At 35.7% G+C, this 69165-nt stretch overlaps 10 protein-coding genes and 1 pseudogene across 13 annotated transcripts in view; 4 read left to right on the forward strand and 7 right to left on the reverse strand.

The window, feature by feature from the left end:
- The first annotated feature begins 3066 nt into the window (after window positions 1–3066).
- Window positions 3067–5181, forward strand: LOC109705979 (annotated as a pseudogene).
- A 317-nt stretch (window positions 5182–5498) lies between these two features.
- LOC109705972 (heavy metal-associated isoprenylated plant protein 7-like) lies at window positions 5499–7163 on the reverse strand. Its single transcript, XM_020226788.1, has 4 exons — window positions 7155–7163; window positions 6509–6806; window positions 6100–6408; window positions 5499–6010 (listed from the first exon to the last, which is right to left on the reverse strand). Exons 1-4 carry the CDS (start codon window positions 7161–7163, stop codon window positions 5499–5501), a joined length of 1128 nt encoding a protein of 375 aa, XP_020082377.1.
- Window positions 7164–9228: 2065 nt separating this feature from the next.
- Window positions 9229–12067, forward strand: LOC109705973 (peroxidase 16-like). Its single transcript, XM_020226789.1, has 3 exons — window positions 9229–9517; window positions 11183–11368; window positions 11711–12067. Exons 1-3 carry the CDS (start codon window positions 9305–9307, stop codon window positions 12065–12067), a joined length of 756 nt encoding a protein of 251 aa, XP_020082378.1. The 5' UTR covers window positions 9229–9304.
- An 808-nt stretch (window positions 12068–12875) lies between these two features.
- On the reverse strand, window positions 12876–18236 carry LOC109705982 (cysteine--tRNA ligase, chloroplastic/mitochondrial-like). Its single transcript, XM_020226797.1, has 9 exons — window positions 17939–18236; window positions 17244–17307; window positions 16863–17024; window positions 16465–16641; window positions 15717–15998; window positions 15493–15618; window positions 14931–15134; window positions 14712–14819; window positions 12876–13226 (listed from the first exon to the last, which is right to left on the reverse strand). Exons 1-9 carry the CDS (start codon window positions 18103–18105, stop codon window positions 13008–13010), a joined length of 1509 nt encoding a protein of 502 aa, XP_020082386.1. The 5' UTR covers window positions 18106–18236; the 3' UTR covers window positions 12876–13007.
- A 2699-nt stretch (window positions 18237–20935) lies between these two features.
- On the reverse strand, window positions 20936–24148 carry LOC109705969 (carbonyl reductase [NADPH] 2-like). Of its 2 annotated transcripts, none has more exons than XM_020226784.1 (4): window positions 23832–24147; window positions 22578–22777; window positions 21715–21944; window positions 20936–21393 (listed from the first exon to the last, which is right to left on the reverse strand). In XM_020226784.1, exons 1-4 carry the CDS (start codon window positions 23921–23923, stop codon window positions 21115–21117), a joined length of 801 nt encoding a protein of 266 aa, XP_020082373.1. In that variant the 5' UTR covers window positions 23924–24147; the 3' UTR covers window positions 20936–21114. The 2 variants fall into 2 exon arrangements, with proteins under 2 accessions (XP_020082373.1, XP_020082374.1); XM_020226785.1 differs by having other exon boundaries at window positions 21232–21409; window positions 23832–24148.
- Window positions 24149–25806: 1658 nt separating this feature from the next.
- LOC109705980 (CTD small phosphatase-like protein 2) lies at window positions 25807–30193 on the reverse strand. 3 transcript variants are annotated; one of them, XM_020226795.1, is made up of 7 exons: window positions 29961–30193; window positions 29614–29818; window positions 29037–29161; window positions 28386–28482; window positions 27498–28004; window positions 26555–26892; window positions 25807–26320 (listed from the first exon to the last, which is right to left on the reverse strand). In XM_020226795.1, the coding sequence occupies exons 2-7, from the start codon at window positions 29759–29761 to the stop codon at window positions 26120–26122; spliced, it is 1416 nt and encodes a 471-aa protein (XP_020082384.1). In that variant the 5' UTR covers window positions 29762–29818; window positions 29961–30193; the 3' UTR covers window positions 25807–26119. The 3 variants fall into 3 exon arrangements, with proteins under 3 accessions (XP_020082384.1, XP_020082385.1, XP_020082383.1); XM_020226796.1 differs by lacking the exon at window positions 29961–30193 and having other exon boundaries at window positions 28386–28475; window positions 29087–29161; window positions 29614–29954; XM_020226794.1 differs by lacking the exon at window positions 29961–30193 and having other exon boundaries at window positions 29614–29954.
- Window positions 30194–31110: 917 nt separating this feature from the next.
- On the forward strand, window positions 31111–32900 carry LOC109705975. Its single transcript, XM_020226790.1, has 3 exons — window positions 31111–31314; window positions 32458–32598; window positions 32673–32900. The coding sequence occupies exons 1-3, from the start codon at window positions 31111–31113 to the stop codon at window positions 32898–32900; spliced, it is 573 nt and encodes a 190-aa protein (XP_020082379.1).
- Window positions 32901–35189: 2289 nt separating this feature from the next.
- Window positions 35190–35998, reverse strand: LOC109705970. Its single transcript, XM_020226786.1, has 2 exons — window positions 35653–35998; window positions 35190–35538 (listed from the first exon to the last, which is right to left on the reverse strand). Exons 1-2 carry the CDS (start codon window positions 35941–35943, stop codon window positions 35248–35250), a joined length of 582 nt encoding a protein of 193 aa, XP_020082375.1. The 5' UTR covers window positions 35944–35998; the 3' UTR covers window positions 35190–35247.
- A 3927-nt stretch (window positions 35999–39925) lies between these two features.
- On the reverse strand, window positions 39926–49397 carry LOC109705971 (paired amphipathic helix protein Sin3-like 2). Its single transcript, XM_020226787.1, has 10 exons — window positions 49244–49397; window positions 46863–47011; window positions 45544–45637; window positions 45255–45335; window positions 43978–44073; window positions 43352–43599; window positions 42500–42590; window positions 42213–42293; window positions 40713–40808; window positions 39926–40324 (listed from the first exon to the last, which is right to left on the reverse strand). The coding sequence occupies exons 2-10, from the start codon at window positions 46979–46981 to the stop codon at window positions 40094–40096; spliced, it is 1137 nt and encodes a 378-aa protein (XP_020082376.1). The 5' UTR covers window positions 46982–47011; window positions 49244–49397; the 3' UTR covers window positions 39926–40093.
- Window positions 49398–60995: 11598 nt separating this feature from the next.
- Window positions 60996–66487, forward strand: LOC109705977. Its single transcript, XM_020226792.1, has 5 exons — window positions 60996–61078; window positions 61759–61850; window positions 62156–63807; window positions 64777–64960; window positions 65208–66487. The coding sequence occupies exons 3-5, from the start codon at window positions 62428–62430 to the stop codon at window positions 65840–65842; spliced, it is 2199 nt and encodes a 732-aa protein (XP_020082381.1). The 5' UTR covers window positions 60996–61078; window positions 61759–61850; window positions 62156–62427; the 3' UTR covers window positions 65843–66487.
- A 214-nt stretch (window positions 66488–66701) lies between these two features.
- The window catches only part of LOC109705976 (UDP-glucuronic acid decarboxylase 1-like), a gene marked incomplete at its 5' end in the record, with an annotated part of 3152 nt that continues 688 nt past the window's right edge, over window positions 66702–69165 (reverse strand). Inside the window, 6 exons of the mRNA XM_020226791.1 lie at window positions 66702–67169; window positions 67282–67374; window positions 67722–67796; window positions 67901–67984; window positions 68733–68812; window positions 68931–69078. Of these exons, the coding sequence (XP_020082380.1) occupies window positions 66975–67169; window positions 67282–67374; window positions 67722–67796; window positions 67901–67984; window positions 68733–68812; window positions 68931–69078 (675 nt within the window). The remainder of the gene's footprint in view (window positions 67170–67281; window positions 67375–67721; window positions 67797–67900; window positions 67985–68732; window positions 68813–68930; window positions 69079–69165) is intronic.

Genomic DNA, 69165 nt, shown 5'->3' on the forward strand with positions numbered 1-69165 from the left:
AAATATATTATTAATGAATCAATATTAAAACTTAGCCAATTTAGCTTATTAGAGTTGGAGTTTTGTGAAATTTAAAATATTAAAACAGTCATTAACTACTATTCAAACAATACCGATCGACTCGTCAATATTTTTGGGACTTCCTCTGATACATTAAGCTAGTATTAGTATAAATTTTCTCTTGGTGTTCTTATTTTAATTATTACTTTAACGCCAACAAATTCTGGTTTCATTGCTAGGGTAAATTGCGATTGTACTCCAAGTTTTAGCCGAGTTTCGTACATATTAGTTTTCAAGCATCATGAGTTGGATATTTGACACTTTCAAACTTTTAATATAATTTGTTCCACAAAGAATAAGAAAACAGAAAAGAAACTATAAGTTATTGCCTGCACATGATGCATCCGTACTATCATGCGTTGTCATCTCATCTTATAATTCAATTCATAAACTCTATAGAGGATAATTGCATTGCATGCGCTTAGAAAGTAAACGACTGAATTAAAAGTTTAAAACCAACGGTAGGCTAAAGAACTTATAGTGGATGAATGTACAAATGCGCTAACACAATCCACTTTCAAAAGTTACTCAAAATGTCGAATATTCAACTTTAAAAAGGTTGAGAACCAAAGTTTTTTTTTAAAAACTTAGATCTGATGGAAGAAAATGGAAAAGTAGCAGTTATAGCTGAATCTTTTGCCCACTCTCTCTCTCTCTCTCTCTCTCTCTCTCTCTCTATATATATATATATATAAAATATATGTTTCTTTCTCTCTCTTTGTATTTGCTTGGGCATGAAGAGAACTATTACTTGTTGGGTGCTCATCATAATGGGGGTTTATGTGTCTACAGTTGCTTGGATTGGTGATCACAATTGCATCCCACAGTGGAGACAAGAGAGGGGGGACCTCTTTGAGAGCCACTATATTTATATTTGTGGCTGTTCACAAAATGCATGTAACTTGAGTTCACATGAATCCAAACCATGAATTAAAAAGAGAGTGAAAAAAATAAATAAATAAATAAAAAGAATCTCTCACTTTAATGCTTTAGATGGCATCCTATGGTTGGGCATGCATGATCTATATGAATCATTCCATCCTCTTTATTACCCATCTTCTCCCATGCTCTTTGGAAATTAATTAATGGAGTACTAATTAAGGCAAATGAACCCTACTATATCTTATTCAATACCTAATTAAGATATAGTTTAATTAACTAGGAAAAGTTTAATTAATAATCTTGTGAGCTGTACAAGTTGATTGTTATAGGAAGACTTGGTTTGGCTCTTCTTCTTCTTCTTCTTATTTAAAAAAAGAAAAATGTATATTAATTAATATATATAAGAAGACCATGGAACTTAAATGGTGGGATACAACACACCCAATAATAATACTTATTTCCATGAATATAAAACATAAAGCTCAGGTTACAAGGTTGGTGTCATGGTGGCATAGTTCCAAAAAATTCTACAAAGATGAAATATATATCTTGTGTAAACAATTTTGGAACTTTTAGGGAGTGCTTGGATCTTGGAATAACATATTTTCTTCATAATAGTTTATTCGCTATGAAGATTTTCTTGTGCGATCAAAATTTAGGAGTCTGATCAGCTTTGTAATTCCTCGAAAATGGTTCCAAGACTAAATATGTTATTTCATTTTAGACATTTAATTGTTTTCTTATCTACTTAGTACTATTTACGTGTCTAATAAATCAAAAGGATATGTTAGATAAGATGTTCGTGCACCCAATCTGGGCCTTAGTCTTCTACAAAAATTTTAAGTTTCGATGCACGGAGCATGCGTCAAGCCCTAGTGAGCATCGTGCCGTGCTCTACTGACATTTGGTTACAAATGCGGTGTATGATGTATCGTCTTTTCGGTAGTCTTAATTTGGTGGTTTTGGTCTAAAAGCTTATTTGGTCTTACTGTAGAGTGCAGGGTCGGATCGGGCGACCCCAAATCCAAGCCCGGCTAGAAAATTTGATAGGCTTCGTCGCGCAAGATCGACTTCAGCCCAAAATGACCGAAGAATACAAAAGCCCGACCCGAACCCAAGGCCCGATACGCATCGGCCCTTGTTTAGGCCCACTGGCATAAAATAATAAAATAATCAAAATAAAATTTTTTTAAAAAAGAAGAAGAGAAGAAGAAAGGGAGTATATATAATATATATTATACAACTTCAGTAATAATAATTTAGACAAATAATGTATTGGTGTGGATCTAATTTTAGAAGCCTACTTTTTGTTTTCCTTCGTTACATTTGGTTGGAGGGCCAGCAGGTGAGTGCTGCAGTCCATCACATCATCATTCTTTTCCCACTCCCCTTCATTTGTTTATTTAATGGATTGGATCTTACTAATTAATCCCTTAATTCTCCCCAAAACAAACACTCCCCCTATTATTTTGGGCAACAATTTCTAGGCTAACACCACACTCAATCTCCTAACACTTGGCGTGTAATCAAATCAATTCATGTCACCCACGCCTCTTGATCATCTCTCTGCTTCTCTTCTCTCTCTCTCTCTCTCTCTCTCTCTCTCTTCTTTTCTACCTTTATATGGACTAAGCATTTGATTAGTTTATCTTCATAGCATGTTTCTTTTCTTGTGAAATAATATTAAGTTTTGTGCACAACAAAACCATATCGAAATTAAATCCATGCATGCACACATGACAGTACACACGCATCACATTATGAAATGGCCTCCTTCCATTTGGCTCTCCTTTAACCAAAGTTGAGTCTTCGAGCATGACGGCCGGCAGCGACGACCCGATGATATCGGCTGCCCGCGAGGGTATGGCTTCGGCTCCGAAAGGGGGTAGGAGGAGCTGCAGGCGGCGCGCTCGGGGGGCGGCGCGATAGCCGCAGTGAACTTGTTGTAGTAGTGGTGGTGGTGAGATGGTGATTATAGTTAAGGTCAGAGAGCAAATGGGGAGGGAGGAATGGGAGGAGGGGTGGTCAATGGGGTGGTGCATGGGAGCGTAGAGGCTCATTGTATGTGGGGAAGGGTGGTGGGGAGGTGGGAGAGGGAGAGGGGAGGGGGGGGTGTGGCAATGAATGAACGATTCAAGCTGTGGGAAGTTTGTGATGAGGAGAGAGTTTGTGTACAGGCAGACATTTGTGATCAGGTCTTATGAGATTGGGCCTGACAAGACTGCCACCATGGAGACCCTCATGAATCTCCTTCAGGTAAATTACATGTACTTTTCTCTTTTTTCTTTTTTTTAAAATAAAATTAATATAGAATTTATCTAACATTTTCAATTTGTTTGATTTGAGTCGGTCAATGAATTCGTCGGTCATCTTTACAGATTTGGCCAATATACTTCATGCAATTATGAATTCATTAAAGTATCATTGACCAATTCAAATAAAATAAATAGAAAGGTTGGATAGTCAATTCAAAATGATTTATAGTTTAGATAAGTTCTGTGCATTTTTATCTTTTTTTATGTTTTTAACAATCATTGTCCGGTGAAATTAGACTTTTCGAACGTTCAAAATTTTGAATTTCTGCTTGCACGTTGAACATGAAAAAAAAAAAGACGGTTTACACCTGGAGCTTCTGGATTTATTAGGGTCCGAAAAGATTTTTTTTTTTAATTTAGAAGATTCTTTAAATTCCTAAAGTATTGCTCGATCTCAAAGTTTGCTGATGTGTTGGCAAATGAGTATAACACTGTAAATTGTGATTGCAACCAATATGGTGAGGGGGGACATACATAGATAGTAGTTAGGCAAAATAGAAGTGATGCTGTAGTAGTTTTAAGGTGCAAACCATATTTGTAACTTGTGATTCAAATCTCAATAATAACTACAAAACTGAAGGATTCATGTATAATAATGGATCACTAAGAGCAGGAAACAGCCCTGAACCATGTGATGAGCTCCGGTCTGGCGAGCGACGGGTTCGGCGCGACGCATCAGATGAGCCTCAGGCAGCTCATCGTGGTCGTCACTCGGATCAAACATCCAGGTCGAAAAATACAGCCGCTGGTAAATCAGAAACTTGCTAAACTGATCAAGATGTTACATATGTAATAGATCTGCAGTATATATGTATGTCTCCACCCCTCGCGCAAATTCGCATTCTCAAAAATGTTCTGCTTCTGCAGGGGAGATGTGATTGAGATTGATACCTGGGTGGCGGCGTCCGGGAAGAACGGCATGCGCCGCGACTGGATCATAAGAGACTACAACACCAAGAGAATGATAGCAAGTGCTACAAGGTGATCTGCAACTAGTCTGAGCCAATTCTGAAACTCTATTTTTTTTTTTTTTTTTTCTCTGACATGCATATATGTATTTGTATTCTGCAGCAACTGGGTAATGATGAACAGAGAAACAAGAAGGTTGTCTAAGATACCTGAACAGGTGAGGGAAGAGGTGAGGCCATTTTACTTGGACAGGACTGTGATCTCCGACGTCGGCAGCGACCGATCCATCGACAAACTTACTGACGAAACCGCAGAAAATATCAGATCAGGATTAGCAGTAAGAAATCTCTCTAACTTTTTCGGCTCGCAATTGAAATCAAAATCAGATTTGGCATCGGAATCAAAATCGGAATAACAAACTTCTCTGCTTTTCTGTGATTTAGCCAAGATGGAGTGACATGGATGTCAATCAGCATGTGAACAATGTGAAGTACATTGGATGGATCTTGGAGGTAATTGTTACGATTTTTAAATTTTCGATAGTGCAATGTGTTCTCTTGCGTGAGCGAACTACTCGATCCGTCCTTCCGTAGAGCGTGCCGCTGAACGTGTTGGAGGAATACCACCTTACGAGCATTACACTCGAATACCGCCGCGAATGCCGACAGTCGCAGCTCCTGGAGTCCCTGACCAGCATGATGCCGCGAGACATAGAGCAGGACTACGCGAATTCGTGCGAGGCCGACCTCGGCAGCACGCACCTGATCCGGCTGCAGGAGGACAAGGCCGAGATCGTGCGCGCGCGGGCGGAGTGGCGGTGCAAGGAGAATAATGCTTGATGATTCCAAAGATTTGCTGCATGACAAATTCCTAAGTGCTTTTCTTTGAATGCCCCTTTGGTTACTGTTCTAGCAATTTAGCTTTTGTTATCTCTCCTCATGTTGATCTTGTTCATTTATTCTTTGCTCTTTGGAGCTTGAAATACTTGCACATTTTGGCAGTTTGTGTTTCATTATTTTGTATGAAAACATTTATACCTTGCAATTAAGAATCTTTGTGAAAATTTAAAGGAAAAAGGGTTTTATATCTGCTTACAAGCCTAAATTCTCTCCAAGTTTAAAAATATTATTTCAACTTTATAGCAACATACATGCAACATCCAAGTACTTCAAAGACCTCGTCAAAAACTTGTTTCACCTCTGCGATGACAATTCTCACCATCATTTTATAGTATTATACAACAGAGAGCTCAAAAGTGCTTTTAGAAAGTTTTTTAGCATTTCATAGTATAAAAGCGAGTGCAGATGACAACGCAGTTCTAAAGTAGTAGCATTACATAACAACACAAGCATTAGGATTCTCGTCGCTGAAGATCTGCGGGGGGTAAGCGTAATACTCCGCGGGGTAGCGCGGATGGTAGTAGTAGTAGTAGCTATTTGCGTCGTAGCGCTCGCTCGTCACCTTTCCTCCTCCTCCCCCTATGACGCCAGCCTCTGCGGCTGCCGTCGGCCCCACCGCAACCACCATAGACTCCACTGCCGCCGCCGCGTCTACACCCCCACTCTTCTTCGTTTTATTGTTCTCCTTGTCCTTCTGCTTCTTCCCCCCTTCTTTTTTGCCGCCTGCGCCGCCTTCTTCCGTTTCTTGATTTGGATTCTGACGGTTTTCCTCCGCCGACGGTGCATCAGCAAGCGGCGGCGGGGACGGTAGCGGCACGTGCACTGCTGCCACGGTCACGTGCTTCCTCGTGCGCTTATGAACGTACTCCGCCAATGTCGCCGGATTGAATACGCCCTTCACCGTCACCTGCGACGCCACCAGGTTCGGATCAGCTTCATGCACCCCTGCTCCAATTTTCACACACAAATATTAATGTCCAAATGTCTCGAATCCAAACGTGAGGTGAAGTGTTGAATATATGATACTAAAACACCTTTCACCCTTAGAATCTTGTTCTTGATCTCTTGCGCGCAAGCCTCGCAATGCATGCGGATGTTAAGCACAGCGACGACCACCTGAGGCTCCTCCTCGTCCTTATTCTTACTATTCTCTTTATTCTTTTCCGGTGGCGGCAGCACCACCAGCGGCGGCGGCGGCGAAGGTCGGGCGGTTATGATAAGCTCGGCTTTCTTTCCACACTTCCTGTAGATTCTCTCCACCACCTTCGTCGGCTCCGCCGCCGCCCCCCTCCCCTTCACCGCCACCATCTGCGTCTTGTAATCCGCCTTTACATCGTCCACCCCTGCATCATATGATCAACAAGTACCGTATTATCTCTTTAAAAATTTGAACGTTCAGAGAACAGTGTTTTAATATTTTATATTCAGCACACACGCAGATACCTTCAAAGCCTCTTAAGGCGCGGCGCACCTTCCTCGCGCACCCCTCGCAGTCCATGAAGACCCTCATCACCACCACCTCCTCCGCCGCTACCGCCTGCGGTGGCTGCAGCTGCGGCGGCGGCGGCGGCGGCGGCGGCGGCTTCTCGGCTTCTGTGTCCTCATCCTTCTCCTTCCCCTCAACTTTATTCTCCTCTACTTCCTCAAAAATCTCCTCTACTTCCTTCTTTGCTTCCTGCGCCGCCGCGACTGCCACCGCCGCCTTCTTCACTTTCTCCAGCTTCTTCTCCTCCTCCTTCCCCTACCATTATCATGATAATAATTAAGATCTAAAAATTGGTAAATTTCTTGTTTTTTTTTTTTTGTTATTACTAAAGTTATTGATACGGTAGAAAGCAGTACAGAAACAATCTTAACACAGAAAATGACGCTAAAATAGTCTCAAAACTTCTTCAGACATTTCAAATGAATCATATCATGTATACAGACGAACAAGTCAACAGAACAAATATTAAAATGGATAAAGTTCGAAACTAGCTAATATTATTCGAATCATCATACACAAGAAATGAATCTAACAACAATAAGAATATAAAAATTGAACTGATTTTATCAAATTAATCCCCCCCAAAAAAAAAAAAACACTTACCTTGCCCATCGTTATTTTCGCCACTACTACTACTACTACTACTATTCACCTCCTTAACTATTCATGCATTCACCCCACTCCATCCCTTCTTTTTCTCTCTCTCTCTCTCTCTCTCTCTCTCTCTCTTATTTTCTCTCTCTAGGATGCGCAGGATGACGTGGCGACTCGTCGCACGTGTAGAGCTCTTGGAGTGACACGTGGTGCGTAGCCGCAAAGGGAGAGCGCTTGTGTCGTACGTCATCTCGTCGCGTGGAGGCCGCCGCAATTGCGATCAATTAGCGACCAGGGGTGCATGTAATGCGGGTAGGGACCGGAACCGGCCGAACCCGACTCCGAACCCGAAATACGAATCCGATCCGACAGATTTCAAAAATTTCTATACAAATCCGAATCCGACCAAAAATTTAAAATCCAAGCCGAAATAATTATTTTTCTTTTCAATATTTCAAAATAGACTATATTAAATCTAAATTTTTAAGATACAAATTCAAATATAATATTAAATTTTTATATACATATTATATATAATATAAAATAAATTCAGGTTCGGGTTCAGATGAGGTACCACCAAAATTCATATCCGTCAGGCTTTTGTTTTTGATATTAATATTCGAAATCATATCCGTTTAGTATCAAATAAATTCGCCTCCTTCGAATTCAGATTTTGATAAAATTTTGAATATCTATATCCATTTACATCCCTAAATGTGGGTTCGTGCGCGCAGTTGTTGGATTGTTGACATTCTTGCCCACCTCGAATAATAACCTAACTCAATTATTTATTTCTTTTTTTTATTATTTTTAAAATTTTTAATTAAAAATAATTTTATAAAGTAAGATCATAAAAAATGATCTTACTTTATAACACCGTTATAACACGGAACCGAAATTTATACTCCAATCTCGTTACATCATTAAACTCCATGATTTTATTAATAATAAAGTTTTAGCTAAGTTTTAGTTAATTTATTACTTAGAAAATGATCTGATTTATTGCGACCTATTTTATCTAAAGTTTAAATAATTTTATTAAAAGTATGAGATAAGATGTCACCGAATTTTAAGGTAACTAAAAATAATGGTTGGTATTTTTTAAAAAAAATTTATTGTGCATAAATTAATCAACATCAAATAAATCGTGCTAAGCTTAAAGTGGAATCAGAGTAATCGTGCCATGCATATCTCACATTCAAAGGTATACGTGGACTACCATGAATTAATTAAATAATTTAAAAATATGCCCACAATTTTAACTTTAAAAAAACTTTGATTTACAACAATTGATAGATCAAACTTTTTCATAATGATGAGACACTAACATTGTATAATTTAGCACACATTTGTTTTTTTTTTTGAGAAAAAGCACGCTACCTGCTTCACTCATTCAGGATATGAACTTAGCTACATCGGTAAGGCAATAAGGCCTCTAAAGAGATGAAAAGCCGGACAAAGACGAAAATAAATAAAAAAAAATCAGTGTTTCTCCATAGGGCGAAGTTTCCCCCACAGGGACGTCAGCTGTTTAACCTTATAGCAACCACGGATTGGATCAGTCTGATTCCTTCTAAAGATCACACCATTCCTGATCTCCCAAATAACCCACCAATAGGCAATTAGTTCAGGTAAACCATCGCTCATGAGCTGAGACCCCGTCCTTCCGCTCCGTCTATCCCAAACCATATGCACATCTTCGGCCAAATCTTCTGCTTGGACATCCTCTAATGACATCACCATAAAAAATTTGAAGAATAAGTGTATTGTAGTCCTACTCTCTCTCTCTTTCTATATATATATATATATTATATGTAAATAATTAAAAGAATTTTTCATTGAAACTACCACTAAAATAGAATGGAGCAACATGCATGTGACCAAGCAACATACTCATGTGTCAAAATCCTATTGGATCAACACCAACCAATGAAATTAAGTCAAATATAATGTGAGCTTAAGTTCAAATCATCAAAAGCTAATTACACATGCCTAATAAAACTTTTCTCATTCTCTTCTCAACTCTTCCATTCCCTCCTATATATATACACATATATATATAAAAAATTAATCTTTGTTATATCAAATCCCCTCCACTGTTACAGACACATTCCCTCTTTTCTTTCCCTTTGACAAATTAAGAGAGACACTAAATAGAGATGGAGCAACATTATTTGAGAGGATTGGTTGTGGGGTTGGTTCTATTGCTTGCTTTGCGAATCGCAGAGGCCGGTTTGTCGCCGAATTACTACGAAACGTCGTGCCCGAACGTCGAGTCGATTGTGCGGCAGGCGGTGGAGAAGAAGAAAAACGCGACGGTCGTGACGGTGCCCGCGACACTGAGGTTGTTCTTCCACGATTGCTTCGTCGAGGTGCGATCTCCGTATCCTCTTATTTTGAAGCTCTTTTGCTTTTCGCGAACTTCGCAAAATGATGCTAGGAGATCACCAACATTTATATCTTCCTCTTTTTTGTTTGTTTGTTTTTTCTTACATAAGAATTTGATGAAAAGGAAGGATATGAGTAGAGGAGTTTGAATTTAGGAGAAGAAACAAGGAATTTTAATGATTGAGGAGTTGGTTTTATTACATTAAAATTAGTAGGGAGTTAGAGATTAATCATATGAAAAACAAGGTTACAAAAAGTCAATGGCACCTACAAAAAAAAAAGGGAGTATTTGGTAATGAGGTTAATTATTAAGCTTGATCCACATTGTGTGCCATATGTTGAATGTAAAATATAAAAGCACTATGCTCCAAGTTTACATCTTCGACTTACGGAAAAATTTGGAGCTCGTAGAAAGCTTTTGAAAAGTAACGATTGTTTCATATAATTTAACATTATAAACAAATAAAGATATTAAAAAATATATAGAGGACGATAATGAGAAAAATAAAATTTTGTAAATAAAAAGATCTACAAAGGAAGTTAATTTATGAGGATTCCATATGTCAAATTATAATCATAATTTATTTTCTATCAGATCGATTTTTACTGTGGCATAGATTTAGAACCATTAAAACTCCTTGGATTTTTTTTTTTTTTTTCCTATCAAACACCACAAACTATAAGGAATCAAGAAGAAGAAAAAAAAAAAAGAATTAAAAAAACAAAAAGAATTTACAGGATTTAGTTTTGAATAACGCGTCGTCAAAATAAAGATTTCATTGTAATAGGGTTAAAGTACAATGGGAGCCTTCGTGGGAGGAAACGCTTTGTACCGTTGATATACTAATCTGTATATAATATATCAGTATACCAACACATCAACAATCTAAAAATGTGCAATATATAATACAATCTATGTGCAATATATCAGCATACCAACATCTCAGCAGTCGAGAAAAATAAAATATATAAGCCAATCTATGTTTAATATATTAGCGTAGCTACACATTAACGGTTCAAAAAAAAGTTATTTTGTGGCACTCATACAAGTACTCTCTCTAAAGCACTCTTTCTCGCTCAATAATGAGTCATGTTTTTTCTTTTTTTTCAAATTTTTTAGACTATATATGAGATCTAAAAATCTGTGTCAAATTTTATTAGTAATTTTAATAATTGCACAAAGTTAAGTTGAATTGGTCATTAAAATTGATTTTAGAACAAAAAAAAAAGGGAACAACATAGATAGACGTGAAAGCCACATAGTCTGATTTAATAATTTTTAAAATAAGGCCAGGGTTTTTAATTAATAAATATCCTCATTAACTGTTACAACTTACAAGAAAATTAAAAATTAATATATATAATAATTGTACCCATCAATAATTTTATACAGCACGTTAATTTATTTATTTTTTCCTAACTAAATAAATAATTTAAAGTAGCACGATGAATCCGCCTTTGACTCTACCAAACCATTTTTTTTTCTTTTTCCTTTTTTTTGGAGATATATATCATATTTATTTTTTTTGAGATATGAATCCAAGTATTACCGTACATATTTAAATTAAAGTTAGGGAGTAATTTTTTTTTTCATTTTTGTAGTAAAATAAAAATATCTTGGATACTAATTGAATTTCTGGATGATCAAGGGTTGTGATGCATCTGTGCTGATTGCGTCGCCGAACGGCGACGTCGGAAGGACGCGCCGGACAACATCTCCCTCTGCCGCGACAGGGGTTTTCGACACCGGTCATCAAGCCAAGGAGGCCGTCGAAGCTGAATGCCCACCGGCGTGGTCTCCTGGTGCCGACATACTGGCAATCGCGCCATCGTATGTTTGTGGCTCTAGTAATACCTATCAGTACTATCATTCAGTTGCAAAATACAAAAACAAGTATAGTTCGCAATTTAAACGAGCTTTTTGTGTCATTATTTTGGCTAGGCTGGAGGCCCGACTCAACGTCTGAACTCGCCGGCTCGGACCGGTCCTCATCTCCACCAACCTAGCGCTGTAGCCGGGACCCTCCCGGCCCGACTAAACAACGCTCCGAATACTACGTCGCTCTTTGGCAAACACAACCTCAACTTGGCTCGACGTACGTCGCACTCTCGCCGGCGCCCACACGGTCGCTTCGCGCACTGCACCCGCATTCGGCCGACCGCCTGTACATATTCAGCTCGACGTTGCCTGGTCGATCCCCGCTCATCCGGTGTACGCGGAGCAGCTGAGCGGTGTGCCCGCCGCATTCGTCGATCCCACGATGGCGGTGAACATGGACCCGGTCACGGGGCCCGGTACTTCGACAGCTACTTACTCCCAAAACCGGTTCGCCGGCCTCGGGCCTTCAGGTCGCGACCGAGTGCTCTACCTCGACACACCGGACGAAGTCCGCGCGCGTCGGACGACATTGCGGGAACCAGTAGCAGCTCTTCGCGGGCGTTCGCGCAGCAGGCGATGGTCAAACGCTCGGGCGGGTCGGCTCAAGCCGGAAAACTTGGGCCAGATCAGGAGAGACTGCACCACGTTCAATTGAGTTGTACGTTACGCTGCGAAATTTGATTCATTGTATACTGTTTTGTTTACAAAAGCATGAAGTGCTACACTGAAGAAAATGAAAGATTGTTTTGTTTTTCTTTTTTATGAACCGAAAACTCAGTGTACTGCGCAATAAAAAGTAGGACAACAAATGGATTCCACACAAATCACATATCTGGTAGGATATATATATATATATTATAGTATATATAATATTAAAATATATATATATCATATATGTATAAAAGGCATAATCTAGAGCTACCAGATGCAAGATGATAAGCTCATAACCACTTACAAAAGAAAACAAGAGCTCCACATAAATACATAAGAAAAGCAACATTTTATTACTAATTAAAAAAAAACTTCAAAAACCATCATCATACACAACCAAGAGAAGTGCAAAAATAGTAGAGAGCACTACAATACTCAAGCCAAAACAATATGATTCAATTTCTGTAAGCATAGTAAGAAAATTTCACATACCACCGAACATCACAAAAAGGTGCAGAAAAACAAGAACAGGAGTTCCTACGTATATTAATTAGCAAGGGAGCCTATAAATATCTTCATCTTAAATAGCAAGAGAGCATAATGCGGCATCGAATTCATTAGATTCAACTATCATATCAAAAAAAATCCCACTGAAAAAGTAACAAGCTTGCCATATTGGATACAATGTGAGTCGATAAATAAATATTTGTAAAAGTAGTGCAGGAAACAACCATACGAGGGTTTCTTGTTCATCTTGTACAATCCTGTTAAATCAGCGCACATTAAATACTGCGAAAGGGAAAATCCCCCCGTCCTGAGTAAGTGAAATTCCACTAGCCAAAAATTGCAACCTATAAGACCTCTTTAACTTATACATGCCGACCGACCGCTGCGAAAAATGGTAAGTAAGGTAAGTGACGATAATTTATCGGTTCAGAAATTGGCTAATCTTCTGGAAGCTCGGGTTCGCACGGTCTCCATACTGTACCACCTGGTTCATCCATTAGGGCGATTCCCAGGGCGGTGAGCTCTTTCCTGATCCTATCAGATTCGCTGTACTGTTTGTTCTTCCTCGCCAATGTCCTCTCCTCGATCTTCTGTAAGAGTTCTTCCTCCGACATCCCCGCTCTCTTTAGTGCCTTCTCTTTTAGTTGTTGCAACACCTGTAGAGTTGGGGGCCAAAAAAAAAAGTATGTTGTAAGGTTGAAAACAACTTCAATTGAAGAATATCCAAAATAGAAACTTAAAGGTACCGTTTGGTTCGAGAACAACCAATTTTTGTTTATTCTTGGGATAGGTGTAACTTTTGTGATAGGTAGGAATTAGTTCAATTTTGTGTTTGGACGAGAATCGAGATATTTAGAGGAATAAGAAAAATTACGTTTGGTTGATTGGGTTGGGATAGGAGGGATAAGAGTAATTATGATTGAAAATAAAACTAATTTATCTAAATATTAAGCACCTAAGTATTAGTAAATAATATTTTAATAAGTTAATAAATAAATTAATCAAAATTACATTATAAATTAATTAAAATTACGAGATGACATTAATTAGTAAATAACTATAAAAAAATAAGTCAACATGTTAATAGAATTAATTATTTAATCATTTATTTTTTTAGTTAATATATTAATTATATAAAGTAAAATACTAATTATTTAAATAATATAAATATTAGTAAATAATTGAATATATGGCTAACTATTTAATTAGATAAATAATAATAAATTATAAATAGATTATTATTTAAATATTTATTAATTTTATAACTTAAATAATTAATTAGTCAATTATTAAAAAATTTAAATGCATTAATTAATTATAATTTATAATTATTTATAATTTAATTAGTAGAGGAATAAGGTAGAGAATAGCTTGTTCCACCCAATAGGTGGAACTACTATTCTCCCCTCTTAACGGGTTATTCCGGAATAACCCGTTAAGAGGAGAATAGTAGTTCTTGACGTTATTTGATACCGTTTGGAAGAATAAGAGGAATAAATTCCTTATTCTTCCTTTATCCTTTGAACCAAACATAGCCAAAGTAAATAAAATGTATAGGGACCACTCCAATGATGGGTAGTTTTGATGATAAGTACATTAAATATTATGTTTATATAATTAACATCCTGTTATTGTTGATCTCTTTCATCTACTTTGGTAAATTTGCTGTCCGAATAAAAATCATCCGAGTATTTGGCCACTAGGATGCATGGCAACACATGTTAGAATTGTTGTCAACTCCCAATGGCCAGTCCATTTAGGCAAACAGAAGTGCTCGAATAAAAATGGAAAGTAAAAGCTGATGCCTCATTAGGCTACACTAATGTTTTCATCATCTTTGTGTGTTAAATTCAAATTCTAGGTGATTAAATAAACCGCATGAATATTCAACTCTTGCTATTTGCAAAGGAGAGGGAAAAAAAAAAGTGAAAAGAGTTGTTAATTTTTTATCTTTTGCTGCCAAACAAACTTCAGTATAGATTGCAAAAAATCATCATCCATCGGCACATTTAATTGTGTAGAACTTGAGTTTCAAAAAGGGGGGGAAAAACATGTATATGATCAAACGAGGCCTAAGGGAACTGTTACATAAACAAGAAGTCACGGAGGCCTACATAGGAAACTTTTAACTCATTAAATACCTCCGCACAAGATGACGACGGCATCAGACCAAGGATCCCAAGTACATCCTTAACTTCTTTTTCCAAAGCAATCAGGGCTTGAATAAGCGATTGCTGCTGCTTCTTACCCTTTTGAATAGGAGAAGCAAACACGAAAGTACCAACTACGGTCAGCTAATAAGCTTCCTTAATTCAAACAACAAAATTGAAGCCCAATTTGATTTTCCAGATCCATTGTACCTTAAATTTCTTCAAATTGCTGTTGATTGCCTTCAGAGGTTCCATTAGGTCATCCAGAACAGCAGTAGTGTGCAAATCATCAGACATAGAAGCTGTGAAATTGGTGGGGAACTTATTGACCAGTTCTCTGATATCATCCGGAATCTGACCTTTGATATTTCCTTCACGAAATGGGGATAGAGCCTTTTCACAGTCATGTATAGTCTACATGTGGGGAAAATAAACAAAGAATTAACTCTTATATCCTGTAAAGCATTTAAAAGCTCGAGCTACTATATGTTTGGTCTCAAACAGCTTCTTTACTCCAAAAATGAAGTAGCAAAAGTATTTAGCAAGCAAAATGTCTTGAATTATTGCCCAAGTGGGAGCGCAAATGAGACCCAAAAAAAACATGCTCCAACTTGAAGCTTCTACATATGCTGAATTCAGAAACTACTGAATGGGCTTTTAAGGGAAGAACTGTTAGCGTAGCTCCAAACAGCTCTACCCAAACAATACCTCCTAGAAAGCTCAAGCCAACTCAAAGATGACCTTAACTTGTTTCTCCAGACAAGTAACACACCTGATATATGTAGAAGACACGATCCGATGCAGTGTCAAGCTGTCTATCAGAGTAATTCACATCTGCCCGGTAGTGTGTGCGCATTAAGAAGAACCTTAACGCTAAAGGATGATATTTCTCAATTATCTGCATTCGAGAAAATAGAATTTTATGCCTCAGATAGAAATCTTACGGTGTTAAATTGATGGGACATACAAAAGTGTTAAGTTGTTATGACCGCTTACATCTCGGATTGTGAAGAAGTTATTATCTGACTTGGACATTTTCTGATTATCCCGGTTGACGAAGCCATTATGCATCCAATAGTTCACGTTGCTTTCTGGACAAGCAGCTCGACTCTGCGCGAGCTCGTTTTCATGGTGAGGGAAGATCAAATCCTTTCCCCCACCATGAATATCAAAAGCATGGCCTAAATAATGAGAACTCATGGCACTGCATTCAATATGCCACCCTGGTCGCCCTGGGCCCCATGGACTTTCCCAACTTGGCTCACCAGGCTTAGCAGACTGAAAGTTAAATTAAAAAAATTAAAAAAGGATATTATATATATATATATATAGATAGCATAACGGATAAGGTAAAATGTATGGGAGATCCGTGTACTGTCCTGTTATTGCTATTTAACCCCTAGACTCTTCACTTTAACACTTTAGTCCCTCAACTTTCTCATATATTGTAGTCCATCGCTAACCGGCCAAAAAAAAAAAAAATCTATGTATTTCCTGTAAAATGACTTCCTTGATTCGATACTTTGGAACAGGGTCAAAAATGTTATTTGTTGGAAAATGTCACATGTTGTGAAAATCTTTTTCACGGTCATAGATTGAATTAAAAACAATGAGAAAGATTAGGGGCAAATGCCCAAGTGAAAAATCCAGAAAACAGTTAGAATACCAGAACAGTACATAATTGCTGATAAATAATACAGAGTCTAAAAGGACATATGCTGAAAGTTAAACATGAGCTCCCCACCTTCCATAATGCAAAGTCTGCGGGATTCCGCTTTCTCAGATCAACAGAGGCTCGTCCGCCTCCGCCTGCAAGATTGTCATCTAACTTCCGTCCGGACAAACGGCAATAATCGGGAAAACTATCAACAGAAAAGTAAACGTCTCCCTCAAGAGTGTAGGCATGGCCATTATCAATTATCTGTCAGCAAAAGAACATGAAATTTTCATCAGAAAACAAAACAAAAGCAATAAGAAGAAAAAAGATCTAGTAAATCAAAGATTGAGAGAAGATCAATATGACGGAACAGTAATGAAGCACCATGTGATTTTTTGCATCACAGGGAACTGAGGGAACAAAATTTGCATCACCACTTCAATAAAAATATATATATAAATATTCAATGCTCGGCAAGGAACTACCTTTGCTATCATATCCTTTATCTGTTCTATATGATCTGTCACACGTGGTTCATGAGTTGGAGGCAAGCATTGAAGGACAGCCATATCATCCAAGAATTCTTTGCTAAATCGGCTACTTAAACTTAATGGATCCTCCCCAGCTTCATTTGCTCGTTTGATGATCTACAAAATGAGCAGAAGTTTTACTTAGTTCTTGTATTAGTACAAAAGCAAGCTACCACAGCATATACCCACTTCAAGCTAGAATACCTGGAAGCATACTCAGCTAGTCATGTGACTAACAACATTTAAAAGCACAGCATGCAAGCCTTGATAGCAAAAGCCTCCTCTAGGTGAAAAAGTAAATACATGCTATTTCATTCTAATTTAAAACTTACTAACCTTGTCATCAATATCAGTGAAGTTGCGCACGTACTTAATTTCATATCCCAAATGCTTCAAGTATCTGTAATCAAGGAACCAATAGATCCAAATTACACAATCTTACATCACAAAATTTATGTCCATATATACAAAAATAATTGCCAATCTAGATAAATGACTTGGAAAATAATTAGCATGCCCAAAAGGTAATTTTGCAATATATGAATAAAGTCCTCAAATTACTCAAAATCGTTCCATTGTGTAAAATGCTTTCAGAGTGAAGATGATGAAGAATATCTCATCTATCTAATTCTTCAAAACATTAAGCTATGCTGCGGAAGATCGCTTACTTCAATATCCACCAACTCATCTTTACACTCTTTAACTCAACACTGAGTGCAAATTTTCCACCAAAAATTCAAAATTTTAGTGCTGAGTGCAAATTTCCCACCAATTTTTCAAAATTTTAATGCTTCTCAAACCAAGAACTAAACAAAACACTCCTTAACTTCCTTTCGGTGAGTTACCTCAGATGCATTAAATCTACTTTAACCATAAATTACTCCAAATTTACAGGCAATTAGCACTAATTCGCCAAAATTCATACTACAAACAACCTCTACAACTCCTACTACTACAGCAATCGTAGTCAAAGCAAAACCACTATCGGATCCGAAACAAGGCGAAGAGGAAGGACGAGGGGAAGAAGGGACCTGTGGAGCACGTCGAAGGCGACGTAGGCGCGGGCGTGGCCGATGTGGCTGAGATCGTAGGGGGTGACGCCGCAAACGTACATGGAGACCTTCCCGTCGACTATCGGCTTGAAGGGCTCCTTCTGCTTCGACATGGAGTTGAAGAGGGCGAGCTCCGGATCCCCCATCTCCGGCCCTTCCTCCCACCCCCGGCTCCTCTCGAAACCCTAGACTCAAACCCTAATCGAGAGGCGCGGACGCCGCGGAGGAGGAAGAAGATGAAGCTAGTGCAACGCGATCGGTTAATTTTTTGGGCACGATTTTGTGGGAATTTATTTTCTCTTTTTTTTATTAAGGTGAAATGTATGAAAGCCCCTTTAACTTTGGGTTATTTTGAAATTGACCCCTCAACCTTCCTTTTCACCTTTTTTTTAAACCTTTTTAAACCGAATCAAATTGAAATTTATAGATGAACTGAACGAATCTGAATCGAAATAGTTCGGTGGAATAATTGTAATAGTTAAACTCTTTAAAGCATTTAATTACATTTAAAGATGGGAAAACTTCAAAAACCCCCCTTATGGTCTCAATTTTTTTCACTTTAGTACCATGTGGTTTAAAATGTATCAAGTTAGTACATTGTGGTTTCTCACTTTATCACTTTAGTACCCTGTGGTTTAAAGTGTATCAAGTTGGTACCCTGTGGTTTTGCATTTTATCACTTTAGTATCCTGTGGTTTTGATTTTGTATCAAATTAGTACCCTGTGATTTTTTAAACTATAGGGTACTAAAGTGATAAAGTGTGAAACCACAGAGTACTAAAGTGATAAAGTGCAAAACCACAGGGTACTAACTTGATACACTTTAAACCACAGGGTACTAAAGTGATAAAGTGAGAAACCACATGGTACTAACTTGATACACTTTAAACCACAGGGTACTAAAGTGATAAAGTGAGAAACCACATGGTACTAACTTGATACACTTTAAACCACAGGGTACTAAAATAAAAAAGTGTGGAACCACATAGGGGGTTTTTGAAGTTTTTCCTTTAAAGATTAATGCAAAAATATGTAAATATGGTTTATTCATTAAAAAAATTTAATTGATTAACGCGAACCGAACCGCATAGGACATTCCGGTTCGAGTCAATCGGTTAGGTTGATTTTAGGCTCAGAGAGACAAGAAAAAGGAAATTTGAACTATTGATTTCCGAAGTTTTATAAAAAAGGTTATTTTGATTTTAAAAATTTTAAAACTAAATTTAATGCCTCTTAATCTTAGTAAGCATATATATATTCAGTTTCATGGGGAAAAAAATAAAAAAATAAAAAAATGGGTTTGGGGATTTAAACTGAAAAGGAGGGGTTACGATCTCAATCCAACTGAACTAGGCATTATACATTGTAACTATTTAATTAATACAATGTATTGAAAACAAGCTTTTATGAGTCCAATTAATGAAAAAAAATTATTAGGTTACCAATTCACATAATTGAGCCGAAAAAGTAACACCTACGTAATTATAGCTTTTGTTGAATCCGTCAAATAAATTTTTTAACAAAAATATAATATAAAACAGAATCTATCAAATGAATACTAAATCTTCTTAGATGTGCTAGCACATAACATCCCAAAAGAAAAAAACTATATTTTTCAAAAATGCTGGTAGGTTATGCCCACAGCAAAAGTACCTTCCAACTGGTCTAAACAGTGGTATATTTACGATAACAACTCCGGCTGGAATTGGTTCAAACTTGTGCAAATCACAAGAAGTTTGTTCTATGTATTAAAAATAAGGGGCAATTGCTTATATATTCCTAAAAAATTTTCGACTTTCTAATTTACTCTTTTTAGAAAGCTAATATTAAAAATATTTTTTTACGTTCCAACTTATATCAAATATACCCATAGAGTTAAATTTTTAACAATAAGGGCTTGTTTGGTTCAAGGTGGAATTGGAATGAATAATGGAATGAGAATGAATTGGAATGGTAATTGGAATGGCCCACTCCCCTAAGACGTTTGGTTTATTTGTGGATTGGGAATTGGAATGAGTTATTCACATTTCATTATTTGGTTCGTATAAACTAAAAAAATTATAGGATACTATAATTCTAATTTTACTCTCAAATATAAATTTATATTATTTAAAATTTATAAAAAATATAATACTATTCTCTAATAAGTTTTCCAAAAAAAATATCAAATTTATTTTTAAAAATTTTTATTGATGTGGATTAGGAATAGGATTTTGAGAGAGGATAGGGTTTTTCTTTTTGATGAGAAAGAGGTGAAGAGAAGGAGGGTGAGATGGTCACATGGGCTTCGAGAACTTAGTGGGCTTCCGGAATGAAATCTCAATCCGGACTAGAAGACCGGAATCAAGTTAAAGGCTAATGGGCCATTCCCATTCCAGTCCGGAATAGAAATCTCAAACCGATTCATGCGAACCAAACAAAATTAACAGGATTTGATCAAACCGATTCCCATTCCATATCCAAAATGGATGAACCAAACAAGCCCTAACTGTTATCTCTATAAAATTACTAATTTGCCATTTCAAATGTATCCTGCTACCATCACAGACTTTTCTTATTTACCCTTAAGTTAGGGGCACAAAAGATAATTTGATTTTTAATATTTTCAAGTATACCTTTCAACCATCACCAACACTTCTTATTTGCCCTTAAGTAAGGACAAAAGATGCATGTTAATTTTTTTTTAACTCTGATAGATATTTAACTCACGTTTAATTCAAATTAATTTAACAGATGGTGACTGTAGGAATATTTTAGAATAGCAGAGAAACATATAAAGAGTATATTGAAAATTTTTTTAAAAAATAGAGATAAATGAAATATTTTCGAAGTTATAAGCAATTATCTCTGAAAATAAGTAGCAACTAATTTGTCATCTAGAGAAAGAAATTCAAAAAACTTTTTTTTCTTGAGAGATAAATTCAAAAAACTTTTAAGCTCATATTTTATGGGTTTGAGCGTTTTGGTGCAGTAAAATGATATACCTGAAATAACAAATCCTTGCCATTATTCTACTCTATTTGATTTGGATGAAGTTCATACAGCAATATAGACCTCATTGTACAATTTTTATTCCCTTTCGCGGCTTCCGCAGTAGTAAGAGAACTGCAACAATAAAAGGAAAACGAAAGATATGGAGGGGAACTCGATTTCCCTCACATGAAGGACCGCATGCGGGGCCTCACGATGGACTGAGCCCCGTCGACGAAGATGGTCGTGCCGGTCATGTAGCGGGAGTCGTCCCCGACGAGGTACAGAACAGTGGAGGCGAGGTCGTTCTTGGGGTCGAGCCACCTCAAGAGCGGCATCACCTCGCCCGTGGACTTCTCCGCCTTCTCCTTCCCCACGTGAAGGGGATATTTGTCTCCCAGATGCAGCCCGCGAGCTATCGCGTTCACCCTGATCTTATGCTTGCCGATCTCCATCGCCGATAGCTGCAAAATGCCGCAGCTGAAGTGATATTCAGAAGCCAAATTGAAGTTATAATCTACATGCAATAGAGCCATTTTCACTGCATGATCAGTTGCCTCAAAACATTAAAATTTCAGGTGCACATGTATGCGGAACTACTTGTTTCAGATGCATTACTGCTCTATCTTACATGTATGCATATTATATGATTGGTGAACATGTTTGAATCCGAACCAATTCGCAATTCCAATTCAAACTAAAAAGATACATTGGGGGATTTCCTGAACCAACATGTTTAAGGAACATAAACATGTAGACATAAAGAAAAAGAAAAGCTGACTTACCCGAACCAATTGTTGAATGGCAGCTAAACTTGAACCATAAGCTGCAGCCCCGGGATACAACCCTCTCTCAGCACCAATAATTTGGGTTAGAAAGATGATGGATCCTCCTGATTTAGAATCTCTGAGTCGTTTACCGACAGCTTTTAGCAGAAACCACGGTGCCATTACATTAATTTTCACCGTCTTTTTATACTCTTCTTCGCTTATATCGAGACAATCTTGCATGTTCCCTGAATAAATTGGTACAGATACATAGATCAAGGATCATAAATACACAGAAATATTTCACCTTTGAATCACACAGAGAGTCATCCTGATCATTGTTAGTTGTGTCAAGCTAGTTCTGAATCTTGTACGCACATGGTTAAAGAGCGACATATTGCACTAACCTTGGAAAATAAAGAGCGATTAAATTCGTAATGAGGCTTATCCACCACTTAAGATATTTAAATTAGTAATGCCGGCATGAAGCTCTGAAACGATTTGCAAAGCTGCAAACGCAGGAGCTCCAACAATATACTTCTGTTTTAATATTGCAGATGATGGGAAAAATTTTCACGAAAAAAAGCTCAAAGCTGTTAGTGTTTCTTCAAACAATTCCACTTCAACAGCACCAGTGCCAAAACTCAAGTGAGCCCCAATCAATACCTTAAACTAAAAATCATAACTTATTCGTAAATTTTGCTTCTCAAACCAAAGCAGTAATTGATGTCAACCATGTTAGTAAGAAAAGTAACACAACATAATACATATCAAAACCAACAAAATAACAACAAAATAGAACAAAATTCCACTAGAATCATAACTCTAAAAAAATAATATAAATGGTTTTTTTTTTCTTTTTTTTTTAAACAAAAAAATACCTTCATAGGAGTAACAGTTGACAAAAGCATCTAATTTGCCCAGAAGCATCCAAGCCTTATCCACTGCCTCATCAAAAGCAGCCTCCTTTTCCTCTTCAAAATCCAAACCAACCACATCAATGGGTTCAATCCCATGTAGAGAACCCAAGATTTCCCCAACCATTCCCCTAAGGGAGTTCTCATCACCCACCAACACCAACCTGACAAAATTACATTACAAATCACAAAAATCAAATATTAGAGGGGGTTTAGGCTCAGAAATTATACTAACCATTTGGTTAATTAATTACACCACCAAACCTTTCCGATTTTTCTTTTTTATTTTAAGAACTAAAAAAAGAAAAAGGACTATGAAATTCCGCAATTAAATTCTAATGTTTGAAAAATTTAGGTAAAAACATATAAAACTTGCCTGAACTACGTATCATTTTGATTTGGCTATCAAACCTTTCAAAATTTTGATTTTACTATCCAGCTTTCAGTTTGTTTAATTTGAATCAGTAAACGGCACTTCGACTTTAGAATTTGAATGCGTCGTTTATTTTTACAGATTTAAAGAGCATAATTCATGCAATTCTGCAGCTATAAATTCATTAAAATTAGTAATTAGCTTAAATTTTGAAGTCAAAATATTGTTGACTGATTCAAATCAAAGAGATTGAAAGGTTGGATAGTAAAATCAAAATTTTGAAAGACTAGATAGCCAAATCAAAATGTGCAATAGTTTAACTAAGTTTTGTACGTTTTTACCAAAAAATTTATTAACCTCAGCAGAAATCGTCATATGACAAGATCACTCACGAACATGATTTGGCGACAAAACAAATATTTAAAAAAAAAATAAAAATAGAAACAAAAGTGAAAACTACAGTGAACAGCACCAATTATTAGATTGATCATAAAGGAACGAACAAAAAGAGGGGAAAAAAATCAAAACAATCATGAAAAATAGAGCAAAAAATAGTGGAAAAAAAGAAGATCACCTGGATCCAGATTTTTACCAAAATTTTATCAACTTCCACAGAAATTGTCACGAGACAAGATCACTCACGAACATAATTTGGCCGACAAACAAATATTTAAAAATTTTAAAAAATTTTAAAAAATTAGAAACATAAGTGAAAACTACAGCGAACAGCACCAATTATTAGATTGATCGAAAAGGAACGAACAAAAAGAGGAAAAAATTAAGAAAAAATCATGAAAAATAGAGCAAAAATTTGTGGGGGAAAAAAAAAAGAAGAAGAAGATCACCTGGATCCAGATTTGGCCAAATGGTAAGCAACGCCCTTAGAGATCTCATCCCCATTGGAGGTGACCAAAACCCTCTTTCTAGAACCTTCCATCCTCAAAAACCCTAAAAAGAGCAACAAAGGATTCGAAGGAGAAGCAACAAATCGCACCAACGAAATTGAGGAGTGTTCTCAAAACAACCAAAAAAGAAAACAATTAATTACAAACTATAAATGGGTCGGGATTAAAAGGCGAGATTGGGGAAATTGTAGGTGGTGGAGTGCAAAATTTCGCCAAGCGCTTCGAACTCCAAAAGGAAATTGAAGTGGTTCGGGTCTTGTATTTGTGAGGAATCGAGAAGGGAAAAAAGTACAAAAACCCCTTCAAGTATAAGATATTTGCTGTAGTAACTTTTTAGATTACTATGGGGCATTTAGGCACCTTGGCCTTTTTTAAAAAAAATTATTGTTATTGTTGGAATTTTTTTATTTTTTTTTAAAGATTTGATGAGCAATTGTAGTCGGTTAGATTGAAATTTTATTAAATTTAAGAATTTTTTAAATTAATTTACTAAAAATAAGTATTAAATTCGATAGAATTTATAATTAAATTTAATAAAAATTTTAATTGGGATATCCATACATTTTTTCCGGGTTCAGGTGTAGACGTGGAAGTGGTGGGCGATGACGTTCACACTGCCACGTCACCAGTGAACTATGCAAAGAAGTGGACTTTCTAATGAATTAAAGATCATATATAATTTTTTTTTTCACTATTTACTTGTATAATTGTAAATTTGAACTAGGCTACTATACTATCAGTGGCACGGAGGGCTCCGTACTATTAAATTATTTTCAATTATGCGGCTTTCAAATTGACGATCGGCTCCGTTAGACTTGATCTACACTATTAAAAGTATTTAGAAACTAAACTTCATAATTTTTCGATATCATTTACCTATCAAACACGTAGTCTAAAATTGAACGGCTGAAAATAAAAATCTCATAAAAAATGATGATAACAGATTTAAATTCAAGATCACTGATCTCACCCTAAATAGTGAAAATATTTTTATATAAAATTTTCATCGCATTTGAATTGTTTTACACTGTTAAATTTACAAACACACCACATCGGCCATTAAAATTGTCAATTTTGAAATCTTTTGATCACTAGTCAAATGATGTCGAAAAATTCTAAAATTTAGTTTCCAAATATTTTCAATAGTGTAGATCAAGTTTAACGGAGCCGATCGTCGATTTGAAAGCTGCATCATCAAAACCAACTTGGTAGCACGGATCCCTCCGTGCTACCGATAATATAGTAGCCGGACTCTTGTAAATTTAATTTTTGTTATTTGATAAAAAAATAAATTGCATAAAAATTGGAGATTGGAGATTTAATAGATGAATTAATATATATATTTTTCCTCATGACATTTAGAAAATTTTTTGTTTTTAGCGAAAATAAAATTATAATAAATTAAATAACGAAAATGAATATTTACGGTTGATAATTATTTTACGCTTTTTTGTTTTCATACAACAAACATGCCCCTACTTACCCATGAGGCCTTTAATTGCATGTAAAACAAAAACAAAAACAATATTTTCGCACTAAAAAAAAAAGGTTTCTAATAGTTGACTCTCTGGTCCAAGTCCACTTTGTTTTTTTTTTTTTTCTTTATTTCTAAATTCCCTACATGTGAAACTTACTTGGGAATGACTAGTGGGTCAAAAAGTATACTTTTATGTCTTTCTTGTTTCTTTGAATATTTGACTTATGAGTAAGAATTTACATATACAAAAAGAAAAGTACACAAAAAAAAAATACAGAGACATCGTTTTTTCCATGAAAATTCTCAATTGGAACAATTAATTTTCTATTCTAAGCATCATTAATTTTCACAACTAAAGGATCTCATCACATCTACTGATTGAAATTTCAAATTTAGAGAGTTTAACTTAATTGAGTTTTGAGACCAATATGTGCACTCTTTTCCATCAACCACCTTTTCTTCCTGGAAATTTATTTGAAAACATCCATCAAAATCTTTGGCATTTCTCACATATAGTTATTGCTGTACCCACATAGAAAAAGTTTACAAGCAATTTCCCCTTTTTTTCCACACTATTCCAAAGATAAAATACAACCAATACAGCAGCAGCTCATCACAACAAACAACAACAAAAAAAAACTCCCAAAGGGGGAAGAAAAATGCCCTAAGATGGAGAAAAAACACATCTGGAGATCAGCAGAGATGTTTGCCATCCGTAACAACTTTCTGTTTTAAGAGAAAAACGATCAGTTTAGCTTCTGAAGTCGATCGGAAGACACGTCGCAGCTGCAACCTTCTCGCGGAGATTGAACTTGCTTGCTATTAGAGGCCGCACGTCATCCACGCCAACCAAACTTTCCAAGAAGGGTAGTAGTAAAAGGAGCTCACGATCGTTGGGGTCGTCGAACCAGCTTTCGATCGGAACACCGTTGTCTATCTGGAAACCAAATGCCTGGGACAGCATGATATTAATGAATCAATTTGCATGTCTTCTGGTCTGACAATATATGGAACAAGAAAAATAAACATCCGAAAAGAAGAAGATAAAGCAGCAATATTTGTCATAGAAGCATGCCAAGGAGAAGCCAACCAGAAAAACAGGAAATTAATTTTTTTTTCAAAAAAAAAAAAGACCACAAAGCAAGTCCTGCAAAATTATGCCAGGCAATATGAAAAAGAGGCAAACCTGAGGGGAATTATCGACAATGATAACACGAGCCAAATCACGGCCGAGAATTGACAGATCCTTTAAGTAATTGCCCTCCACAAAGACGCAGGATTCACGGTAAACACGGTGGCGGAATAATTTCCTTTTTGGATCAAGAACGTTAAGAAGCTGCTCCGCATAGATGCTTTGACTAGCTGTAAAAATAATTGTCTCGAATAGGCTAGCAACCCGCTCCAAGAAATCCTTGAGGTAAGGACGGCAACGAACATAAATAGTGTGCTCTTTAAGGTTAAAATTCACCAGAAAGTTGAAATCAGCATCTCCACACGGCTCAAGGGTAGAATGCACTAGTGTCTCTGTCAATATGGTTATACCAACTATCAAATAGAAATTAACAGCAAGATTAAGAATCAAATGCCTAAACTAACAAAGCAGAGAATAAAAGCACAGATCTATATGGAAAGAGTGAAATATGACCTTTGTACAAATTTGCATTTAGGTCAACAACTCAAGGTATTATGCAGCCATTCTGATCAATCTTTACCGCTAATTTAATAAATGATTCCAGCCGATCAAAATTGTGCAATTAAGAAAGAGATTGTGAAGAATTGGTGAATTCACATCTCAACCATAAATTTGATAATAAAGTCATGGATACTTAGTAAATAATGGCAGATAGGAACAGCATAAACAGGTCACATGTTAATGTTTCAGTAATACAGAGAAGGTTATACTTTACAGAACATAAACATACTACCTATAAGCCTGCCTATGTAACCTGCAAGCATCTTTCTTTTTTTTAATTTACTGTCATATATTGGAAGAGAAAAACCGGTAGCTACACGCACAAATTTTAGCCAGAACGACATTCAACGGTAAAAGATGTAGTTTGATACTAAGTATGCAAGTCATTTCTTTTTTATTCTATTCTGAAATTGCAATGTTAATTTAGGTAAATTACCATCCAAATCCAGGACGAGAGTAGTTGAAGGACAACTCCGCGTTTGTTTAGGGAGAAGCATGGGCCGGAACTTCGGAACCACCACTGACAAATCAGGTAAATCTTTTATGAACGAATACGGATCAAAATCATCAAAATCATCAGTTTCATCGGGATCCACACAATCTTCTGTTGACATAGAGTCTTGACTTTGCTCATCAATGCACTCCAACTTAGAATGCTGCATTGCAATATATATGGCTGACACTTCAGAAGAGATGTTTCCCAAGGCACTAAATTCATCCTCAAGTGATGAGATCGCATTATCTGATTCCATATGAGCTGCATGAGCATGGTTTAGTCCATGAAATTTGGGATTTTCACTGCTATCTTCAGCCTTATTTTCAACATTTATCTTCTGTTTTGTTGATGAGTTGAAGGAAACAAAGGAACGAGCACTTGCTTCTTGAATTGGACAATCATTATGATGCAGTTGGTCTTTACCCTTGAACGAGTTCACCGAGTCAACTAAAAGAAAAAAGAGAGAGAGACTGAAATTGAATGAATGGCATAGAGACTTCCACAAGCCAATGCCTGGAATATACTATATCCAACATTATATAAAAATAAAGGCTTCATTTCCAGCTTAATGAAAAATTGTGAAACTAAGCCAGCTGTCTATCCAGGTGCCCACATTGGTTAGTTGACAGCAATATCTTGAAAATCAAAGAGATATAAAACAATATTTCTCACTGGAACTCTTATATTGCTGCCGATTTTGGAATGGGCAGAATGGCTATGAAAGGCGACAAGAAGATCACCTAATGTAGGTTTGCATACACCAATTACAAAAAAATATAACCATAATGTCATGACGCTTTTTAAACTATTTAATCTGCTACATATTACCTTTTGCTTGAACATCATCGCTAGACTCCTTGGGATGATGGAAGGGAGGGGAAAATATAGAACCGCGCACACATTCGGCAGCATTCTCACCTGATTTCTGCCACAAAATACAAGCTAGAGTTAATATAGCTTTGTTTTATAGAACCAGAACAGAACAAACTTAGGACATTATTTGGACAGGAAAAATGGATGACAAGATATTGCTACTGCATCTACAGAAGTTACTAGCAAAAACTAACTCATTACTTCCATCATAAACAAATTAAACAAATACAACCGCCTGTTGATTATGCAACATCCATATGAGGAAGGTAACAAGTAATTGCTACAAGTTTATAATTACGATTAAATGAACTGGCTCTCAAGAATAAACAATTCTGATAAAAAAGAAAATAAGACATCTGATTGACTGGATAGTACCCCATACAGTGGGCTTTATAGCGACTAAATACATTGGTTACAGATTCTTAAGAAACAATCTTCTCAGTCTCGGTGAGATATAAAAGGTCTTCTTCACCGTCACTAGTGGAGTGCACATGAGACAGAAAAGGTGAAGTCTTACAAGATATTCCGACAGGATCTTGATTGCAGTATAAACAAAGCAACAGCGGCCCCCAATCAACTAAGTTAAAAAACAAAAACTTTAATCACCTTATGATCAAGGGAAATCTTCTTTGGCGGACAAACACCTTCATTCTCACCTGTCACATCACATCCAGAAGTCAGGTTCCTTCCCACTTCAGCAACTCCATTCTTCTTCGAGAGTCTCACAGCAACTGCAAAAGCGGATTTATGTATTGCCATCAAGAACAAGAAAGTTTTCAATCCCAAACTTCAACTTCATCAAAGCGCAAAGCAATACATGAGACTGTTTATGAAACCCCTGACAAAGAGGACGAAACCCACCTACCACAGAGCATTCAAACAAAAGTAGTAGCACTTGGAAAAGACATACAAAAAAAAACAATCTAGTAAAATATATTATAAATGCTCTGATAGACATTACTTTTGAAACTTACGGAATATGGGTCAAATTAAACATTTAAAAGAAGTTATATTTCAGGGTCAAACTTTGGCATCATAAATGTTTGCAAAGTCCTAATAATGTAGGCAGCAAAATAAAAGCAGCAAAAGTTTATCAAGGATATATCTGCAGTAGAATCTATAAAATAAAATGATGTCATCCTTTTTCTATCGATACCATGAAATCAGAGAGGGAACTGCTTACCAGATTTTTGTTTCTTGGCAGAAGACGTGATTAAATCCGAAACATTCTTTTCAGCTGCTGAAGTCACCTTTTTAGGCTGTCTACATGATCTAGAGTTAGTATACTCTCTAGATGCATTTCTCGCAAGGACCTTTTTCCTCGTTTGCATTGTTCAGCAAAGGAGGATATATTAGCATCCACAAGCTTCTGAATTCTGATCTACGGCCTAATTAGAGAACACCAAAAAAAAGAAGGCACCATGTGCAAACAGCCCATTATTTCAACTGTTACAGAATACTACAATAAACTAACGCTTTATCCTCGAATCCAGGCGCAAAAATACTTTTGAAGAGACCTTGTCAAGCTACCTGCGAAAAACTTTTCACTGGTTATTTCCTGCGCCTGAAACTCCTAATCTGGAGCGCCTCTACAAACAGAATGAATAAAAATCATCTTTTATACATTTAAACAAAGATATACTCCCTACCATACATAACAAAAAAAGGCAAAAAATTTCAGAGAATGCTTCCAACTCTTAATCACACTAAAAACAGACAATGACCTCCACAAGACGAGGAAAATCTATAGAAATGGCCAATAAAATAAACAATTTACATAATACGCGGGGCAATGGTTGGCAGATTGTACTGCAGCGAAGTTGCCGGCGCGAATCGGTGAATCTTCCGCGACGAGTGATAGTGAAAATCTTTCAGCAAAAAGTAAACGCTAGCAACTTTAAAACACCGGTAACCCTAATAAATCAACAACGGAGGAGCAAGAGAGACGGATAGAGAGAGTCACCTCCGGTCCCCGCAGTGGTGAGTCTCGAAAAGGCCACGGGGAAATGCGCCGGATGATCCTGCGTAAAGTGGACAACTACACGGAGCTGGAAGACAGAAGCTGCCGGCAGGCTAGCGGTGTACGCGGTTCGTCCCCACAATGTGGCCGCGGAGGAGCACGGTTCAGGGTTTTAGGAGGTCGCGGAGTTGGTCGAAGAAGAGGGAGAGGAGAGGGGAGAAGAGAGAGGCGCCAAGGGGGACCGCGGAAGTGGAGGAGCGGCTGCGGAGTAGGAGCTCGGAGAGAGAGAAGCACTAGAGAGGTTTTGGAGTTCAAAAGAAAGAGAGAGACGAGAGAGAGAGAGAGAGTGGGGTCGGAGAAGGTGACTCGAGCTAAAATATTCCGAATCGAAAGATAAGAGTCGTGCTACCCATACACCCCATATTGAGTTGTAGATCCTACAACTCTTGGATCCAACGGGTGATATAAACTTGGTTAAAAAAAAATAAAAAAAAACAGTGTTAACCTCACTCCCACATTTTAGCCCCTCACATTTTCCCTCTTTTTCCCTAATTTTTGGCCCCAGCGAGCTAAAGAGAGAGAGAGGCGAGCGCGCCAGCGACTGAGAGAGAGAGGCGAGCGAGCGAGCCAGCGACCTAAAGAGAGAGAGGCGAGCGAGCGAGCGACCGAGAGAGAGAGGAGAGCTCGAGCGGGAGCAGGAGCAGGGCGCGAGAGAGAGCGATGGCAGGGCGCGAGAGGGAGCGAGAGGAGTTGTGCTGTGCTAGAAACAGGGAGAACGAGAGGAAGAGAAAGAAGCGCGAAAGCGGATTCTGCGATCAAATTGGACGCGGCAAGTACGGATGCGACAATCGAGGATGCGGCAAAATTGAACGACGTGGTTTACCCCGAGCTCAACGATTCGTACACTGCCACATATATAACCAGGTATGAGATGTTTAATTTTTTAGTAAATTATTTATTTTTAATTGTGATGAATTATTTGATTAATTTCATCACTGATTTGATGTATGATCTATATGTTAATAGATAATATATTTTTAGGGCATAGTAGAATCTTTAGATGTCTAAATTTTGACAAATAGTTTTCCTGCTCACTATTATTCTAATTTAGTAGTCCAACTCTATATAATGTCTTACAGGTGAGCAATTTACTTAAATTTGTTTAGTTGAGTGATTATTTGGATTTAATATTTTTGAGATGGATGAAGAAAGAAACAGTGAGGTTAGGGATGTAAATATATCGGCACCAGAAATTGGACTGACTTTTATCAATTTTGATGTCCTTTTTAATTTCTATAAGCATTATGCACAAGAAATAGAATTTGCAGTTGTAAAGAGGTCAACAAAAATGACCGATGGCAAGGCTACATATGTAATAATCGCATGCTCTCGTCATGGAAAAACACGAGCTGAATGTTTCGGCTCGTGAGCCAGCTCGTGAGCCAGCTCGTCTTCGGCTCGTTAATAAACGAGCCAAACACGAGCTGAATGTTTCGGCTCGATACTTTAACGAGCCAGCTCGCCGAACACGAGCCGACCCCAGCTCGCTCGTGTTCGGCTCGTTTACACTCCTAAGTGTAACATTGTATAATTGATCCTAAATATTGTAGGTTGAATTTCAAAGTATGTACAGAAAATCGCACTCCAAGTTATTAAGTACGGGCCGAAAATGTGCTTTGCGTACAAGTGTAAATCAATTACGAGTGAACGTGGTTTCAAAAACTACAATCTCTTATACCGGTGACAGCGACGACAATTTTGTTGATCCACCTCCAAAGAACAGTGTAATATTTCGAACGAAGAGAACTGTGCATAGTGAACCTCGACTGATTAGGACATATATTAGTTGTGATAGTGATGATAATTTTGTTGATTCTCCACCTACAATAGTATATATTAGATAATAAGCTCCGCTATTGATGTTATGTACATATAACTCTGGCATTTAAAGTTTTTAAATTATTTTACGGTATGTGCCAGATTTATAATCAATATTTGTACTAACTATCTGTCGTAATATTGCGTCAGTTTGTATGCATTTCTTATTTTTATAATATTACAAGTTAGATGGATTCAAGCTTTACAACTTCGAGCAGTCGAAACAACCAATCCACACCGCTCTGCCATTGTGGATTGCCCTATACGATTAAGACCTCTTGGACACAAAACAATCCGGGTCGGAGATTTTATGGCTGTCCAAGATATAGGGTAAAGTTAGTTACTATAAACCTGTTGATTCATATATGGACATTATTTTATGTGTAATTTGTCTTATCTTTCAGATGCAGGAGAGTAACGCTTGTAATTATTTTGGATGGTATGACCCACAATTTACGAGCCAGAGTATCTCAATGGTTAATGGTTTACTAGAAAGCAATAATAAGTTGCGGGAAGAAGCCGCAGTTGCAGCAAAAAGAAAAAGATGGAAATTGACCGTTTTTGTCATATATGGGATAGTAAGTGGGATAATGTGGTTATCCTGCTATAACTTGTGTGGCAAGGGTACATGACCACCCTGTATCATGCAGGCTGTAATAATCAAAAAATAGTGTTGTTATGTTAGTCGTTGTGTTGTACAAATATAACATGTTGTAGTATTTTGTGGTAGACTTTATATTATATCAATAGTCCTGATGCCATATGGTTTTGTTGCTTTAAATTCTACGTTTTATTGTAATATCGTATTACAACTTATGGCGTAAAGAAAAATTTTGTTCTAATGTTAATCCACTTCTATATGTAATGTGCGGTTATAGTTTAAAATAGAACTGTTATACCACTCTTCGGAACATTTGTAGGGCAAAAGAGCAGATCCATAAACATCTATACCACTCCGTGGAACATCTATACGGCTAAAAAGCACACACAAATACCTGCCATATCTATATGTCCACTTCTATATGGTACCCTTTACTTGTGCTATTATAGCTTAAAATAGAACAGTTATACCACTCCCCGGAACATCTGTAGGGTTAAAGAGCAAACCCAAATACCTGCCACATCTATATGTCCACTTTTATATGGTACCCTTTACTTATGCTGTTATAGCTTAAAATAGAACAGTTATACCACACCTCGGAACATCTGTAGGGCTAAAGAGTACACCCATATACCTGTCACTTCTATCTATCTACTTCTATATGGTCTCCTTGGGTTGTGCGGTTATAGCTTAAAATGGAACAGTTATACCACACCCCGGAACATCTGTAGGGCTAAAGAGCACACCCAAATACCTGCCACATTTATATGTCCACTTCTATATGGTACCCTCTACTTGTGCTGTTATAGCTTAAAATAGAACAGTTATACCACTCTTCGGAACATCTGTAGTGTTAAAGAGTACACCCATATACTTGCCACTTCTATCTATCTACTTCTATAGGGTAGCCTTGGGTTGTGCGGTTACAGCTTAAAATGGAACAGTTATACAACACCCCGAAACATCTGTAGGGCTAAAGAGCACACTCAAATACCTGCCACATCTATATGTCCACTTCTATATGGTACCCTTGCTTGTGCTGTTATAGCTTAAAATAGAATAGTTATACCACTCCTCGGAACATCTGTAGTGTTAAAGAGTACACCCATATATCTGCCACTTTTATCTATCTACTTCTATAAGGTAGCCTTGGGTTGTGCAGTTACAGCTTAAAATGGAACAGTTATACCACACCCCGAAACATCTGTAGGGCTAAAAAGCACACTCAAATACCTCCCACATCTATATGTCCACTTCTATATGGTACCCTTTGTTTGTGCTGTTATAGCTTAAAATAGAACAGTTATACCACGCCTCGGAACATCTGTAGTGTTAAAGAGTACACCCATTTACCTGCCACTTTTATCTATCTACTTCTATATGGTAGCCTTGGGTTTTGCGGTTATAGCTTAAAATGGAACAGTTATACCACAGCCCGGAACATCTGTAGGGCTAAAGAGTACACCCATATACCTTCCACTTCTATCTATCAACTTCTATATGGTAGCCTTGGGTTACTTGTGCTGTTATAACTTAAAATAGAACAGTTATACCACTCCTGGGAACATCTGTAGGGCTAAAGAGTACACCCATATACCTGCCACTTCTATCTATCTACTTCTATATGGTAGCCTTGGGTTGCGCGGTTATAGCTTAAAATGGAATAGTTATATCACACCCCGGAACATCTGTAGGACTAAAGAGCACACCCAAATACCAGCCACATCTTTATTACCACTTCTATATGGTACCCTTTACTTATGCTGTTATAGCTTAAAATAGAACAGTTATACCACTCCTGGGAACATCTATAGGGCTAAAGAATACACCCATAAGTGATTAAGGAGGACTTGAGCGCTAACAGAAGGTGAATCTGACCCTTTCGTTGCTGTTGTAGTTGCGACGACACTCAATACTTACCTGCGCCTCCTCAACCGGCGCAAGGACATCATCAATCTCAACATGTGCCATTGCACTTTCTAAATGTCTATCTCCGATACGATAACTCTCATAAAATTATTTTGCAAACATAATAGAATTTGGATAACATCTCATCTATGATAAAATCGGAGAAAATGACATCACGGTAAATTGACACATTACATCAATAGAATAAATTAACTAGACTCTTATCAACAACTCACATTACACAAAATAAATCAAGAATACGATTAAGCAAAATACAAGATTACCAGTCATAAATTCACAATTGCACATTCACAATCATATATGAAAAATCTGTGAACGACCACTCACAATGTGCATAATTGTACATTCACAATCATATATATACAAATTGCCCAGTATCATTCACAATTGCACAATAATATATAAACACACTGTACAGTACCAGTAACAATTGCAAAATCCTATAACATTCAGACATCATCTTTTACGACTATGCACTCAATCATAGAAGTATATGTCAGACAACATGGATCCTTTAAGATCGCACTGACCATATGAGCACGGAAGGAGGGAGGGTCATTATCGTACAATGATAGATCGGGAAGGCCGTTTCTTACGATTCTTTCGGCAAAAAGGCATGTGTACATGCCACAATCAACTTCGATGGAACCCTGTTGTTGACATTCCTTATGAAATATGACGTCAGGAGCGCCGACAGGGATTTGAAGGATGTGCTCAAAATAGAACGCAAACCATTTCGCCTTTCCAAGACAAAAAAAAAGGGTTAATTAATTCAAATGAGTAGATAGTAGATGTTACTGTCGCGTGAATAAATAACTAAAACACTATGTCTACTGAGAATAATAAAATAATACCAGCAGCTGTGCCGCGTCCTGTGCCCCGCTGTGGCTCCACAAAGAGTTCCAACTCTTAAAACGTCGTTCCTTCAAATCAATCGATAGCAAATGCAAACGCCAACTACTATGTAACGGAATAAGTACATATCTACAAGTGTTGCAGGTTTGTGTATTTATTTCATCCAGAAAGTGACGTATAGATGCGGATCCAAATGCCACATCCTTCACAAAATCAGCTGTTACTGGATTAATATAATAGTGACGTATAGATGCGGAACAAGAAAGCATGTTCAGAAAACAAGATAACATAGAAACAGAAAACAAAATAGATAACAACTAATATAATAGTGAAGGCATCAAACTCACCGCAACTTCAGTTCGCAAGAAAATACCCGGTTGACTAAATTTATGTAATACTGTACAAAATATGTCTTAATTTCGACCTATCGGCATGCCGATAGTCACCATCGAAATATTTATCAAGCGTGCTCGACTTTACACTCTTACTCTGCCATTCTATTGGTTTCCCCTCTGCTGGCAGCCCTACCAAAATGGATATTTCCTCTGAACTAAAAGGAAGAAATGTTTCTAAATTCTAAAACAGTGTTCACAACTATAAACTTATTAAGAGTGTTCTATTAATCTTTACATCTATTCTATTATTAGATCAAAGTGTTCATAATCCTGCCAGCTGATAGGAGTGTTCTATTATGCCCTAGGATTATTATATTATGCCATAAGAGGGTACGATTGCAACTCATACATGTTCGGAACCATAAAAAAGGAACATTCTAAACCCTAAACCCTAATAGAACTGCTCACTGTCACATGGATTGTGAATATTCCTATCAGCTGGCCTAATAGAACATTCTAAATCACAAGCTTGCATAATAGAATTCACAATCAATGGATTGTGAACACTCCTATCAGCTAGCATAATAGAACATTGTAAACCCTAAACCCTAATCCTAATCATAAATTCTTTATTCTTAAAAATGCAACATAAAATATAATATACCAGCAAATATACCACCAGTGTCCTAAAATAAAATTAATCACCTATTCGGTGACGAAATCGGGAGCACGCAAAGACAATCCGCAGCTGCAACCCTAAACCCTCAAAATATACATTTTGTATTAAATTAAAAATTGAAAATAAAAGATTATAGAAATTTTAAAAAAATGCCCTGTTTGAGTTGAATCATCTGTTTCGGTTGTGTCCGAATTAGCTCCGAAATCGTTCCCAATTTCGGACGCCCATGACTGAAGGAATGCGTCACAGGTACTGGGATGGACAGTGGAGCAGTTGAGATGCGACCTCCTACCAATGGAGAAAGGCGAGGCCGAGAGACACCTTCGAGACGGCTTCGGACACGAGATGTGTGGAACGAGCGCTGCCGAACTTCTGCCCGATGGAGTGGAGTACCCTGCGAGCGAGAGCGAGAGAAAGAGAAAGGGGAGAGAGCGAGATGACGAGAGGCGAGGGAGCGAGAGAAAGCGAGGAAGCGAGAGAGAGCGAGAAACAGAAATAGCGAGAGGAGCTGTGCGGGAGAGAGAAGTGTAGTAGGGTTTAATTTAAGTTAGCTTTAGCAAGAAGTAAAAAAGGTGTGAGGTTAGAAGCTACTGTGCTAGTGGGTTAATATCAGCCATTGGATCTGATAGTTGTAGGATATACACCTTTTTATAGGAGTACAGGTAAACTTTTCCTATGCTTTAATAGCATCTACGAATTTCTTGTAAACACCCTTCTCTTTATCAAAATGACTCTGCATGCCCAAAAATAAATAAATATTAAATAAATAAAAATAAAAATAAAAATAAAAATTGTTTTTCATTAAGATGGATAGAATGTATAGATAGTCCCTGTACTATTCTGATATTGGGGTTCAGTGCCCAAACTCTTTACTAAATATTTTAGTTTTGCTTTACTTTGGTCCTCTGTGGTTTAAAAAATTATACTTTGTTATTTTATAATTTTATTTCTATTATATAATGTGAATTGTAAAATGTATTACTATACTTAGGGAGGGAGCTATTGATCCCATCGTAGCCGTGACCCCCTTCGACTTTTTAAAAATTACATAAAGGTCCCTATTAATGGTGTAGCAAATATTAAAATGTTGCAAATCCCAAGGGCCAAAGTGAAATATTTTTGTAAAAAGCTTATGCCTTATATATCCAATTTTTGTTATAATTTGCTTCATAAAAATATCTTTTAAATAAATATATTATGCATTTTTGGCCCTCCGGCATATTCTTGCAGTGAAATAAAATAAACTGCAGAATAATAAAGTAAAATATTTTAAACCACATATTGATAAAGTAAAATATGCTAAACCTAGGGCTAGCGATCCGGCTCGCTATTCGCAAGCTAACTCGTATTCGGCTCGAAACGGACTCTAAATCGATCGCCCGTTTATAAACAAACCGAAACGAAACAGTGCTGAAGCATTCAGCTCGAAAATCTTAATGAGCAGAAACACGACCGAGGAGTTAGGATCATCTTGCCATGATTCGTTTCACATTACCGTGAATATATATATATATATATATATATATATATTATATAATTTATAATATATACTAGAGAGAGAGAGAGAGAGAGAGAGAGAGAGAGGAGTGAGACTACTATGCTATCCGGAAGGCAACGGAACCTTTCGTGCTTCCAGTTTTTTCGATCTTGCGACTTTCGAATCGTCGATCGCTCCGTTAAACTTAATCTTAGGAGTATTGAAGTACCTAGAAAATAAATTTTATGATTTTACGATATATTTGCCTAGTGAAGAAGGAGCTCAAGATCAAGCGGCTGAAAATAAACATCTTACAATAATGTAATAATCATTACATTAAAAATTTTAAAATCAAAGGATATTGGTCTTGTGTTAATAGTATAAAGAATTTTCTATCAAAATTTCACGTGATTTGGATATTTCTACACCGTTAAACTTGCAAACGGCTCACTACGGCCATTGAAATTTGTTGATTTATTTATTTTTTTAATTAATTTTAGATAATACTATCAAAAGTTTCAACATCTTTTTAGAAAAAAGGGAGAGAGAGCATAAGTTAGAGAGAGAGAGCATAATTAAAAAAATAGAAAGAGAAATAGAGTCGAAATTAGAGAGAGTGAGAGAGTTGAGATTTTAGAAAGAGAGAAAGAAAGCTTAGTTTAGAGAGAGAAAAAAAGTTGAATTTTAGAGAGAAAGATAAGTTTAGAGAGAGATATGAGGTTAGAGTGTAAAGAAAAATAATATCAATTAGCAGGCGGATAGGGAGAAAGAAAGAGATTAGACATATTATAATTACTTAAATCCATTAATATGAGGATACCTACTCTCCCTCAAGGAAATGAGATTAGTATTTTCGGGTGAATCTTATTCCCAAATGAATCCAATATTATTAACTAGATTACTTAGTGCGTTTAGTCAAACACCGTCATATTTTTTTATTCCTATTGGATTATTAGGAATCTTTAAAAAATAGCGCGAACCAAATGCACCCTAATTTCTTACTCAAAAGAATAATAATAATAATAATAAAGCACAAAAATTATTAACAAAAGAAAATGGGAACCGAAGAAAAGGGGCGCGATTTAGACATCGGCGACGAGACCATCTCCATTGCCAAATTTTAATAAAACACCGCAAATCCTAATTTTTGCGAGCACATAAATACGAATCTAGTGCAAAAATTTAATAAAAAGAGGGAAAAAAAAGCTTAGAGAAATCAAAGAAAAGGCCCCAATTTAGAATTCGGCAAGAAGGACACCCTCACTGCCGACTTTAACTATGAGTCAGCCGCAAAAAGTGGGCGAAAGTGGAAGGGCCTCAAAATAAGAAGTCGGCAACCTGACTATCTTGGTTGCCGACTTTGGCTAAAACAAAATCCCCACCAATCATATAAATTTCTTGCACCACAATAAAGATATAAATTTCTTGCACGCATATTAATGAAAAAGGTTAAAAAAAAAGAAAAAAAATCAAAAAAAGCCTTAATTTAGAGTATATAAATATATAATTTTGGAAATAAAATATAAAAAAATTATTGTTTAGAGAGAGAGAGAGAGAGAGAGAGAGAGAGAGAGAGAGAGAACCTGAAGAACTCCCTTTTAAGCTGCAGATTTAAACCTCTTCAATTAAAACCGTCCGATTCCGATCCGACGGTGGATCTCTAGAGAGAGAGAGAGAGAGAAAAAGAGAGGTTCAACCTGACTATTTTGTGATTATACACTTTAAAGGGATTATTATACACTTTAAAGGGACACTTTAAAGGTTCAACCTGACTATTTTGTGATTATACACTTTAAAGGGACACAACTGTACAATTAATCCAAAATTCTAAACCCCACCTATCAAATCCAAGTATTATTCACAGCCCCTTTTGAACCCTCCTTATATATCTCTCATCCACTCTTTTCCTCTTTAACTCTCTGTCTCTTTCGTGAGAAAACTTCCGAGCTTCAGCCACTGCTGCCGTCGCTACTATCGCTAGCGTCGACGACGTGGCTCTGGAAATTGTCTCGCTTGTTCATCGCTGACATAATTTCTCTAGGTCCGGCACCACCGCCGCGGGTCGTCCTGACCCTCTCGGGAAAGGAAGGAACATCATCTCGGATTGCCAACGTATCAGGGGGCAAGAATTTTGTAAATTCCTCGAACAAATCGTCGTGCTCAGTAAGGTTCCATGAAAACTGCAAAATTACGACCCGATAAGCTAGCTAGAATTTTCGTTCAAAATGAGATCCCCGCGCCCTTTGTTAACAAGGAGCTTCTCACATGAATGCTTGTGCATGATTTGTTTGTAGTTCGCACGTTTCCGACGAAACGATCCGTGCTAGTTTGTTTGTTTACCCGAAAGTGGTTACGGCATTTTGAGAATTTATTTACAGCAAACCAAACGATGGAAGAGGGTATTTGCGCGTAAAAAAGCGCTTCACCTCTCTCCGCTTCCACCACCGAAACAAACCGGCGCGAAGCCAGGTCGTAACTTTTTATTTTCAAATTAGGGACTGGACTGTAAGGATTAAAATTTTGCGCAAACATATATAATCAAGCAAAATTAAAGAAAAGTAGAGGTACCAATCTGAAAATGCCAATGATGGGTGGCTTCGGGAACGTCCCAAGTTGTTCTAGATTCCTCGAAAACGATGTGTATCGAGACTCTGGGAAACGATCCTACAAGCACAAAATAAATAAATAAATAAACAAGTAAAAAAGAAAATAATAGTAATAATTAAGGTTAATTAAATATTTTTCGCTAAATTGTAAAAAGCCCCTAGGTTACGTAGACGTAGACAGTATAGAGTCATATTTGCAAACCAAATTTATTTTGGATCAAATATAAAATAAAATATTTTATTAGGACCAAATGCAAAAAATAAAAAAAATAATAGCGCACATAACTTAGGGGCACATAACTTAGGGGCACTGCAGTTGTAACTGCATGTAAATGCAAATTTCGTGTTTGCATGGTTTGATATATTTAGCTCCAACTGCTGCAGCAGGAACTGCAAGAGGAGGCCCAACTGCAGCAGTTCGAATTACGCTCAAATTGGTTGCAGTTTCAACTACAGCAGTTGGAGAGAGTAATTTTAAATAAAAGATATGCTTACCTCCTCAATATTTTTTAAACAAAAATTATTTTTCTTTTTTACACTAGAGTTAATCTCACCATCATATATATAAAATAATCAAATTTTAAAAATTATTTCTGAACTACATGCAACCAAACAAATTATTTATATTCGCAGCGCTTACTACTACATCCAACCAAACAAGATTCATGAAATTATAACTGTTGTATTTCCAACTGCATGTATCTCTAACTACACTGTATTTATAATTACATCTAATCAAACGGCCCCTTACTTTCACTGGAAGTCATTTTGAATTTGACTACTCAATATTTTAAAATTTTTATTTTACCATCCAACTTTTCTATTTATTTGATTCGAATCATTAGTCAACGATATTTTAACTTCAAAAATTTACACGAGTTGCTTACTTTAATAAATTTATAACTCCGAAGACTGTACGGCGTAACTAAACTTGCGAAGATAAAGGATTCATTCAAAATTTGAAGAAAAGCTTTAATTTGTCCCACTCCTCCCCCACGAATGAATTGACTACCTAACAATTAAAATTTTAATTTTATTATCCAATCTTTAAACATGTTTAATTCGAATAAGTTAACGGCGCATTAACTTAAGAAAAATTCAAGCTAATTGCTTTAATAAATTTACAGTTACGAGAACTGTATACAATAACCAAATCTGCAAAGATAAATGTAACATTCAAATTCTATATATAAAAATATAAAGACATCGTTCTTTACTAGTATAGTATCAAAGCAGAAGATCATGAGTTCGAGTTATAGCAGACTCCTAACATAACTGATACTCTTCTATTTCATTCAAATTCATATCATGAGGCTGTCAAACAGTTTCGAGCTCAAACTTAAAGGAATATGATTTTTCAAATTCACGTCATAAATTTATCAAAAAGTCTCAAGTCCAGACATAAAGGGGAGCTTTTAGAGAACAATAGTCATTTTGTATAATTTACCATATACAGATATACCTTTATCTTTTGGAGGAGAGCTTGCGCTTCTGCGAGTGTGCGAGGGAGCTTCTCCTTGTCTTCAACGTCGACCTCATATCCCTGAGGCAGGAAAAAAAAAGTTTAAAATATATCAGTTATATTATTGATGTGGCGTCACCAACTAGTCAGATTGTTTTCCTTTGAATTCACCCATCTCATTGTGGATAATAGTAAATATTTTTTTTATATTTTTTACTCAAAAAGAAAAATATAATTGGGCTGTTAATAAATGATTTGTATATGACTGATAAATAATAGAATCTCTCCTGAGGCAGGTTTGCGTTGAGACCCAGGCGCAGCTCTTTGTGCCCTTGGAGCAGCACCTGCACCCTCAGTAGCAGCCCCCTTGAGCTTAACCTGTGATTTCCCAACCAAACAAAAAAAGTTTAGAATTTTCTCTAACAATAATTTTTTTTATTGTAAATAATTTGCTCATTTGAGTTTACCTGCGCAATGATTAGATGTAATTTTGAAAAAGAATTTGACTAAAAAATAGAAAATTTCTCTGCAAATATTTATTTCTTTATTTTTTCTTTCTAGCTTTTGAAAATCTATACTTTACCTTCTCAAAATTTATGTTGATGCATTCATCCCCCTTCCATCAAAGTTCAAATTAACACTATTCTTCTGTTTCTTACATTTTGTATGAAATACGACTTTTCGTGAAAAACATATTCCGGTGAAAAAAAAGTTTTACATTTTGTAGAATTTGGTTATAAGAAAACAACAAAAAAAAAAAATTCCGTCAACATCTATTTGATTGAGGAAAAAAAAAAAACCCACATTTCTTTGGTTCAGTAGGTAAACAAAAAAGAAATAAATAAACAAAGTTTTACGTAGCTTAAATTTTTGTTTTTCCTCGAAAAACAGTGAGAAGTGAAAATTTTCAATTTTTCTCCGGTTCATAAAAATATTTTTACAACAAAATATTTTTATATCAAATCAAAACGAGTAAAAAAGTATTTTTCATACTGAAAATAATTTTTCGATTCATTTTACGCCGAACCAAACGCCCTCCTAAACTTTTTAAAAAATTAAGATAGTTGTTATGCATTATCTAACAATATATAATATACAATAAAATTACAGAATAATAAAGTACGATTACGCAAAGATACCTGTGGTCCCGGTAGGACTCGAGTACAGCGCAGAAATCCTTGAACTTGCCATGTGGGAGTGTGTCGCGCAAGAGCTCGACGTACTCGGATATGCCGCAGGTACTATCGCTACCGTCGCCACCACCGCCGGTCGTTCTAACCCTCTCGGGAAAAGAAGGAACATCGTCTCGGATCGCCAACATGTCGGGGGGCAAGAATTTTGTAAATTCCTCGAACAAATCATCGTGCGCCATAAGGCTCAATGAAAACTGCAAAACTACGACTCGGTTAGCTAGAATCTTCGTTCAAAATGAGATCCCCGTGCTTATGATTTTGTTTCAAGGAGCTTCTCGCGCGAATTCTCGTGTATGATTTTGTTCGTAGTTCGCAAGTTCCCGACGGTCCCCGTGCGGAGTTTGTTTGTTCAGCCGAAACTGGTTACGGCATTTTGAGAATTTATTTACAAGAAACCAAGCGTTGGGAGTGGGCATTTACACGCGAAAAAGCGCTTACCTCTCTCCGCTTCCACTGAAACAAACAGACCCCGAACAGGGTCGTAACTTTTTATTTTCGAATTAGGGACCGAACTGTAAGGATTAAATTTTTTTGCGAAAATACTCAAGCGAATTAATGAAAAATAGAGGTACCAATCTGAAAATGCGAATGATGGGCGGCTTCGGAAACGTAGCAAATTGTTCAAGAGCCCGCGAAAACCGTCCGTATCGAGACTCTTCCAAACGATCCTACAAATAAGCAAGTAAAAAAAATTTAAAAAAAAACAATTAAGGTGAATTATATATTTTTTGCTAAATTATAGAAAACCCCGAGTTTATGTCGACATAGACAATATAGAGTCATTTCTGTGATTCAAATTTATTTAGGATCAATTATAAAAAAAAATATTTTAATGGGGCCAAATGCAGGGAAAAAAAAGGTAAAAGCATACCGAACTTACTTTAACTATAAGTCATTTTGAAATTTTCACTTAACGTCTGATCTTTCAATTTGTTTGATTCGAATTAGCAGTCAACGGTACTTTAATTTCAAAATTTTGAGCTAATTATTTATTTTAGTGAATTTATAAATCTGTAAAGATAAACAATACATTCAAAATTTGAATATGAATTGACTATCCAACATTTTAAAATTTTTGATTTTACTAGCGAATCTTTCAATTTGCCTAATTCAAATCTGTCAACGACATATTAACTTAACAAAAAATTCAAGCTAATTGCTTTAATGAATTTACAGTCATGAGAATTATATGTAGTAACTAAATCGGTAAAGATAAACGTTAAAAACTACTGTTTAGTCGGCTTATAAATTATATGAGAACAATTAATATATTTTACGAACCACATGTTGACAAATTATAGTATTTTTTTACTAACCTATATTTTCATACAACCGTCTCTTCATTTGTAAAATATATCTATTTAGTACCCTACTTGACAGCAGGTTTTAATGATGAGATAAATGTAAAATCACAGAATAGAATAGTGAAACATTTTAAACTATAAGATAACAAACTGAAAATGCATTTTTCCAAATTGGAAAGCAAAATCAAAACTTGAAACGGTTAGATAGTCGACTCAATAATGATCCGTAGTTCAGATGAGCTCTATATATATATATATATTGTCAAATATAAAATATATAAAGACACATTTTTTTACTAGTATGGTATCAAAGTAGAAAGTTTTAAGTTCTAATCACGCCAGATTCTGAGCATATTTGATTTTCTCCTATTTAATTGAAATTCATATTATGGGCCGCCAGTCAACCAGTCTTGAGCTCAGACTTAAAAGGAATATGGTTTTCAAGTTCACGATATGAATTTATCAAAAAGTCCCAAAGTCCAAACATAAAGGGAGCTTTTACGGAACAATAGTTATTTTATATAACTTAACATATATAAGTATACCTTTATCTTTTGGAGGAGAGCTTCCGCTTCTGCGACTGTGCGAGGGAGCTTCTCCTCGTCTTCAATGTTAAGCTCATACCCCTGAGGTAGGAAAAAAAAGAAAAATCTAGAATATATCAGTTATATTGTTGATGTGGTGTCGACAACCAATCAGGCTATTCCTCCTTGGGTTCACCCATTATATCATGATTAATAAAGAATAATTTTTTTATACTTTTTATTCAGAAGAAGAGACATAATAGCTTGTTAATAAATGATGCAATGTGACTTATAAATAGTAGAATCTCTCCTGAAGCAGGTATGTGTGGTTGAGACCCAGGCGCAGCTCTTTGTGCCCTTGGAGCAGCACCTGCATCCTCAGTGCCAGCCCCCTTAGGCTTATCCTGTGATTTCCCAACAAAAAAAAAAAAAAAAAAAGAATTTTCTCTAACAATAATATTTTATTGCAAATAATTTGCTCATTTGAGTTTACCTAGCACAATGATTAGATGTAATTTTGAAAGAGAATTAGGCTAAAAAATAGAAAATTACCCTATAAATATTCAGTTTTCTATTTTTTTCTTTTTGACTTTTCAAAATCTATATTTCACCTCCTCAAAATTTTATATCGATGCATTTAGCATCCCTTCGGTCAAAATTCAGTCACTGTTCTATTCATTTCTTCTAATTTATATTGAAAAGCCCTTAAAAATAATATAAATATATTAAAAGATTATTTTTTGTATTATAAGTTTCGTATCCCTCTGAAAATATTTTTAAAATTTTAAAGAATATCTGCAGAAGGATTTTTCGTACTGTTGCCGTAGAATTAAAAGGTAAATCGCACTTTTAATGCTCAAACTATAAGCGCGATACTTCGGTTTGCAAATTTTAATCCGTTACAATTTTGGAGGTTTCAAATTTGAAGTGCCTAACCGAATGGCCAAAGTTGTCCATTTGGTTCAACGTAAAATCACAAAAAAAAAGTTTTTGGAAAAAAAAAATTAGTGAAAAAAAGTTTTACGTTTTGTAGTATTTGGCTTATAGGGAAAAAAATAGTTTTCCATCAATATTTATTTAATTGAGAAAAAAAAAATCGACATTTAGTTGGTTCGGTGAAAAAATAATAAATAAAAAAAATTAAGCAACTTGAGTTTTCATTTTCTTCCAGGAAATAAAAACTTCATTTTTTTTCCAAATTCATAAAATGCTTCTACGAAAAATATTTTTACGTCGAACCAAACAAGCGAAAAAGTATTTTTCATACTAAAAATAATTTTTCGCTTCGTTTTACTCCAAACCAAACGCCCCCTATCCTTTTAGAAAAATTAAGGCAATTGTTTTACATTATCTAATAATATATAACAGAAAATAAATGGTAAACTTCAAATACCACCTATATGATTTCGTACTTTTCTCACTTCAGTATTATGTGATTTAAAATATATATATTAATTTAGTATCCTATGATTTTAGTTTTCTCTTTTTATAAGTTTTTCGTTAATTTTTTATTAAATCATATACAAAAAAAATTTAAAATATTCCATCTATAGTTTATCGCATATTCGTAAAATAACATTATAGAACAGTAAAGTACAATTATGCACAGAGAGAGAGAGAGAGAGAGACCTTTTGATCATGCGGGAGTAGAATATTGCGCAGAAATCCATGAACTTGCCAGGTGGGAATGTGTCGCGCACGAGCTTGAGGTACTCGGCGCCGGCTCCAGAAATCGGCGTCGCCGCCATGAGTCGTCGCCGACTTTAAAGGAAACTACCCTGTATATACAAATTGAAAGGTGAGGAATGTAAAAGAGACCACCTTCAAGTATCTGGTATCTGCCGCTTCGAAAGAGCCCCCTCAACTCTTAACTTCTAAGTTATTTTTTGGTAAAAAAAAAAAAAAAAAAAAACCATACAGAAATTTTGATTTAAGAGAGTACTTCAATTTGTAGTCCTGTGATTTACCGTATTTTCACTTTGGTGCCCTGTGGTTTAAAGCATTTCATTTTGCTTTTCTGTGGTTTTATTTCTATCTCGCCGTTAAAACCTCTGCTATTAAAGAAGGTACTAAATTGATAAAATGTATAGTATTTTGATAACCAATATTTTTATATAGCTGCGCTCTGGTCTCAACCGCGAGATATAAGTAAATCACATGGAAGCAAAGTGCAACGCTTTAAATCACAAGGGAGTAGATTGAAGTTTTCCCTTGATTTTACTATCGAACCTTTCAATTCATTTGATTTGAATCAGTTAACGGTATTTTAATTGACTACAACATTTGACTGCGTTATTTATCTTTACAAATTTAGCTCAGCATGTTTCGCTCGCAACTGTAAATTAATCAAAATAATTAACTTAAATTTTAAAGTCAAAGTATCCGTTGATTGACTTGAATCAAATGATTTAAAAGATTGGACAGCAAAATCAAAATTTCAAAAGATTGAGCGGTCAATTCAAAATGATCCACCTATAGTTCATGTGATCTCCGTACACTTCACCCTTTTTTTTTTTTAGAAAACTTTAAATATGATCTATGTGGTTTCGCACTTTTTGATTTTTTTTTTTTATTATCCTCTTCACTAATTTTTTTCGTCAAATCAGTAAGAAAGTTAAAATAAAAGATATTAAAGTGAATATTCGATAAACCTAAATGAGGTATCTGAAGTTTTTTGTATATAATTTAACAAAATATTAACGGAGGAGCTGATGAAAAGAGAAACATGAAACCATAGAATATTAAATTGATATACTTTAAACTGTAGGGTACTAAAGTGAGAAAGTGCGAAATTACAGGGACGGTATTTAAAGTTTTCCCTCTTTTTAAAGAAAACTTCAATTTTCCCCCATATGGTTTATCTCATTTTTACTTTGCCACAATGTGGTTTAGCATATTTTCACTTTGCCACCATATAGTTCAAAAACTTACACTTAACTGTCATGTGATTATAAAAACTTTCATTTTGTTATCCTATTTGAGAGTAAATTTTTTTAGTAAGAATAAAGATAAACCAAAGAATAGATAAGCGTAATTATTTGAATTATAAGGTGGCAAAGTAAAAAAATGAGCTAAACCACGGAGAGTGTAAATTGAAGCTTACCCTTTTTTTTTAATTTGAGTTTAGCCCCCCAACTATAGGACAGTTTGAAATGGAGCCCTCGACTTCTAAGCTTTTTTATTTATAAACTTTTATGTTTAGTTCCATTAAAATTATATAAAATTTAATAACTTAGTTATCAATTGCTAATGTGTCTAATTTTATTTGCTAAAAAAATAAATTTATTAATTTGGTGAAATTATCAATAAATTTGAGAAAATCTTTAATTTTCTTTTTGACCATTGTCACCTCGTTTTGAAAAATTAAAAGTTGAGGGAGCTATAATCAAAAAAAAAAAAAGAGAAAGAAAAGTTGAGGACCTATTTCAAAAATTCATGTAGTAAAGAGGGCCTTTCTACATTTATTTTTACTTAAAGAATAATTAAATCTAAAAAAGAATTCACTAATTAATTTCCTATAGCACAAACTACGATTAATTAATACCCCAATAAATCGGAAAAAATACAAAAAAATTGAGATTAAACAAAAAAAAATACTTTAAAAATGATGAAGAATTATTCAGAAAAAAAAAGAAAAAAGGGGAGGAAATTAAAGAAAATTAAGCGCTAATTATTCCTCTAAATCGTCCGAAATTAAGGAATAAACCGAAGAAAATTCCCATAATTTAGCACAATAGATCGCCAAATTCGATCAAAAATTCGCGATTAAGCAAGAAATTAGTTGAAATTTTGATAAAAAAGAAGAAAAAACTAGTGAAATTTAAAGAAAACGGCGTCAATTATTAAGGAATAATCCGAAGAAAATTCCCCATAAATTAACCCGATAACTCGCAAATTTTTGATCGGATTCGCATTTTAAACAAAGAAATTCGGAACGAATCAAATAGACTCAAATCAAATCAAAATCGTATCAAATCGAAACCCTAATTTGAGAGAGAGAGATGCGTCACGTGGATCGGATCAAAGAGAAGCTCAAGAAGGTGAGATCCCAAAGCTCCTCTGCGCCGTCCGATTCGAATCCAACGGTGGATCTCTAGAGAGAGAGAGGACTCGGAGCTCTTCGTCCTCTTCGTCGTCGTCGTGGGAGGAGAGAGAGAGAGAGCGCGCGCGCGGGAAAAGAAGAGAGAGAAAGTAGAGAGAGAGTGTGTGTGGGGCTAAGAGGTGGCTTTATATCCACGCTCTCCACTCTAACGGGTACGGGTACGGTTACGGGTACGGATAGTCAAAATTTTAATCCAAACCCGAATTCTTTTGATATAGTTATCATAGTTCTTAAATTTTAATTTAGGAAAAACTTCAAATACCACCCCTTATGGTTTCGTATTTTCTCACTTTAGTACCCTATGGTTTAAAGTGTATTACTTTCGTACGTTGTGGTTTTATTTTTCTCTTTTTGTTATCTCCTCCACTAATTTTTTTTTTTTTTTGTTAAATCAATGACTATATTAAAACTAAAAGATACTAAAGTGAATATTTGATAAATTTAGATGGGATATCTAAATTTTTTTGCATATAATTTAACAAAATGTTAATTGAAGAACTGAGAAAAGAAAAAAATAAAACCATAAGGTACTAAAGTGAGAAAGTGCGAAACTACAGAGATGATATTTGAAGTTTATCCTTTAATCTATTATAATTTTTGGTTTGTAGAATTATTATATTTGTTTTACAATTCTATTTAATCAAAAATAACTAAATTATTGTTTATACATAAATTATAATAATATAATAATAAAATTATAAAGTAAAAAAAATATAAATACTCAACTAATCAATTTTCATCATATTTTAGATATACAAACTAAATGAAGAAAATAATAAAACTTAACTAATCAAATCTTATCATAGTTTAAATATGCAAACTAAATAAAAGAGTAATTAGTGCCATAATTAAATATATTTAAATATAACTAGCATTACTCATTATATTATTTTATTTTTCACCGTAATTGACTTCGGCTTGGGATGAGTTGAAGTCAATCCCAAGCTGAAGTCAATTACGTTGTTTCGGTTAACTCGAGTTTTGACTGTATCTTTATTTAAATATATATCCGTAATAAACAATGTAAGTGATCGTTTACGACCGACAATGACTTCATCCCTCTCCACTTTCACCAAAACAAATAGGCCCTAAATATTTGATTAATCGCTGAGGTAGAGGTAACGCAATATTTTGATTATTGTCGCATCATCAGTAACAACAATACTAACTATGTCGCTTCCACATTAGTAACACATTAATATTTAGTCAACTAATTGGGTTATGGGATGTGATTGCAATAATTTAGAAAATTCGATAAACCGGTAATAATTAAGTTAAAACCACAAGGTATTAAAGTAAAAAAAAAAAAAAAAAAGCTAAAACACAAGGGTTATTTGAAGTTTTTCCTTTTATTTTTTTGGAGATCATTTGTCATTTCCAAGCATTGTTTACAAAATTTAGCAATGTAATATTTTTTTTTTAGGGGATTTTGCTTTTATATCCCTGATCACTATTCAAAATTTTCAATTTTATCCTTCTATTTCCAAAATACACTTCTAAACCCCACTAATAATATGTTTGAAGAAATTTTTGAAAATCAATAATAATAGTTTGGTCCACTAGAGATAAATTATATATTTTTTAAATTTTGAATGTGTATATTATCTAATATTTTTTTATATGTATTTTGTGAAAGATCTAAACTTTAACATTAATGATTTAGATAAATTTTTAAACTTCTTTTGGTGATCCAAATAACCTACTTGCATTGATCGGGCGTTGTGGGCACCGTATATGAAAAATTCAATCCAAATTTAAAAATAAAAACAGATGATTGATCACAAACCAAAACAAACATGATTATAATGTTTCGAAAATAAAGCATTAGTTTTGGTCTTAACTTGTCCAACTGAAAAAAAAGAAATTTAAATTTTTTTCAAGAGGGTCTTTTAAGACCGAATTGAGAATTGCGATATCGAAATACACCCACTTTTGTACTATAAATGACACAAAAGCTTCAAAAACGCTTTACTTTATTTTTTTTGTACTTTTCTTTTTTGTGACTCTTTAGAGTATAAAAGCAGGCGCATCTTATGAAGTAATTCTAAACTAAGCAGCGAACAGGCCTCAGGTTTTTCTCACTCTCTTTCTTATGACTCCTTTGTTAGAGCCACTGGCAACAGAGGATTCGACTGCTACCGGTGGAACGGGGCGGCGCCGAACGGATCGCTGTCGTCGTTTGTAGTTCAAGAACGGTGGATCCGGTCGCGATGCCAAGGGCATCGAAGGATCGCTGCCGGCAGTGGAGGGGACCGTCACGGTCGCCAGGGCATCAGGGAAGAATGCTTTGAATTCCTCGAGTAAATCAGCACGATTTCGAAAGAGAGTCGCAACCTACAAAAGTAAAAGATTTTGTAGTGTTAATTACTTTCAATCCGTGAAAACCAACACACTAGCTAAAAGAGCTAAACATAATTTATAGGTAAAATGCATGGATAATCCATTTCCTTATATTTTGTTTCTAAAAAAATAGATTTTTTTTTATTAGTTAGGGACTAAATTCAACAAAGTAAAATATTCAAGTAAAAAAGTATATAGGACTCGAGATTACAATTTTATTATTTGTACTATTAACAAGTCGTGCGTTAAAGTTTCCAAAAAAATACAAAAAAGAAAGGAAAATTTTACCTTTTTTTTTCGTGTTAAATTGGATTTAAACAAAAGAAAAAAAATGGTGTTTTTAGAAATAATAGAAATTTAAAATTTGTAATGTAAAAGAAAGCTAGAAAACACGGATTATTTCCTCGCCATGCTCTTCACTTCTCTTCCTTGTGCTCTATTAGGTAATATCAAAGGGTAAAATTCAAAAGAAAACACCAAAAATATATTTTTTTTATCCCTACTTTTCTATTTTTTTCACTCCACAATGATCAAATTGAAGTTTGCGGAACAATACAAAGTACTATAATAAATTTTTGCCAATATGTACCTCTCCGTAAACATCATTAATGGATTTGTTCTCCCCCTTACACCATTGAACAATACCTTGGTATGAATTGTAAACATGCTCCTCCTCATTCTCGACGTGATCCTATATAAATTAGGACGAAAACAAAAAAACCTTAATAGCACTAAAAATATTAGATTCTTAATAATAAAAAAAGACTAAATGTAGTCCAACTACTGTTCACATTACTTTTCGAATAGAAGCTTGACGAATCATCTAACATAAACTTTTCGAAATCCACAAATCAATGAGGACAATTTCAAAATCACTTTTAAGTTGTTTCAAAACAAATCCAAAGTCCAAAAAAGTCAAAAAAAATGGCCTACAATAAGAGGGACCTCTCTCTATAATATTTCACCAGAATCTCACACAATAAATATTCGAGTTCATTTAATCATTATATTACCTTTTATCTCGCACCAAGACTTCAAGTGAGCTTATCGAACACTTTCTTTCTCTGCTGGAAACTTTCAATCTCAGCTCTTTCCTGTTGTCATTAAATTGGGCCAGCATCCTGCCTGTGCGAAGAGCCATGTGGCCCGAGTCATGTTCGAATGCGCTTGAAGCTGGATTTGGCCGATTCATGTCGAATGGCGTGAGCCTATGTGGCCCGCAGTCACAAACGCCGAACAGGCTGGCAAAGAGCGAGCCGGCATATCATCTCGACTCGCGTTCTGACTGATATTCGTCGCTCGAGCTGACTGCGAAATTAAAGTTCCGAGCTTAAAACAAAAAAAAGCTCGAAATCATTCAAGCCGAGCTTGATATGTACTCGCTCGTCGAATCTCGAAAACTTAAAAGCAGCCGAATATATATATAGAGTTGAGCTATGATACTTTTAGCAAGTACACCATCATGTGCATATTTAAGCATGGATCTACTTTTTGATTATTAACTAGCCCTTGATAAACACTATTCCATCTACCACCACCTACCTCCACCTACCATCCATTACAATCAACCCTCGACATACTCTCCATCAATGGCTAAAAACACAAAGTATCACCCCCACATGATCTTTTACAAGAATTCTAGCCCTACTCTACATATATATAAATATATAGTAAGCTAGCCTAATTAATCGAAAATATACGAGGACTGGTGATTTCGACTTTTTGATTCGGATCAACCCCCTTTAAATCATTCTTATCTTGATTAATACTATTATACTTGCAAGGACCACTCATCCTGAGTATTATATTAATCCTATGGAACCGCAATCATCTCAATCATACAATTCTTAATCAAGAGGTCAAAACTTCGAAACATCCAAATCCCTACATTCTCGATAGCATAGTAGTTCACACTATAATAATATATATAATAATTTGGAATACACTACTTAAACAAAAGCTCATTTTCTATCAAATTTTTAACACTGGATGAGAATATTGAGGATTAGATGATATACGTTAGCAGTTGAGGTCACCCCCTGGTTCTATAGTTAACGCAATATTAAATGAGAAAAACTTGATTCCAAAGCTAAAAACTTGATAGCACCAAATGTTTCGTGCTATTGATAGCATCCCAGCCGGACTCATTAAAAATATATAAATATAATATATTTTAATTATATATAGGCTGAGTGAATAATTTAAGTTTAGTTAAAATTGGGCCAATGTTGTTGGCCCATAAAAACAAACCCAATAGACAAATAAAAAAGCAAAACTTTTACTAAATTTATACATTTTTCCTTTCTTTCTTTCTTTCACAGAACTCTAAATTTTAAATATATTTCTCTCTTTCTCTTTTTCTGTCTCTCACCCTAAGCGGCCAAGCCGGAAGCTCCTCCAAGTTACCAAGTAACAGTATATGCCTGCCGTTGCCTACCTTGCTATTAATTGTATGCTTGAGAAAATATACAGAATATTTTTAAAGTAAAAAATTATTATTCATATAAAATTTTAATTTTTGTTATATATGATTGGATAGTTTAATCCAATATTTATCTATATAATTTATTTATTTTTGACTGTATAAATGAAAATGAATAATATGAAGATTGAAGTCAGAAGAAAAGACATGTGAGGCTGAAAAGATTAGATATTCAACTCATAAATTATTTTTTTTCATATTATAATACTGTATTTTATATAATTATTTTGTACTTTGAACTATTAGACATATGTATCAAATTATAGATAATGTTCTATACAAATTAAACTATTGATCGTATGAATGTTGAGAATTTCAAGCGGCTCGTTTAGGGCTCGAGCTCGCTTGACTCGAAATTAGGCTCGCTCGAGCTCGGCTCAAATTAATTTCAATCCAAGCTTGAGCTTAAATTTAAGCTCGAAATTAATTTCAAGCCGAATTTGAGCCGAGGTAAGCTCGCTCGAGCTCGGCTCGTTTCCACCCCTAACCGAGATCCATGGGCGCTGTGTTTCTGTTCGCTTTTAAGTAAATATTTGTGGGTATCAGAGCCAGAGGTCACGGGTTCGATTTCTGCGCATGCTGTAAATGTGTCCAGGTGCTGGAGGGGGATGTTGGCTTTAAATGGGCCAGCATCCTGCCCTTGTGGCGGGAGGTCATGTGGGCCGAGTCATGTTCGATATGGCGTGAGGTTAGGTTGGACCGCAGTTATGTTCGAAGTGGCATGAGGCCAGTGGGCCGAGTCACAATCGAGACCCATGGGCGTTGTTTTCTGTACGCTTTAAGTAAATTGGTTGCGTATTTCTAACAGCTCGAGCTTTTGGGATTAATGGTTAGCGCCAACGATCCGACACTTTCGATACAAATGAGTTGAAACCGGGAATCAAAAGTTTCTTAATCTTGTTGCAAACTCCGCTGTTGCCGATCCTGAAAATACTACCAACTTATAGTTACCTTCAAAGTAATACTAAGAGTAAAATGTATTTAGAATTCTAACTTTTTTCATATATTATTATGATACACTCTCCTGCGATTACAAAATATATTTTTCTTTATTGAAAATTGATTTTCTTTAAAGGTCATGGAGCAAATTACTACATCAAAAGCCATGTGTATGAAAATTCATTAAACCATGAACTATATGGTTACTGTTTGGTATTTGACTTTTGTACCCTTTGATGCGTATGCGAAATAGGCTCCGAAAACTATCTCGTATCTCTCTCTAAACTTAAACCCCCCTCCTCCCGCGCCGCCACCTGCCCCACGAACCCCGCCGCCGTGGGTATCGCGTTCCCATTCACCTGCCCCACCACACGCACACGCACACGCACACAAACGATCTCAGAAACAGGAACAACAACAACAACAACAGGAAAAGAACTACACCGAAGCTCCAAAATAATTTCTCCAGAATATGTTAATTTTATGATGTCTCTCGGGGACCGTTCGATCGGAAATGGAAGGTCGGATTTGGCATCAAGTAATTTCTCCAGAATATGTTAATTTTATGATGAAATAACGTTTAAATAAAAATTTGTATTGTATATTATATATTTAACTATTCCACAATTTGATATTTCTAGAAAAATTATGAACATTCAATGAAAAAAATTAAAAGGTAGAGAGAATTAGTCGATATTAAACTTGAAGTAAATTGAGGAATTTGCAATTTAGGCACCAGATCGAATGTGAATTTAAGCTTAATTTTGAGTATAATTCTAATATATATGGTTGTTTTATATGTACTCTGACTTTCGAAAGTATACAATACTCCTAATTTTATAAATAGAGCACGGGGCGACAATTAGGGTTCACTGATATTTGTATTTGATAATTATGTCAATTTGAATTTGTCTAGGCATTTATTATAAGAGTATTAAATATTCATGACGTTGTCTCATTCTCTCTCAGTGTGAAATTTTATCATTTCCGGTTAAACACATTTCCTTTGCGTTCACTTCAATTTTTTTACAATAATTTTATGCATGTAAGAGATCGTGTTATTATGTTGTGTCCAAAGCTGCTATCTCTTTATTTCTATAAATATTTCAGGAGTATTAAAATTCTTCCACCAAAACTATGCTTTGTCAATATATAATGATATGTATTGTTACTTGTTTCATTCATAGAATATACATATCATTATAATGATATGTATATTCTTTGCTTATTCTGCCAGATAAATGATGGTTGGTATAATAAAACTAATAATAATAGTTAGAATTTTAAGAGGCGAGGCAAAAATTTTAGCTGAAATGAAAGTGACGCTAACAACTTACGCTGTACAATCGTGATTTTTATGGAAGCTCTCGAAGCACAGCTACAATTTTATTTTATTTTATTTTATTTATTTATTTTTTTTTTTTTGGAGAAAGAGCACAGCTACAAATTAACTCTCTCATGTAACACAAAACCCCTCTATCCCACAAACTAAACTAGCCCCACTGTGGCCACAAAAGGTGCTGCGTTTGGCTAAAAAGGGCCAAAAAAAAAAAAAAAAAAAAAAGAGAGGAAAAAATGGACCTAAAACACTAATACTACTATGCAAGTTGGAGTAGGATGTGATGTAATTATTGTGAAACAACAGTTATACTCTAAAAATTTAAGCTGTTAGACGTATGAAAGAAAATTAATATGCTAGAAGTCTGGCGTGATTCGAACTCAGGACCTCCTGTTCTGATACCATGTGAAACAATCGTTGTACTCTAAAAACTTAAACTGTTATAAAACGGTATTTATATATTTTTATATTTAACAATTATACGGCAATGTTTTGACTAAAAAGGGCTAAAAAAAATAAAAATGGAAAAAATGGACCTAAGACACTAATACTACTCTGCAAGTTGGAGTAGGATGTGATGTAATTATAAGGCAATGTTTTGTTTTATTCTGATGTAATTTTGTGATGCAATCTTTCTTGGATTGTGCCATATATGTTAGGCTCATAAAGTTGCGTTAAATGTCGTGAAATTGGGATGTATGAACCAACTTTACGCTGCAAAAAGATGATGAATCCGTAGCAACGGATAGTCGGCGTCGACTTTAGGAAACAGCAGCGACTTCTGACACGTGACATTCAATGACAAGAAGGATGTTTCACTGAAAAGGAAGGGAGAAAGAATAATAATAATAATATTAATAACTTTTTTTTCAGATATACTTGTTAAGATCTATTAATAAATTAAAGGATCAAAAAACTAATCCATGAGATGCTTTATGATTTCATTTATTCATTCTCTTATGTCTAGTATTAACTAGTGAAGTATATCTTATGAGCAAGTTCAAAGGCGTGATTGGTTGTATTGGATGGAAGCACGGCAAGGTGGTGATTTTTCTGCGCAAGTTGCTCGAGTTAATTGTGACTTATGCTGGCTCTCGTAGAAAGTCAAAATTCTAAAAAGTAGGAATGCAACGAAACTGTTTTTTAAATTTGTACACGTACTCTAGATAACAAAAAAACTCAAATACAGCCCGACTTCCAATTTGAGTATAACGTTTTTTCCCAAGCAAGCATATACATTGTCAACTATATCCATGATTAACTCTCGTAAGGTTTGTAAAATAAGTGAACCATGTGGTTCAAAGATCAAGCAAGCATAACGTTTCTTCCCAAGCAAGCATATACGTTGTCAACTATATCCATGATTAACTCAAATACAGCCCGACTTTTAATTTGAGTATAACGTTTTTTCCCAAGCAAGCATATACGTTGTCCACTAAACCCATGATCAACTCTCGTAATGTTAGTAAAATAAGCGAACCATGTGGTTCAAAGATCAAGCATCGGCTAAGACCTCACCGTATTTTGACAGAAAATGTCTTTATGATGGATTAGTTCTACAGAATTTATTGAAAACTACTTTCAGTTTACTCCTTATATCAACATCAACATTCAAATTAATCGATATTAACGGATACTCAGAAAAATCTAAGATTAGACAATTACTGTGAAAGGTCTATTGTTGGAAGTTGGGTAAACAAAGGGACAGTACTTGGTGCATCACAGAAACTTTGTTGGCTTTTTTTTTTTTTTTTTTTTTTTTTTTTTTTTTTTTTTTTTTTAATTGGGAAAGAAACAAAAGTTAGGTCTTGGGGACTCTTGTAGGTTCCCAATTATTAGAGGGTAAAAATTCCTAGCTTTCAGCATGGTTTATTGACCTTGGAACCCTGAAAATATATTATTAATGCTACATGCAACTCGTCCCACTTTTAGCGGTTAAATTATAACAAATCAAAATTCGAGCAACCAAGTACGTTATAAATTTGTAGAATAGTTTTTCAAACTACATGTGTAATTCACCATATAAATACAAAATCAGATATAAAAGCTAATCACTAAATGATTTCCTACCATATTGTAAAAACTAACTTATCTATTTCACTCTAATAGTGAAAATATTTATACTTTGATCATTTTTCACTAAAAATAATTTTGAGAAAAAATATGATACATTTTTTACTATGTGATAGTACTTTATTGATCCTCCTTATATACGAGGACTAAGGATAAATTTACAACATTAGTACATCAAAATTTTGAAATATTGCATTGCCAGGCTATAAATAATTAGCATAGTAATTATGTATAATCGCCGTAGAAAATGGTAACTTAAATATTTCAAAATAATCGCTTAACGTTCCGTTCTTTTGAGCAACATAGGGAGATTATGAAACTTAAGAAGAAACGAAAATTTAGAGATCAAAATAAAACTCGAATTATATTTTAGAAATTAATAATAATATAATTTTATCAAAAATAAATATCTCTTCATTTTAATCGCATGGGCGCTTCAACTTGCGTCGCTCTTTCTAAATAGTGCCAGCTCGGCTAAAAAAAAAAAACATGTGGTGGACGAGGACACCTCGAGAGGGGACCACGTTTTGTGACCACACCAATCAGTTTTAACCACGAGTACGTGGGCGCAACCCGATAGGCCAACGCGAATCGCAGTAGTTTGTCAACGCCCTGGACCGGGGTCAGAGGATCACGTGGCTGTCGCGTTATCCCCCCCTGCTGTGAAAGGAAGTTACTGCGTGGACCGGGTTCATACACCACTCTGCCAAATCCCCCTATCCGGTTTTTATTTTTAAAAAAATTTTCAAAACAAAATTTTTGTATATCAAAGGATGTAAAAGTTAACAATAAAAAAATAAAAAATTTGAAAATAATTTATTTTTTAAAAAAGTTGCAATAAGGTAACCCGTTTTGCTTCAACCACTTGGCTAGATCCATTATAAGCTATAACATTCTACAACAATATAAGTTTTTTTTTTCAATTCATTAAAATATATAGAACCAGTTTGAAAAAATAAAAATTACAATGATATCAAACAAGATCTAATTTATTGGTTATGTTGTAAAGTATTGGAAAGATATACATCCAAAAAGCCATAAATTTTTAGTAGATTTTTTTTTTCTTATTTTTAGTGAATCTGAGGATTCTCTTTTGTGCACTGGTAATTTTTTAAACCATTTATTGCGTAAACAATGAATTTTTCATTGCTATACTTTATTTATTGGTATTTGAGAGTTAGAAATTGTAGATTATACCTACTAAATTAACTTTCAAAATAAGAAATATATAATATTGTGATTGTCACCAACAGTGTATTTCTTTTTTAAAAAAAGAGAAGAAATTTGATATAAGAAGTTTATTAGCATAAACAAAGAAAAATGAAAAAAGAGAAAGAAAGAAACAAAACATTCATTTGTAAATAAATAGCACCCGAAAAAAAAAAAAAAAAACTTCAAATACCTTTCATGTGGTTTCGTACTTTCTCACTTTAGTATTCTGTGATTTAAAGTGTATCGATTTAGTACTCTATAATTTTTTTTTCTTATTATCTCTTTTACTAATTTTTTTGTTTAATTAGTGACAAAGTTAAAACTAAAATGTATTAAATTGAATATTCGATAAATCCTAGATAGAGTATATGAAGTTTTTTTGTATATAATATGGCAAAATGTAAACGGATGAGCTGCCAAAAAGAGAGAAATAAAATCTACAAAGTATTAAATTGATACAACCTTAAATTAGACGGTACTAAAGTGAAAAAGTACGAAATTATAGGGTTGGTATTTGAAATTTGGCCCCAAAAATAAATATTTTGGATTGCGGTGTACGGACAAATGCGTACGCACGGTGTAACCAATAATTGCACACCTGCGGGGGCGTCCACTCGATAATTTAACTCTGCGGGATTTTTTGGCGGGTAATTGTCCCCTCCCCGGGTTTCGCGCTCCTGGCACGTGTAAGAAACAATGAACGGACAAAACCGGCCCGAACCCCTCCCCCCCAATCGCCCTCCGACGCGTACACGCAGCACCTCAAGATTCGTGCTTATTCCAGTGCTATTTCCCACATAGCGTTCCTATTCCGCCTCCCGAATCTTAAAGCGCGTACCGCGTATAAATATACGTATGCGGTGGGGTCGACACTGGAATAGCAGCAGTTTATTGATTTATTCCGGAACTCGTTATTCCGCCCTATTTATTCCAGCGAACGCCGCCATTAAATGCTCCTCCTCGTTTATTCAGGAACCGTTGCGTGCTCTCGATTCTTATCCCCTCGAATAGAGGAATCAAATCCAAAACCCTCCCCTTTTCCCCGGATTTTGTTGCCATTTCTTTTCATTTTGCTGCAATTGTTCTCCGCATCTTCGTCGTCGTCGTCGGCTTCTGCTTCCTCTCGATTTCGCGCGTCGAGAGGAAGTAGATCGTGGTTTGGGGCTTAATTAGGGTTTGGGAGGAGTGGATGGGGGATTGGTTCCCGCGAGGAGGAGAGTCGTAGGAGTGGGACGGTCGCGGTGGAGGGGGAAGTGGTGTAGGACCAGTGGAGGAGTCGTGTGGAGGACGATCGCGGCGCCGGATCGCGAGAAGTAGGAGATACGAGTTCGATTCTATGGTTGGTGTTCGCGGAGAAGGTTCGTGGGCTCAAATCATCTCTTTTTTGGCTTAGACCGTAGATTTTAAGCTCGATTTTGTGTTCTGTTTGGGGGAAAAGAAAAACGTTTGACTTTTTAGGGAATTTTTTGGAGAACCAGTTTAGGATTTCATGGAGAAATGTTACGATTTTTGGTGCTTTTTTTTTTATTATTCTTCTTTTATACTTTTTGGGGCTATGTTGGTCTTCTTGTTTTGAAGTTTTCTTTTATCCTTTTTTTTTGTTTTTTTGTTTTTAACGCGTATCTTTTGTACAATTTTTCTTTCTCTTTTTGTTTGGATGATGCATTATTATGGCCATTAATCAAGGTGCTTTGAATTAGCTTACTATTTCTGCTCCACTATTAATGATTCATTACTAATCCTGTCATTAATTGCCCTTTAAGTTTCCTTTCTCGTTTAAAACAACAGCTTATGATGCAGTAACCGTAACGATATCAATGCTCATTAAACTCATTTTGCTATAATTACACCTAAGTTGTGTGATTCTTTCCTTTTTTTTGGCGTACTTGCATACTAAAATTGGGTTTATCCTGAATAATTTTTTATTCTTAAGTAATAAAAATAAAAAATTTGACTGGTCAGTGGATGCTGCATGCAATTTAGTTGCCATAATCCTACTGAAATATTCTTTTAAGTTGGCATTCTTTTTCTTTTTCAGGATATTATGCTCATTTAGATTTGCAGAGCCACCATTTGGGTATGTTATCAGCTTCTGCATACGGCAGTGGCTCTGATGTAGAAGAAAATTCTGTAAGTGCTCTATATTAGATTTGCCAAGGCTCTTACGGCATACAATGCATGTGTAACCTTCTTTATGATTTACAGAGTTTAGTTCTTCGACGTAGTGTAAAAGTATCTCTGTTAAGTCATTTACCATATTTGCATGCCCGGTTGATTTAGTCACCGTCTTGTCGAATGTAATGATTCCTGATTTCAATGTTTCAAGTCTATTTGGGTGTAACAGCAGTATCTCCTTCTGTTCTACTTCACAATATATTATTACGAACAAAAAGTTACTCTCTTTTTTTTATATATATTTTTCATTATTTCTGTAGCTTGCCTTTGACCATCAAGGAGAGCCGTCACAAAGGGGACGGGGCAAATCAAGAAATAGAAGAATACATGGGAGAAGAGATATTAAAAGAAATGGAAATTAGGCATTCACCTCCTGGTGTAATTGCGAAATTGATGGGCCTTGATCTGCCACCTCCTCCACCAAGTAGTTCACAGCCAGAATAGGGATATAGGGGGTTATCAGCCAAAATCATCGTCATTCCATGCAAGCTTTAGAAACAAATATGCCTCCATCAAAGAAGATTCATGTCATATGAAAATGGATAAGCGCTCAGAATTCAAAGATGTCTTTGAAGTCATGAAATCGTCAGAAGTTGCAAAAGACAGGAATCAACTATTTTTTAGAAAGAATTCAGTAGGTTCTAAAGAACGGTGTAACCACATCAATGGCGAAGATTTCGACAAGCATTTCCCGAAAATTCTTAAAGAACCCAATCCCTTGTTTAGGAAGCATCTACGTGATCTAAAGTGCTCTTCAGCAATCTTCAAATCAGCAAATGATGCAGAGCGTGAAAGAGCTCTCATGGAATTGACACCTGGCAAAATTGATCGTTCGTTTAAACAAACAGGCACTTCTCTTTCACATACTTTCTCGAGGTCACGATACTCGGGAAGGACAGCTGCTTCTACTAGCCACAATCAGATTGTTCTTTTGAAGCCAAGTCTTGAAAAAGCAGGTATCCCATTAAACAGTGTTTCCTTATCAAGAAAATTGGATGATTTTCACTTCCTTTACAGGAGAGAGAGTGAAAAAAGAAAGCCCGGGTTGTTTCATAATATAGAAACCAGAGGGGCTATGATTAAAGGTTCGAGAGAAATTGCTAGAGATGTCACAAAGCAAATGAAACACTCCACAGACAGTGGCACTAAAGAGTTTTACAATTTGAGAACCAATGGGAACGCAAAGAACAAATTATCTTCTTCTTTATATTCCACTGATGTCCTACAAAGTTCATCATCTAGGTATTCGGATTACTCAACTAAACCATCTGCACACAAGGAGGGCAAGGAGCGCCTTTTTGAGCAGTGCAAGAGGCCTCAACAGTTTGAGGCAGGAAATATTGGTAAAGGGGCGAGAACTTTGGCTGAAATGTTTGCCCTATCCGATTCAGAAAAATCAACGAGAACTTCGGGTTCACATTATATATTTACACCAGAGAAATTGGATGGCTATATCATACATTTACCAAAATCTATATCTCCTACTGTTCTATCAACAGTTCGTGGTCAAAGTCTACGATCAATGCATGGTTTTGGTGGTAGTGGTATTATTGATATGCCTAAATATGAGGACTCAAAACACAAATCTTTTCTGGATGGAAAATTGTATCAGCGAGCAAAAGGTTTAAGCAAAAGCTCTAGTCATGAGAGGAATAAGTTTCACTCCTATACTGGTGGGGATAGGAAGAATAGCCATGCAAGGGATGTTCATCTAGATCAGGAGATCTTGATGAATAGAGTCCATGGACCCATTAGTGCCAAGTCAAAGCGTAATCTCCCAGAATTTTCCACTGATGATTCCTTGATTGCAGAAAGCAAGGATGCCAAAAAGTTATTTGCAACTGACAAGGGGCTGGTCAGCAAAAATGCTGCTTTGGCAGAGAACTCTACATTCTCTGGAAATGGCCGGAAGGTTTGTTTCTACAGTCAATTTGATCTATCTATGCAATATTTTGATGTTATTGGTTCCTATTTGTGGTGGTAGAAAACACACTTACTCTCGTGTGCTCTTGTCCCGTTGCCTTTAGAATAATAAGTTGTCTTTTCTGTGAAATTTCCTGTTGGTTTGGTATTTACCATTATCAGGAAGAGCTATACATCATCAAACAATTAGTTTTTGAATTTACTGCTAAGGCTTAGCATCAATGTGCGTCTTATTCTTTTTTGTGCTTGTCAACGACATTTATGCAATAGAAGCTTCATTTGTCAATTCTGCATAACTTTCTGCCTGTGATCTATATTGTTATTCAATTGCGTTGAATGTTTTCCCTCTTAAAAGAGAGAGTGCTTAAATTTGATAATATGATTCTTATTTTTCATTTCCTTATAGTATTTTGTCATTCAATGAATATTACATCAAACTGTGAACTTATCCTTTTGTTTTACTGCATCAAAATATATAGGAAAGGTCAGATTAATGCATGCCCAGGGCTTTCCAAAGACAACCTTAAGTTGAAGTACAGTCTACTAACCAGGGCTTGCTGCCATTACTCAAATGAAGGAACATGGTCTACGTGCAACAAAGCTCAAAAGTCCAGCTATAATTATCTTTTTTCCCTTAGTAAATAGATACTTATTGCTCGTTTGGTGCCCAACATGCTCACTCTGTTTATAACAACATCTTTGCATCTCTCACTTTTTCTTTTTCCAATTATAAGACATTAATGATATGATTGTTTTGAAGAGCTACTTACCATTTTCACTTTGACCTTTTTATTGTTTTTGTATTAGGAGTGCTAATGTAGACTCATCGGATGCTATTAGTTCTTATGTGAGACTTGAAATTAGTAAATAACACAAATTTTTGTTAATCTTTCATGCTTTGAGTTACACATTCTTTCAATACATTTATCTTCTAAACTAGTAAACTCCCTTATTCCAGATAATACCGTCTAGCCAACATGAGGAGGTCCGCTTTCCAACTCACTCTGATGAAACAGATTCAGTATCCACCATGGACTCTAAAAAGCCCGAGCAACCTAGCCCCGTTTCAGTTCTAGAATCTCCTTTGGAAGTAAAGAAGTCCAATTCTAAATCATTCGCGAGAAGGTGCTTGGATCTACAGGGTAAGTGAAAGAAGGAAATGAAAAAAGGGGAGACACAGTATTTGGACCTTGTCACTTGAACACCTTTTGGCCCCAAACTTTCTTTTATATGGCACTTTAATCACCGACCTTCAAAACAAATCAAGCGAAAGTTTAAGGCCGAAGTTGTAATATTGGGATGGTACAGGGACTATTTCATACATGATGCCCTATCTTATAATCCTGTCTCTTTGGCCTAATAAAATATTTTATTTCTTTCTTATCACAGAGCTCCAATTACAGCTTGATCTTCTCAAGTTCAATTCCGAATCATCTGCTGAAGATCCCGAAATCTTTGTATCAAGTGATGAGGATTCTAACGAAGAAAGCGACTCTCTTCATCTAATTGAAAATATACTCGAAGCATTCAGGGATGAAGAAGACCGTGATTATTCATACCTCCTCGACATTCTTATCAGTTCGGGTGTCCATGGTGCGAACCTAGATCGGATTCACAAAGCGTGCCACTCGCCCGGTCGTCCTGCTGGTGCAACCGTGTTTGAAAGTCTCGAAAAGAAGTACAAAAAAATTGTGAAATGGTCAAGATCTGAGAGGATGCTGCTTTTTGATCATGTAAACACTATTCTATCAGAAGTTTTGGCCCCTTGCATGGATTTGCATCCATGGGTTAAGTTGGATTCGCTGGTCTCCCCCATGTGGGGGCCCGAGGGGTTGGTTGAGAAGGTATGGCAGATTCTGGTCAGAAGAAGGAAAGAACTTGGCGAGGGTGATCCAGAGAGTAAGGTGCTAGATACAAAATGGTTAGATTTGGGAGATGGGGTTGACATGATAGGAAGTGAGATCGAGAGGATGTTAAAGGACGAGCTTTTGGAAGAGCTTGTTTCGGAGTTCTCATTAGGGTAAGGGCCTTTTCATCGAGTAACTCCTTTGGGGAGAGAACGTATATGTTCATGTGCATGGGATCGATCATTACACTTCCACGTGCATGGGATTGATTATTTGGTCAAGGAAGTGGAATTTGTCAGTCTCGGGAGCACGAAAGTCGCCGAATTGGCGATGCTTCAGCCTCCTTTATCTAGACAACAACAGATCTAAATATGATGATGGGAAACGAAGTCGCGTTTGACAAAAGCAGCTCAAAATATGGTGTTTTGGCTGATAGATGTTTGTCGATCTTTCCTTAGAGTCACGGTGTTTTTGATTCGATTGAATGTATTCGTGATTGTCTATTACTGTTCTTAGCTGCTATTGGTGTCAACTATATTTCTGCTCGGCTATCAGAGGTATATTCCTTAGAGATGCAGGTTGTATCTGTTAGTGCAGACCCATTCTTAGTTTTGTAAAAGAGGTGAAATCATAATCAGTATCCAAGTGTGGTGTACTATATACAGGTTGCCCAAGTTTGTGAAAGTCCAGTGTAATACTAGTATCCCCCATTATGGGTGAAATAGGCATGTTTTGAGATTGCAACTTTCCTGTGGAAAGGATGAGTGAGTAGGAGGAAATATTCTGTCACTGTTGTTAATTTTGAATAATTCTTTTCTTTTAGTGCTAGAAACTTACGAAGTACTAGACAAATTATAATTCACCATGCCGCATGTATGCGTCCTGTAAAACTCTGAAAGAAATGGAGATTTAAGCAATTAAAAACCAATCAAACACCCCTAAGTTTATCATCAAAAAAAAGTATTAATCCCTGCAAAACTGTTTCCAACAATTTTTTTTTTTTTTTGCATACAATTGCACCATGTAATTCAGAAGATTGGGGCTAAAATGGCTTTCAATCAATTCACTTCTAAAACATCCTTTTGGTACAAACACAAATAATCAACTTGGTGCTTATTAAAGTTGCTACACATCATGCTTAAGATGAAACTAGCCAACATAGTCCAAACTAGATCACCTATATAAACATCAGAAGGCTAAATATAAAGTATTACAATTTGATGACTCTAAAATTATCAAGACATGAACAAATTTAATCAATGGTACTTCAGTTGTCTCGTATTCGATAAATAATGTTTGTTTCTTTGGTTTATGACTGCTCGCTCAATACTCTTTGGCGGAAGTCGGTCACCATCAACGGAAGCCCTTCTCTAAGAGAGATCTTTGGTTCCCAATTCAACAGCTGCTTGGCCTTGGTTATGTCCGGTTTCCTCATATGAGGATCATCGGCAGTGTTGGGTCTAAACTCAATGGTCGCACTTGGGTCAATCGTCTCCTTTACAACCTGAATATAAGGATACAAATTGATGTTGATTGAGAAATAGGGTAATAATGTACAGGTGTGTGAAAATAGTCACTGGTTTTTTTTTCTGTTCTTCTTTTTTTTGGGCACGAACCTTGGCAAGTTCCAACATGGTGAACTCTCCTGGATTCCCCAAGTTAAAGGGTCCAATGTGATCACCTTCCATTAGGGCCACCAGGCCATCAACCTAACAAATTAGCATGGGATAAAAAAATTACTTTAATTTTTCAACACAGATTCGTATTGTTATCACTAGAATATGTAATTTGAAGAAGAGGTTAAGCCGATGAAATACAGAAATTTTGCAAGAATAGAAACATGAAGCATCACTAAAAGCCAATGGAAACAAATGCTACAAGCACTTCTATGGGCTCTGCAAAGCTCATGTTCCATTTTGAGTACTAACAGGAACTAAAATGCCATCGAAGGAAGGGGGAAAAAAAAGAACAGTTCCTTTCTACATCAAAGATGACAAATTCGTCTGCAAGAAATGAGCCTATCAAAGAGATAAACAGGATAAGAACAAATTGTTACCAAATCAGATACATATTGGAAACTTCGAGTCTGCTTTCCGTCACCATAAACTGTCATTGGTTGTCTACGAAGGGCCTGTAGAATATATTTAACATTAGAATTATCATCATTCTCAGCTTTTACCACATTGAACTGCACAGTATGATGGAAGTTACACAATCTTTAAAAATATCGCCAACCTGTGCAACAAAATTGCTTACAACTCGTCCATCATCTATGCACATGCGAGGGCCATATGTATTGAATATCCGTGCAATTCGCACCTGAAAAAAATGTAATGATTAGAAAAATGTGATGATTAGAAAAAGGTGATAACTAATACTCAAGCAAAGAAGCCCTTTCTTTGTATGTTAAGCTTGTACATAAAGAGTTAGGAAGCTATATCAGTTATAATCAACTGCTGCAGTACCTTGAGGACAAAAGTTACATCATTATGTGCAAGTTTTATTTGTAAGTCATTTCTATGAACCAACGGCAAATTTGAACAGAACCATCTACATTTTGAGAAATCAGAGTAGTAGTGCCTGCAGAGGTTCCTATTTATTTTCTCATTTATTCTAGTTACATTGGACACCCGTCGATTTGAATTTACTGCTTAAACCAGTGCACCCCATCTCGATTCTTACCTGATTTGAGATGCCATTAACTATTTTCAGACCCAAAGAAATTCTGAAGATTTTAAATAGAATTCACTGGAAAATTGTAACATTATCTCCAGCGAATATGACTCCATTCTCCAATAAAAAGTATACTATTGTGTAGATTAGCAATATTATAGATCTCCTTAGGGTTTGTTTGAAGCAAAGCCCAAAGGATCTGGATGATTTCTGGTTTATGGGAACTCCATAGAATACGATTGAAGATGTTAAGGCAGAAACAAAAATAAACCAAAAAACCGCCCTCACTAAAAGAGTATATATACTCTGAATACCAAAAATGTTATAACTCATATAGTGTATTGCAGTAAAAGGAAAACAAAGGATTTGCATTAGAAAACCCAAATATGATTACCTCAACATCAGCGCCACGATGGTAATCCATGGTTAATGTTTCAGCTGTCCTTTTGCCCTCGTCATAACAGCTCCTAACACCTGTGCAGTGAGAAACAAATCAAAACAATGTTAAACAAGCAATCAAAGAGCAAAACTTTCACGAAGATAAGTGCCAAACATGATCTATAAACCAAGTATAAATTCTTATGTCGCTCACCTATAGGATTAACATTCCCCCAATACGTCTCCTTCTGCGGGTGCTCAAGCGGATCCCCATAAACCTCGCTGGTGCTCGTTAATAAGAAGCGAGCACCAATTCTCTTGGACAATCCCAACATATTCAATGTTCCCATCACATTTGTCTTGTATTCAATAGTTAAGAACAAACGAGGCAATTTTGGCACAAATTTCCCACGTATATTAGACACCAGTTTGAACAAGAGGAAAGATCT

Source organism: Ananas comosus, unplaced genomic scaffold (assembly GCF_001540865.1).
Source record: "Ananas comosus cultivar F153 unplaced genomic scaffold, ASM154086v1, whole genome shotgun sequence".
NCBI classification, from domain to species: Eukaryota; Viridiplantae; Streptophyta; class Magnoliopsida; order Poales; family Bromeliaceae; genus Ananas; species Ananas comosus.

Coding starts and splice junctions, on each gene's coding strand:
- LOC109705982 (XM_020226797.1), bottom strand. CDS start 18,105: ATGGGGGATCCGGAGCTCGCCCTCTTCAACTCCATGTCGAAGCAGAAG. Junction 15,135..15,492: donor GTGTCTTCTACATATATCAG/GTGTGTTACTTG, acceptor CCCCACATGTAG/ACTATACATGACTGTGAAAA. Junction 13,227..14,711: donor CGTCGTCATCTTGTGCGGAG/GTATTTAATGAG, acceptor CCAACTCTACAG/GTGTTGCAACAACTAAAAGA.
- LOC109705970 (XM_020226786.1), bottom strand. CDS start 35,943: ATGTTATCTTGTTTTCTGAACATGCTTTCTTGTTCCGCATCTATACGT. Junction 35,539..35,652: donor AGGACGCGGCACAGCTGCTG/GTATTATTTTAT, acceptor TGTCTTGGAAAG/GCGAAATGGTTTGCGTTCTA.
- LOC109705975 (XM_020226790.1), top strand. CDS start 31,111: ATGGCAGGGCGCGAGAGGGAGCGAGAGGAGTTGTGCTGTGCTAGAAAC. Junction 31,315..32,457: donor ACTGCCACATATATAACCAG/GTATGAGATGTT, acceptor ATTACAAGTTAG/ATGGATTCAAGCTTTACAAC. Junction 32,599..32,672: donor ATGGCTGTCCAAGATATAGG/GTAAAGTTAGTT, acceptor CTTATCTTTCAG/ATGCAGGAGAGTAACGCTTG.
- LOC109705971 (XM_020226787.1), bottom strand. CDS start 46,981: ATGGCGGCGACGCCGATTTCTGGAGCCGGCGCCGAGTACCTCAAGCTC. Junction 43,600..43,977: donor TCATTCGCATTTTCAGATTG/GTACCTCTATTT, acceptor GTAGTTTTGCAG/TTTTCATTGAGCCTTATGGC. Junction 42,591..43,351: donor GAGTCCTACCGGGACCACAG/GTATCTTTGCGT, acceptor GGGAAATCACAG/GTTAAGCTCAAGGGGGCTGC.
- LOC109705969 (XM_020226784.1), bottom strand. CDS start 23,923: ATGGAAGGTTCTAGAAAGAGGGTTTTGGTCACCTCCAATGGGGATGAG. Junction 22,778..23,831: donor TTGGCCAAATCTGGATCCAG/GTGATCTTCTTC, acceptor TAATTTTGTCAG/GTTGGTGTTGGTGGGTGATG. Junction 21,945..22,577: donor CAACTGTTACTCCTATGAAG/GTATTTTTTTGT, acceptor CAATTTATTCAG/GGAACATGCAAGATTGTCTC.
- LOC109705973 (XM_020226789.1), top strand. CDS start 9,305: ATGGAGCAACATTATTTGAGAGGATTGGTTGTGGGGTTGGTTCTATTG. Junction 9,518..11,182: donor TCCACGATTGCTTCGTCGAG/GTGCGATCTCCG, acceptor TGGATGATCAAG/GGTTGTGATGCATCTGTGCT. Junction 11,369..11,710: donor TGGCAATCGCGCCATCGTAT/GTTTGTGGCTCT, acceptor GTACATATTCAG/CTCGACGTTGCCTGGTCGAT.
- LOC109705972 (XM_020226788.1), bottom strand. Junction 6,409..6,508: donor CGCCTTAAGAGGCTTTGAAG/GTATCTGCGTGT, acceptor CATATGATGCAG/GGGTGGACGATGTAAAGGCG. Junction 6,011..6,099: donor CAAGATTCTAAGGGTGAAAG/GTGTTTTAGTAT, acceptor AAATTGGAGCAG/GGGTGCATGAAGCTGATCCG.
- LOC109705980 (XM_020226795.1), bottom strand. CDS start 29,761: ATGCAAACGAGGAAAAAGGTCCTTGCGAGAAATGCATCTAGAGAGTAT. Junction 29,162..29,613: donor TGCCAAGAAACAAAAATCTG/GTAAGCAGTTCC, acceptor CCGCTTTTGCAG/TTGCTGTGAGACTCTCGAAG. Junction 28,483..29,036: donor AGATTTCCCTTGATCATAAG/GTGATTAAAGTT, acceptor ATTTTGTGGCAG/AAATCAGGTGAGAATGCTGC.
- LOC109705977 (XM_020226792.1), top strand. CDS start 62,428: ATGAAAATGGATAAGCGCTCAGAATTCAAAGATGTCTTTGAAGTCATG. Junction 63,808..64,776: donor TCTCTGGAAATGGCCGGAAG/GTTTGTTTCTAC, acceptor CCCTTATTCCAG/ATAATACCGTCTAGCCAACA. Junction 64,961..65,207: donor AAGGTGCTTGGATCTACAGG/GTAAGTGAAAGA, acceptor TTCTTATCACAG/AGCTCCAATTACAGCTTGAT.